Source organism: Sander lucioperca, chromosome 1 (assembly GCF_008315115.2).
Source record: "Sander lucioperca isolate FBNREF2018 chromosome 1, SLUC_FBN_1.2, whole genome shotgun sequence".
Taxonomy (NCBI): domain Eukaryota; kingdom Metazoa; phylum Chordata; class Actinopteri; order Perciformes; family Percidae; genus Sander; species Sander lucioperca.
This window is the reverse complement of record NC_050173.1, coordinates 11,135,818-11,207,906: the sequence shown is the minus strand read 5'-3', so window position 1 is coordinate 11,207,906 and position 72,089 is coordinate 11,135,818. Positions and strand designations below refer to the sequence as shown.

General features: G+C 39.6%; 3 protein-coding genes and 1 long non-coding RNA gene across 6 annotated transcripts in view; 1 reads left to right on the top strand and 3 right to left on the bottom strand.

Moving 5' to 3' along the window:
- Positions 1-9,079, bottom strand: part of LOC116034956 — a 15,765-nt gene extending 6,686 nt beyond the window's left edge. The window contains exons 1-2 of the long non-coding RNA XR_004101248.2: positions 8,946-9,079; positions 5,456-5,459 (exon numbers count right to left, since the gene is read on the bottom strand). This is a non-coding gene — a long non-coding RNA (uncharacterized LOC116034956). The remainder of the gene's footprint in view (positions 1-5,455; positions 5,460-8,945) is intronic.
- Positions 9,080-13,066: 3,987 nt separating this feature from the next.
- Positions 13,067-24,218, top strand: LOC116034955 (dopamine beta-hydroxylase (dopamine beta-monooxygenase)). The gene is made up of 12 exons (XM_031277773.2): positions 13,067-13,873; positions 15,212-15,358; positions 16,410-16,667; positions 17,107-17,283; positions 17,880-17,982; positions 18,563-18,729; positions 18,880-19,023; positions 20,139-20,177; positions 21,472-21,531; positions 21,767-21,894; positions 22,256-22,415; positions 23,689-24,218. The coding sequence occupies exons 1-12, from the start codon at positions 13,505-13,507 to the stop codon at positions 23,800-23,802; spliced, it is 1,866 nt and encodes a 621-aa protein (XP_031133633.1). The 5' UTR covers positions 13,067-13,504; the 3' UTR covers positions 23,803-24,218.
- A 3,543-nt stretch (positions 24,219-27,761) lies between these two features.
- Positions 27,762-65,821, bottom strand: sardh (sarcosine dehydrogenase). 3 transcript variants are annotated; one of them, XR_004896117.1, is made up of 23 exons: positions 65,540-65,818; positions 64,424-64,604; positions 63,536-63,672; positions 63,101-63,279; positions 60,504-60,683; positions 59,428-59,551; positions 59,040-59,140; positions 55,455-55,559; positions 50,215-50,344; positions 49,494-49,580; positions 46,166-46,256; positions 45,777-45,918; positions 40,235-40,318; positions 39,846-39,959; positions 39,240-39,378; positions 37,117-37,230; positions 36,548-36,695; positions 33,022-33,115; positions 30,955-31,117; positions 30,671-30,839; positions 29,616-29,751; positions 28,079-28,281; positions 27,762-27,976 (listed from the first exon to the last, which is right to left on the bottom strand). XR_004896117.1 is itself a non-coding variant. In XM_031277771.2 (22 exons), the coding sequence occupies exons 2-22, from the start codon at positions 64,597-64,599 to the stop codon at positions 28,153-28,155; spliced, it is 2,742 nt and encodes a 913-aa protein (XP_031133631.1). In that variant the 5' UTR covers positions 64,600-64,604; positions 65,606-65,821; the 3' UTR covers positions 27,762-28,152. The 3 variants fall into 3 exon arrangements, 2 of the variants coding, with proteins under 2 accessions (XP_031133631.1, XP_035852232.1); XM_031277771.2 differs by having other exon boundaries at positions 27,762-28,281; positions 65,606-65,821; XM_035996339.1 differs by having other exon boundaries at positions 27,762-28,281; positions 65,540-65,819.
- A 3,474-nt stretch (positions 65,822-69,295) lies between these two features.
- Positions 69,296-72,089, bottom strand: part of cercam (cerebral endothelial cell adhesion molecule) — a 12,287-nt gene continuing 9,493 nt past the window's right edge. The window contains exon 12 of the mRNA XM_031278063.2: positions 69,296-71,830. Coding sequence (XP_031133923.2) covers positions 71,596-71,830 — 235 coding nt within the window. The 3' untranslated portion in view covers positions 69,296-71,595. The remainder of the gene's footprint in view (positions 71,831-72,089) is intronic.

Here is a 72,089-nt window from a genome sequence, read left to right as displayed (position 1 = left end):
AAATCTAAATGCTAAATCTAACTCTAAATGTTAAATCTAAGTCTAAATATTAAATTTAAATCTAAATCTAAATGTTAAATCTAAATGTTAAATCTAAATCTAAATGCTAAATCTAAATCGAATTGTTAAATCTAAATATTAAATCTAAATCTAAATGTTAAATCTAAATCTAAATGCTAAATCTAAATCTAATTGTTAAATCTAAATATTAAATCTAAATATAAATCTAAATGTTAAATCTAAATCTAAATGTTGAATCTAAATGTTAAATGTTAAATCTAAATGTTTCGGGTGAAACTAAATATTTAACTAATATGCAAATTCAAAATGCCAGTAACCGGAAGTACCAAAATAATAGCTTGAGGAGGTCAGTGTGTGTTTATAGTGTCAAATAACGAATAAAAACCATCTCATCCGGGGAAATGGACTCTTGGACATGGATTATCGTGATAATAACTACCTAAAATAATAAACACGTTTGGAGAAACTGTATTTGAAGAGTACTTTGAGTTTTTAGTGTCACTTTTATGAAGGGTGCGGGACTTATGACCTGTAGCCACAGCGCAACAGCCCCGCCCACAGTGGGTTCCGGAAGTAAATATACAATGCAATTTCTCCATTGACAGTTGCAGTATAAGCCATAAAATCGTAACCGTCGATGGTAGACTTAAAACCAGCTTGCCGACATGACTAAGCGATTGTATATGCTCATATAGACGCCAAAAATCATGGGACACTAACCTTGTTTAGAGATAAATGTCTTTTATTCGCGATGTCTTGGATAAGTACTTCATTACCCACAATCCTGAACAATCCCACAATCCCACGGTGATGCCTCTGATTGGTGGAACTCATGCTGGTGATGAGGTGGGGAGGGGGAGCTGCCTGCACGATCCGTCACGAGGATTTACGACACTGCACGAATCACGATCAGTTCCACGCTTCTGACGTTAGCATCCACCGGGAAGCTAATGTTAGTTTAGCTAACAGCTAATTCGGCTAACCGCTAGGTGACAGCTTGATTCAGTCTAAAATAACGTTAACTCAAACTTAACACTGGGTAAAGCCGGCTACATAAGCCGTTATATATGTTAACGGTTATTTTCAGGTTTTATTTTGAGAGTCTTTTAAAGTTATTACATGCTGTCTCAGCTAGCGGTTAGCCGAATTAGCTGTTAGCTAAACTAACGTTTGCTTCCTTTGTTCAGTGGTGTGCGGTGGTTTATGGGATGAGTAGTTCCTTCACTCTGAGATGACGATATGTACACAGTGTTGTACCTTTGACTTTTTTTGAATTTTCTGTTCGTTTTTTCACTCGAAATGATACGTTGTATGCAGGGTCCAAAATTAACTTTTTTGTCCACCAGCCAAATGACTAGCGAATGTTCCGAGTTTACCAGCCACACAATAGATAACCAGTGCTATTTGGCTGGTGAGTGAAGCAAATCTACCAGCCCCTTGCATACTTTACCAGCATTTGGCTAGTGGATGGTGCTAATTTTGGACCCTGGTTGTATGTTTATGAGTCACGTCCCATCTGGTTAGCCTAAGGCATGGTCTAAAACTTTTTATATACGGATTTTTCCAGACGTCTATGGGAAAAATGAACGGGAATTTTACTTCCGGAACCCAAGGTCTGTCGGACGAGGGGCGGGACTGTTAAGGTCTGATCTGTCATGTTCGCTTGCATAAAAGCCAGCAAGAGCCTATCCCCGACCAGGTACGGTACTGTCGGCCATGGTCGCTCTGCGAAAATGTCCAACGAATCGGCGTTAGCCGAGAACATCGGCAGAGCCATCCTGGCGGCTATACAACATTTTTCAACAGCGACAGCAACCGCCTCAGGGCCATCACAGGCCACCTCGGTAAGTATGTTTTCCAAATCACGTAGCACTGGATTCTTGTCAAGGCTAACTTAACTAAACTAGCTAACGGTAGCCAGTAGAGATTTGCTGATTTTGTAGCTGGTATTCTCAAACCAAGCTACTCCGTACTGGGGAGCAACAGAAGAACTAAGGAGGAGTTGATGGTGGTCAAATTTAGGGAGTTTCTCCAATGTGTTGAAAGAAAGTATGTATTTGTAATTCAGTATATTATACAATAAGGCAATTCAAGAAATTTACAGATTAATTTTATTCTTTACAACTCACAAAGTTGTGCCTATTTAATGTGTATGTACCACACACAAGAATACAGTTGTTATTAGAGGTCGACCGATAGTGGATTTTACCGATACTGATAGCTAAGTTGGGCCGTATTTGCCGATAACCGATTAATCGACCGATAGTATTTAGAATTGATACTGGATAAAAACAAACATGACACTCCAGTAAAACGGTGCTGAACTTTATTATAACAATGAAAAAACTGTATTGAACCATGAAAACATGCTAAATGAAATAAATATATAAATATAAATAGATATTGAAGTCAATAAAAGACATTCATTCAAACTGAAACAAAAAGTAATAAATAACAAATAAAAACAGTTAAACTCAACATGTAACTGTTTAACTGTACAGCAATGCTACACAAGCATGTGTGTTGTCTAAAACAGTTCTCCTACATATTTGGAGTCATCCAGTGCAAAAATAAACATAATGAGCATTATAATTCATATAAAGGACAAACTATTTACATTTCTTCAAAAAAGGCCCATGCCAAATCTCAAAACAGTGACGCCATTCTTCTCTGTAGAACGGTTTAGAACGGTAACAGACGATCTCTGACCTGGAGGGATCTATCTTTCCCACTTTATACTCATTGTTCTCGCTTGGATGCCCATATAAGGCGTAATGTGTGACGGACCTGCCTTCCCATTGGTTGAAAACATAAACAAAGGCATCATGGGACATTCCCTTGTCGGTAGCACCTACTGTCTATGGGTAGCACGGAGTTAGCGGCAGAAATGACCGAAAACGTGATGAATTATGGACATCAAGTGGATAAATCTTGGATGTAACAGTTTGGATTTAATGCTCAACAACCCCGAAAAAAGGCACAAGTTCCAGGCTGGATAGAAAATCACCTGTAGAGGCTAGAAAGACACCAAAGACACCCCCGTGACGGCTAACTCGTTAGCTTTTAGCTGCAGCAATCAGTAAGTCTCTACTGTTATTAAATTATCTAAATATGAATCAGAGGTGCCGTTTGGGATCGTGGACGATCCTTTAGGGTTCTGATTCTGACATTTGGGTCGGACTTGCGTTTATTTTTGTCAGTGTTTTAACCGCTTGAGGTAAGTTAGCCTACTACTAATGTTTAGCATCATCTCAGCCTCAAAAGCAAATATACTGTTGTGCTGTTCTTTCTCTACTAATGCAGCATCTGTCATGATGAATTTTGTCATGATATGACAAAATTAACTGTATACATACCTTTTTGCTGTCGATGCTTTAAACGCGCATCTGATGTCAGCCTTCTCCGCACAGCATGTGCTCTCCATGCAGCACGCAGTAACACGTGTCGAAAATAAGCAACACAAGGCATCAGTGATTTTTTTTTTCATTTCGCCTCTGTAATGTATGATGCCAGCAGACCCTTCTCAGCTCTTGCACACTGTGTAATGAATGACAGCGCGCGCTTCTCAGCCGCTCCAGCAACGGACGCAACCAGGAAAAACTATCGGTATGGATTTTTGCCGATAACGATAGTTCCACCAATCAACTATAAACCGATGAATCGGTCGACCTCTAATTCCTGAAGACTTTGAGTCCTGGTCACATCCTGGCGTTTGCTACAGGGAGCAGCAAAGTCCCAGCCATTGGTTTTCATCCAACTCCTAAATTAATATTTATTCATGATGAAAACAAACATCTTCCCATTGCACACACTTGTGCAAATGAGCTTCACCTTTTTGTGAACACAACAACAATGGCTGATGATGATGATGAATTTAACTACTGCTTCCTAGTAGCACTAATGAATGGATCTTTATTCAGCATCATTTTAAACAACGAGACGTTTAACAGCTACCATTAAAAGTAAAAGGCTTATTTTTTGCAAGCACAACTGGAGCATAAGTGTACTGTCCTAGTTTTGATTTTTACTGTACATCTACTACTAATTTACTGAAATCAGTTAATTTGTAAAAGAACCCCTGCAGTGTAATACACCACTGTTTAGTGCAGGGCTCCCCATGTTTGTCAAACCAGGCTGCTGTGGTGTTCTGTGTACCCTCTGCCCCCCTCATGGTAACAACCCTAAAACTTTACAATACAGCCCAGTTGTTGATTGTGTCCATGTGTAAGTGTATTTCATAGAGGACATAGTTTGTCCATATTATAAAGCAGTGGTTTCAATTGCAGTACATAAGAAAGCTGAAAAAGATAATATTATAGCTTGTGTTTTCCCATCTTGCTCCACATTCTTTGCCCTGTTTTTTTTAATCTTGTCAAATTTTCTGATCAGAGCTCCTTTGTAATACAAATGCAACATTGTGATGTACACATTATGTGAACACATCTATCACTTCCTGATTTCTGTAAATCAACAACCAGCCATATTCAATCAGTATAGCCTAATGAAAAATAATAATAAAAAAAAAAAAATTCAGTAGCTGTACTTGAACAAGAGTGTGCAACAGTAGCCCCTTTGAGTTCATTATAGTTTAAGGACTAAGGTTTGGCTATACGTATTGGTATAAAAGGATTGCTAGAGCTATCGGCTCTGATTTCCATGTGGTTTCTGTGGTTTTTGATTGTTAAAAACTCTATTCTATGTTTGTGGATGTTAATTACAAAAAATGTTTACCTCTGTGAGGACTGTATCTGACCCTTCTTTATACTGTAAGATGTTGTACTGTATGATTGGAAGGATATGGAATCAGTCATCAAAGTAATAAATCACTAATGTAGTTACTTTAACCTTGTGATGTGTGTGTGTGTGTGTGTGTGTGTGTGTGTGTTTTTTAACAATGATGGTTGATGAATTTAGCTACCAGTTTTTTATACTGAAACAGTAGTGAAGGAATAAACTATGTACATTTACTTAAGTAAGGTACTTACGTAGAAATTTGAAGTACTTTTCAGATTACAACTTTTAATTCCCCTCCTCACCATTGAAAGCCATGTATATTCAGATTTATTGATGTTGAATGTTTTGTGATAAACTGAAGAATGTATTTGTACATGTGTTGAAAAAAATCCTATTCCTACTCCTCAAGCACTTTACAAAACCTTTTGGATTAGCTGCAAAATGCATCGTCACAAAGCTGAAAACTGTTTTTTTCTTACCTTATGAACAGCCATCTTCTCAGAGATACATAATAAAGATACAATAGTTATGTATGTAATGTATAAGATATAATAAAACACTGACAGGTATCGTTTTACTTCACTGAGTAGTTTTACTTTGCATATTTTTAGGTACTTTAAAAATCAGGAATAATGTACTGCAATGTAGTGGAAGACAGTTATGTATCAATACATCTGTAGAGCCCTGAAAAGTATTTCACTGTTCTTTCACATAACAGGAGTCTGGCCCCGGTGTGTTATTGTAGGTGGTGGGAGCCTGAAGAGACATTAGCAAAATATTAGCAACATTATATTTCATGTGTTTTTAATGTTTATATGCCCAGTAGTCAAAAACCAGGGTTGAGATTGGCAAAGGACAAAAAAGCAGGAAAATGTAGAAACAAAGAGATACATTTTATGTTTTTTTTACAGTATGCACTCTGGTACCTTATTCACATTAAATTAAATGTCTTTATCATTGTGACTGCCTCTGTCCTCCATCAACATTACTCTCTCTCTAGCCAAGCAGAGAACAGGTTTATCTTGTGAATAAAGGCCAGCAGGTAAGCCAAGGTGAGATGTCTGACTGAGGACAGAGGCAGATTTCCATTTGAACAACAATTTACAGTGTCATTTGTGGGCCTGAGGGGTGATAAGTAGCCTCCGTTAGCTAGCTGATCTACTGCAAGAATTTTTTAAGGAAATGTGAATATAGCCTTCATTCCATTTCATATTGCCTTTGTATTATATTTTATGTATTTTCTTTTATTATTTATGTATTATTATTTTTTTTATTTTTATTTTTTTTAAATTATGTATTAAATGCCCTTTTTTAAATGTTATATATATATTTCAATTTTATTATTATTATTATTATTATTATTATTATTATTATTATTATTTATTATACATATATTTTACTTTATTAAGTAGGGTTGTAATGTTCCCTGGTTAGAAATGATTATTTTTGTGTATGATGCCGAATTGTTCAAATACTACATGTTTGTAAAGTTTTGCAAATAAAAAAAAAAAAAAAAAAGTAGCCTCCGTTAGCTGTAACGCTAAATTATATAATGCATGCTTTGCTGCTCAGAACATCTTCACATAATCTTGAACTCACATTTACACACCTTGTTTTTCAGCTCATGAGTTCATCCCACTGCGTCACTTACTGGTGTGAGTTTTACTGTTTTGAATATGACATACAGGAGTTAACCTCTACATTCTCATCTTACACATCCCACTCCTCTGTTATGGTGTGGTGGCCATTTCAGTAGATTTACTTACTAACATTGTTGTGGAAACACAATATTATGGAAACTAAATGCACACTTCATGCATTACTGCATTACTTCAAATACTAAGTTACTCCTCTAGTAAACTAGTTCTCATATGAAATAAAACAATAAAACATTGAGACCATTCAGCAAAGGACGCTGGGATATAACCAATTCAACACTGGTTGCTATGGACTTGTCACTATCGTCATTGTATATTTTAGCACAAAGGTAAAGCTGCTGAAGCTGAACATTATATTCCAAAACACATATGTTTATTTTTAAAGTTTTTAAGTTACATTGTAACAATTTAACAATTCGCCCTTATGAAATCCAATCGCAGCACGGCTGTTTTGGAACGCAATAGACAGACGCTTAAATTCAACTAAAATGTAACAGTGAGCAATCAGTGTTGGACCTACAGTCTGTTGAGATGCCTCTCCAAACGCAGAAACCAAGCGCAGTCACACCATAAAACGTTAAGACACGTTGAGAAAAAAGATCCGTATTTTGCCGTAAAAAACACGAAAAAAAAGTAATCCACAGCGATCAGTAGATCCACAAACAGAGTCACGGTGTATCCAGCAAGGTCTATACGAGCATCACATACGAGGCCTCTCCACTTCGCCGTTTAAACAAAGTGGAATAAACGTATAAAAGTCCAAATCTACACAAAACCCGCAATCAATTACATGGCATTTAGGAAACCTTTATTGCAAGGTTGGCACGGCAAGATGTCCAGACTAATGCAACAGTAATTTTCGTTTTTTTGCGTCCTGCTGCTCCCATCGTCAGCCAGGTAATATTTTTTTTTACCAAAGCAGTATATGAAATCAGATGTATTACCTATCACCATTTAGTTGTTTTGTGTTATTTAAGATATTTATTTAATATCTGGTCATGCCAGATGTAATTATTCCACTAATTTTTTAAACAATGCAATTACCCGTTTCAGCCACCAGGGGGCAGTGCTCCTCCTGCTCCCCCAGCAAACTCCGCGTGTGCGGTCAGACCATCTGCTAGGGGGCCGAGACTGAGAGCTACATGGATAAATATGCACCAAACAAGCCACTTTGAAATTTTGCTCTTTTCATGAATAAAAAAGTTGGGTGACTCTCCCCACCCAGACTAAAAGATGTTGGATGACCCTCCCCTCAGCAAAATATAAAAAGACATGACCCTCCCCTATTTTCCTCCGGTGGTCCATTCCATAAATACCGAACGGTCCCTTAGTTAAATATTTAGTTTCACCCGAAACATTTAGATTTAACATTTAACATTTAGATTTAGATTTAGATTTAAATTTAACATTTAAATTTAGATTTAGATTTAACATTTAATATTTAGGTGTAACATTTAATATTTGGATTTAACTATTTAAAATATCTCTAAGTTGACAAATATTGTTGTAAATGTGCAAAAAAGTGACCCTCAAAAATTCATACCGGTTTTTTAAACATTGTTTGAAGCTAAATGTGACAAAATGTTGCTGTTATTTTCAGCGTGAACTGCTTTACAAACGGCACCCCATAATGGGCTCCCCTGAAAACGTGATTTGTGAAATTTTGTTCTCTAAAAATATTAACAGTGTGTCATTTTGACGTGCAATTTCAGTTTTGTGTAATGTGATCATCGTGGATTGTTATGTATAAAATTGCAAAAATATCATTGACGGCGATTTAAACCTAATTCACTAAAGATGCTATTCTTGTCATGAGCATCAAGGCGTGGCGGCACTGCGGTGCAAATTCAACTCATGTTTAGTACATGTTAGCACAAATATTCGTAGAAAAAATATAAATGTTGGAGGCCATTAATCGGCGCGCAAAGTCCTTTAAATCTATTCTGCAGTTAGCATCATATAGCCATGGCAAAAAGAAAACAAGGCAGTTCAATTCATTTTGGTTTTACTAAGAAATTGTGTAGCGATGACGTTAATAGCACAACTGATTCACCTGCTGCAAGCCCTGTCAGCACACCTCCCTCCCAATGCAAGAAGAAGCTGAAGAAATAATGTCCTCACTGGCTGAAGATGGAGGTGCTAACAGCTCGGTCACGATCCTAACCCCTCTTGCTCCTCTCTCCCGTTAAACTGGAACAGCCAGCAGTGGAGAGACTGGAAGAGCCGATATACATGGCTGTTTGTTAACCCTTGTGTCGTCTTTACCCTTAAGAGAGATTGGCACACTTGGCCATTGGCTGCATCCTTTGTTTTCAGGCTGGAGGCAATTCCAGGTGCAACTCCCAATACACTTTTGTTTGCAGAGTAAAGTTAAAGCTTAAATGGAACATGTTGTTTCCCCTGCAGGGAGATCACAAACTAAAACCTAAGTGTTGCTCCTCCAAAAGGCCTCAGGCAATAGTGTAACTACAGTCCGCACACACTGTGGACAAACAGCACTTTGTTCAAATGCTAACACGCTGCTGGCAAAACGGTTAAGGATGGAAGCTTGGGGTGCGTCGCTTAGGCCTAATTCAACAGAGGAATTATGGTATTCTTCGGTAGCCTGAGTAACTTTAACCGTTGTTCATGTGAAATCTCAAAGACAGCCTGATGCTTTGTTTATAGACTATGTGGGTGGCTGCTTGCTGTTTGACCTATCAATTCCTGTCGATAAAGTATAATAGGGTAAATCCTGTACATTGCATACACTTGTAGCTGTTATGTATCTTTGTAAGTCAGTGTAAGTCACAAGCGCACAAAAAGTGGGCTCCCCCAAAGGCCACGGTATAGTTTGAACACTGGTTGTTTTCCCCTCCGGTGGGCGTGGCTTTCAGAGAGTATGACGCAATGCACTTTGTCTCTATAGACAATGAAATTGATTAATGGGGTTGAATAACCAGGTTTCTGAAGTAGTAACTGTGTGCAGCATGGCATGTGCAAACAGCAATATCATTGACGGCGATTTAAACCTAATTCAGTAAAGATACGTGCTATGAGTATCAAGGCGTGGCGGCACTGCGGTGCAAATTCAACTCATGTTTAATACATGTTAACGCAAAGATTCGTAGAAAAAAATATAAACGTTGGAGGCCATTAATCGGCGCACAAAGTCCTTGAAATCTATTCTGCAGTTAGCATCATATAGCCATGGCAAAAAGAAAACAAGGCAGTTTAATTCATTTTGGTTTTACTAAGAAATTGTGTAATGATGACGTTAATAGCACGACTGATTCACCTGCTGCAAGCCCTGTAGCACACCTCCCGCTGGGGGGTGAGGGGGTGCAACACAAGAAGAAGCTGAAGAAATAATGTCCTCTCTGGCTCAAGATGGAGGTGCTAACAGCTCGTCAGAGGCCGGTCACGATCCTAACCCCTCTTGCTCCTCTCTCCCGTTAAACTGGAACAGCCAGCAGTGGAGAGACTGGAAGAGCCGATATACATGGCTGTTTGTTAACCCTTGTGTCGTCTTTACCCTTAAGAGAGATTGGCACACTTGGCCATTGGCTGCATCCTTTGTTTTCAGGCTGGAGGCAATTCCAGGTGCAACTCCCAATACACTTTTGTTTGCAGAGTAAAGTTGAAGCTTAAATGGAACATGTTGTTTCCCCTGCAGGGAGATCACAAACTAAAACCTAAGTGTTGCTCCTCCAAAAGGCCTCAGGCAATAGTGTAACTACAGTCCGCACACACTGTGGACAAACAGCACTTTGTTCAAATGCTAACACGCTACTGGCTAAACGGTTAAGGATGGAAGCTTGGGGTGCGTCGCTTAGGCCTAATTCAACAGAGGAATTATGGTATTCTTCGGTAGCCTGAGTAACTTTAACCGTTGTTCATGTGAAATCTCAAAGACAGCCTGATGCTTTGTTTATAGACTATGTGGGTGGCTGCTTGCTGTTTGACCTATCAATTCCTGTCGATAAAGTATAATAGGGTAAATCCTGTATATTGCATACACTTGTAGCTGTTATGTATCTTTGTAAGTCAATGTAAGTCGCAAGCACACAAAAAGTGGGCTCCCCCAAAGGCCACGGTATAGTTTGAACACTGGTTGTTTTCCCCTCCAGTGGGCGTGGCTTTCAGAGAGTATGACGCAATGCACTTTGTCTCTATAGACAATGAAATGAATGGGGTTGAATAACCAGGTTTCTGAAGTAGTAACTGTGTGCAGCATGGCATGTGCAAACAGCAATATCATTGACGCTGATTTAAACCTAATTCACTAAAGATACATACTATGAGCATCAAGGCGTGGCGGCACTGCGGTGCAAATTCAACTCATGTTTAATACATGTTAACGCAAAGATTCGTAGAAAAAAATATAAACGTTGGAGGCCATCAATCGGCGCGCAAAGCCCTTCATTTTGGTTTTACTAAGAAATTTTTTTGTTTTACTAAGAAATTGTGTAGCGATGACGTTAATAGCACGACTGATTCACCTGCTGCAAGCCCTGTAGCACACCTCCCGCTGGGGGGTGAGGGGGTGCAACACAAGAAATAGCTGAAGAAATAATGTCCTCTGCCAAGCTGCAGACAGATGCTCCTCAACAGTGTGCTCCCCAGCAGTCAGCTCCCCCTGCTGTTCATAAGGTGCCTCTGCACCCCTTTTGTTTCAGACCCTCCCACCAGCCTTTGGGCCACGCCTCCTTATTTACATTGACGTGTCAAGTCCAAATGAAAAGACAATGTTAAATGTAAATTCAAAAGCCAAATATTAAATCCAAATGAAAATCCAATGTTAAATTTAAATCGAAAAGCCAAATATTAAATCCAAATTATAAGCCAATGTTAAATTTAAATTCAAAAGCCAAATATTAAATCCAAATGGAAAAGCCAAATGGAAAATTTAAAAAAAATAATAATATTTTTAATTTGATCAATGGAAAATTTTAAAAAATAATATTTTTAATTTGATCTCGCTTCGTTTCCTCTTTGGACTTTCAATTTCTCTTTGGACTTTCAATTTGAATTATGAATAAATATTTCCTGCATATGAAAAGAGACATAGAGAAACAGAAGATTATAAAGCCTCACATAACGGGCAGAGACACATGCGTCTCTGTTTTTGCCTGAGGGACTATTGGTCTTTATTACATTAACCAACACAATACCAGTCTGTGCCTTTCTGTTCTGCTCTCTCCGTTTTCTGCTCAGATCCAAACCTTTTCCTTTACGGAAAATGGATTTATTTCACGTCAAAATTAAATCGAACGCACATAACCCTACAGCACATTTGATGACGAGCTTTCTATGGAATTCACAGGAACATGAGATGTATTGAATCCTCCCTACATGACATGAAAATAAATGTGACAAACTAATATGCAAATGAGGTGTCATCTTCTGTAAACTGTCCATCTATCCTATATTATCACTACCCATATTACTTTGAGAGTAATAACACCAGGCTGAAAAGCAGTGTTTCACTGCCCTGTCTGGCTGAAAGCCTGTTTCACTTGGATGTGGTTGGGTGTGGTGGTCAAACGTGTGCGTTATTGTCCTACATTTTCAGAAGTGTAAAGTTACTCTTTAAAGTGTAGTTAAACATCAAACTCTCCTATACCATCCCCAGACAGGAACCAATTGGCTATTTTTAAATCACTATCTTTCTTTGAATCTCTTCTTGAAACTTATTTGTGTTGATTGATATGTCTTTGCTTGATGTCTTGTTTTCATTCCAACTGAAGACTCCATCAACTGTTAGCACTCCTTTAAGGAGAGGGAATAAAGTGCTACAGTGTACAAATAAGCTGCTTTATTATCACATATACTGTATATGGAGAATTCTATCAATAGATCCGATCATAACCCTTCATATTATATTATGTATGTGTTTTTATATGACTTTTTCTTTTTATAACTTTATAAAAAACACATTTGTGCCTTTTGAACTTACTTAATTTATATTTTCTACCGTTCTTCCATCCATTGTGTTGTTTTGTTGTAATACCTGATTTTGTGTAGTGTCATGCTCCCTGTCTGTAATCCTTTCTATGCTCTATTGATTCTCAAATGTGTGTAGAAGATGGGGACAGGCCAACAAGCAGTGTTTTATTCTTTGAATCAATTAAAATCTATTTGTCCACTGTAACACGTCTGTTTTTTGCCAAATACAAACACACACGCACACATACTTTTGTCCAGGGGCTTTACTAACCTTTAAAACCAAACTTAATGTGTCCCCCTTGCGTTTGAAACCCATAATTGACAGTTTGATTAGGTCTTCTGTAGCCTGAGGCGGGGGCTTAAGGAAAGGGCCTAATGCATTAATGCCTTGTTTACGCCTCCACAAGTGCTTGCTGCCCCCTAAATCCGCTTTGAATCAAATACCCAACAAGTGAAGTGAGAGCTATAGTGTGTGGAATACTTTTTGTCAGGAAATGTACAAGAAAACGGAGCGGGCAATAAAGTTTAGTTCGTCTAAGCAGATTGTCGTTGATAATGTCCATGGTTGAATTTGGATCAATTAGGGGCTGGCAGATGTGCAGAATCATGGTTGACCCCAGGGCTTAAAGGATACAATCTAATTTTCCTCAACAAATATAATACTATTAGGGTGGATAAAAACAGACAACTCACAAGGGAGGAGTCTCTTAAAAACCAGTGAGGGGGATGAGACAGAGAGAGACAGAGCAGTTGTGCAAAAGGAAAGAGACAAGACCCACAAGGGCTTGGTAAACAGAGAAATCTAAAGACTGGAAAGTTAGTAAAACTCAAAAGAAAGCCAAACCTTTCAGAAAATGAGGGCCTAAGAGGATAGAAAACATGGGAAGAAAAGAATAAACATCCTCACCGGACCACTGCGAGGGAGATATTGAGTCTACTGTGGCCAGAAAGGAGAGCAGAGCTGCTGACAAGGCAAACAAAACCAGTGAGTGTTTGAGTTTGAAGAGTTAGAGCTCTGACAGAACTACAGCATTGTAACTACAGCATTAGAGAAAAACTTTCTGGATTGAACTCCACATCAACTCTGGCAGAAGAGACTGAGAAAATAATCCTGAGAGAATTTGCCAGCACACTAACGCTAATTGAGAACAGTCATTTAGGCTATGAGGATCTGCAATAAGAACCTTCGCCTTCAGGACGTCACCATCATGTACTTCACTGCCCTGGCTGCTCTAATGGTGATCTTGGTGGCTTCATATCAGGCGCCCACCAACGCTATTGAATTGTCCAGCCTTAAATCAAACCCCTCCCGCCCTCTCCCACCTCTCCCCATGCCCTTTCGTGTGCCCCTTGACCCACGCGGGAATCTCCAACTGGCCTGGAACATCAGCTACGCTGACCAGGAGGTTTACATGGAGCTGAGGGTCACAGAGCTCAAACACGGCGTGGTCCTGGGGATGTCTGACCAAGGGGAGCTGACCAACGCTGACCTGGTGGTGTTGTGGGACTCTGGAGCTAATAGCTATTTTGGGGTAAGCAGGAATGTGTGTATTATCTGTCTTTCAAATGATTGAATTTAAATAGATTTGGGGAGTTAAATCTATAAAAAGTCAGAATGACACAAGGTTAGCCTCTAAAAAGGTGTAGATATCAAGCAGGTTTCTACACAAGGTGTAAAATCAAATTTTACACCTTTCTTCTTCTTTCTTCTCATTGTTTTCTCTATGTTCACTTGTCAGATTCATAAATGCACAGGGATTACATAAAAGTCCTCAAGGCATGGAGGTTTCCCTCATCTGTCTGTGGTCCCCGTGGCGTGAGATTAGTGTTTTTGTACATTTTACTTATCAAAATTAATGTGCTAATTAAGATGTGTTAAATGCCTACTTTTTATTTTGCCACATACAAGCCTCTTTAACAGATCCAATATTTTTTGCCCTGAAATTTCCTGATAAATGTTATAATAAAAACAATTTTCTTTCAAATTGTTGCATTTTGTCCACAGTTTGTCTACAGTTTTATGGAGGAAATATTTATTCATAATTCAAATTGAAAGTCCAAAGAGAAAACGAAGCAAGATCAAATTAAAAATAGTATTATTATACTACGCTACTAGGAAAAATCATGCCATAATTAAATGTGAAATGTAAAAGCTTAAATGGAAATACTTAAATTAAAATCTCAAATCAAATAGAAAAAAATAAATAATTTTATTTTAGCCTTTCCCCTTTATAATTTTCCATTTTCAATTTGACATTTTATCTTTTGAATTTTACATTTGACATTGACATTTTAAGATTCACCTTTATCATTTTGATTTAACATTAAGCTTTTCAAAATTGTTGGCTTCAGAATCTTTTGCAGTTTGTGTGCAACGGTTATATAAGAGGGACAGAGAGGGAGATAGCAAAACAGAGATCTTAAGTGCTATTCTGGACAGATATGAATGTGAGAAACAACAGAAGCAGATAAACTGAGCTGTTGCAAAGCTTCCTGGTATTGAAGTGGAATCTTATACAACGGGTTGTGAAGGTTTCACTGTAGGTTTGTGTTAATTTTCTAATTATAATTAGAAAAAATGTAATTGCCCTTTATATTATACTCTCCTACCCGGTTTGCATGGACACATAGCTCCCCTGAAATTTCTTCAGTAATGGGTGAATCCAGCTCTGCTACGCCCAACTACCAACAACCTCCATTCCTATTTTAAAACAAAAATTAGCTGTTTCCCTTAGTTGTTATTTAAAACCTCAGTTACCCATATCTACTTAAAATCATGGCTATATGTGATTTGCTAATATCAATGTGCTCTTAAATATTTAATTGTGTCTCTTCGGTTTCTATTGGATTTGTTGTGTCTTGTTCTTCAGGATGCGTGGAGCGACAGCGAGGGTCACGTTTCATTGGACAGCCAACAAGACTACGAGTTGTTGGAAGCCAAACACAAACCTGACGGATTCTACCTACTCTTCAAGAGACCGTTCAGTACCTGTGATCCCAGAGACTACCTCATAGAGGTGTGTGTAACTTTATTTCCACAGTCAGTGTGTCTGTGTACATGTCAGGGAAGCTGTAGGTCTAGTGTGCACTTATTAGAGAAATTAAGTTTGGCCTCTGTTTCTCCTTTATATCCATAATCTTGAGTTTGCAAATTCTTGTCCCTCAAGAATCAATAGCAACAATCATTTCTAACTACTAAAGGAGGGTTGACACCGTTGGTATGACTGTGACTTGCTCTGCTTTTCTTGTGTCACATTCTTTATGAGCTGAGTAAACTGCCAACCAACCTTACTGGCTTCCTTATAATACTACTGCAGTGTTCTGTTGTCAGGAGTCTCCCATTGTTCTACTGTTTATCTTTCTGCTGTCTTTTTTATGTGTGCCCTGTTAAGCACTAAACTGCACTAATCTGTATGAAAAGTACTATACAAATGTTTGACTAATGCTGGATCTTCTCCTGTACATTTATGTCACCCCTCCATTCTACCTGAGCACATGTAAAAGGCAAGCGCACTTGTTGCTTTATATGTTGCAAATAGCCTCGAGCCAAAATAATGTGTCAATACTGAACTTGACAGGAACAGGTGGTGAGAAGATAGCATGTCAGGAAGGCAGGAAAGATGGCGTTTAAGTGTGTAACCTGACACGGTGTATTTGCACTGTATGTGTTAGTTTATGAATGTGTGTGTGGGAGGGTGTGTGTGTCTTCAGTTTGTGATATTTTCAATGCTGTCTGAAGTGCATATAAAAAAAGCAATGAGACTGATTATCATGGAGAGCTCATGGTTTCAAGTGTGGACATAAAATCCTCAGACAGTTGGACGTTTCAGCACAATTTCCACTGTAACATTCATTATGATTATGGTTTCCATGGTGCCGCATCAAACCTCTAAGTTGCAGACACAAAACCAAACCTCATCACCATGACAACATAATGAAAAGTTGCCTTCATAGGGCATTTCACCTAAATAATAATCCTAAGGGACTGTTAAATTGAAAAACATCCATGCTGTCTGTGTTCTGCTTTGTAACCATCAAACTTTATTAATTCATTTTGTGATTGGTAAGGAGGGAACTGTGCACATCATCTATGGATTTTTGGATAAACCACTTGCCTCGCTGGAGCAGCTGAACCTGTCCCAGATCCACACGGGAGTACAGAGAGTGCTGATGCTGCGCCCCGACACGCCGTCACCCAACCTGCCTCCAGATGTGCAGACGCTGGATGTCGTGGCTCCAAATGTCATCATCCCAAATCAAGAGACCACCTACTGGTGCTTCATACAGAAGCTGCCTGAAAACATGCCCAAGAACCACATTGTTATGGTAAAAATGCCTCTGAAAATAGAAACGCTTAACATAGAGTTTTACACACAGTAGAGATGGATAGGGAGATTGTGCACAGGCAGCTATTATTATTGCTCCTTGTTTACCAGATGGGCCTAACGAAACAAGAGAGGCATTGTCATGGTTAAAAAGAACAAAAAAAAAAACACATCAACATCAACACCTCACATTCTTATTCCTTTCTCACAGAAATATGAACAGGTTGAGTATAAAAAGTATTATGACATACGGAAGCTATTGTTGCATAGAATTTATGTTTGCATATATAATGTTTGTATATTTAATTTATATGTGATAGAACTTCAGAGATGTTTTTTTCTGACACCTTTTTAAGGTAAATGTATTGCCAAAACTTTTATCAGTCAAAACACATAAAACTGTTGTTTCTTTTTTCCATCTCCCTCTCTGTTCCTGTCAGTATGAGAAAGTGGTAACTCCAGGTAACGAGGCCATTGTGCATCACATAGAAGTGTTCGAATGTTCTCCGGATGTCAGCGACGTTCCAGACTATAGCGGCTCTTGTGATGACAAGATGAAGCCGGGCAAGCTCAACTTTTGTCGCCATGTGCTTGCTGCGTGGGCTATGGGTGCTGAGGTATGATGGGAATCAGACACCCACACACATCCTCTTACTTCTGTCCTTATAGGCACCTTCCACTGACTATATTCATCCCCAATTCCCAAGACTAAAAGAAAACAGTGCTGCAAACATATCCTCACCACTTACCTGCATATAACTTTTCTGATGCAAATAAATCCAAGTCCTAACTCTAAAACTGCCGCTTGAAGCAGAACATTTCACTTGTATGTGTGTGAGGATTCAATATAGTATGTGAGCGTATACATTTTCAGTAGTGTATATGAAAGCATTTCAGTAGTGTGTGTGTGAGGTAATTGTGAATAATGTCCCTGATAGCCCCTCATAGTCTTCCTTCAGTCCTCTTTAATACAATGCCTGAATATACCAAATATAACAACCCACAAGTTATTGGGTAAGATGTAAAATGTTCAGGAATACAATACAGGAATAAAAAAATAGACCTGTATTTTGACTTTTGCACATAACGAACAAAAAAATATTTGAATCAACAGCTCTAAATCATCTGGACTCTGTGTAGAAGAGTCTTTGCTATGACTTAAAAGCGGCTGCGCATAAATGAGAGGAATAATAAATCGTCTTGTGTTTTCCAGGCTTTTTACTATCCTTCTGATGCAGGACTGCCTATGGGTGGACCAGGTTCCTCGAGGTTCCTTCGTCTTGAGGTCCATTACCACAACCCTCTCCTTGTATCTGGTACATACAGTACCCGTGCATATGCTGTAACACATGCACTTTTTTGGCTCTTTTTTACACACACACACACACACACACACACACACACACACACACACACACACAGAGCAGGATTCTCTGTTTCTCTCCATTGAGTGCTGGACTTATCTTCAACAGAGCGATTAATTTAACATTTTCCAGATAGATATACCTTTTGATCTCGCCTGTACAAGTCGCCACAGACTTTACTTTGCTTATCCTGATCTGACCTTACAATACGCATACATCCTACAAAACTATCTTCGAATTCTCTACATTTCTTATTTGCTTAAGAGTTGTTTTCTTTTACAATCTTATCTCTTTCTTCAAACCTTTCCTGCAGTTTAACAGAGATAGAGTGAAGGCTTTGCATCAACTTGACACCAATAATCAAGCCAGAATAAAAGCAACACTGGTGTGATCTCGTGCTGAATTATTTGCAATATATGCCTTAGTAAGAGGGCTAACAAAGCAAAATAATTCTGGTTGGTATTTAATATGATCTACTAGTAATGTGACTGCATGTTACATATTGTAATATTCCATGATATTCTTTATGCAGGCCGTCCTGACTCATCAGGGATACGGTTGCATTACACCCCAAGTTTGAGGCGGTACGATGCAGGGATCATGGAGCTGGGCCTCGTTTACACTCCTATCATGGCTATCCCGCCCAAGCAACACACCTTCTACCTCAGTGGATATTGCACCTCCAAGTGTACCCAGACTGTATGTATTAAAAATAAAGAAAAAATGCTGGGCAGATATTCCAGCTGGCATGCCACATATAATTAAGTTATAATCCCTATAGCACAGACGTCTCGGTTGGAGCTTGACCCTAAAAAGTATGTTTCTCTGTCTGTCTGTTTGTCTATCTAGGCTTTGCCTCCAGGAGGAATCTATATATTTGCGTCTCAGCTGCACACCCACCTGGCAGGGCGTGGGGTGAGGACAGTTTTGGTGAGAGGAGGCAAAGAGCTGGAGGTGGTACAGGAAGACCAGCACTTCAGTACACACTACCAGGTGAGCAACATAAGGGCTCAGTTTACCCAGAGGAACTCAGTGCAGAGTTCCACCTTTGTGCATCTTGTATTGGTCTTGTATTAGATTGGATAAAAGTGAGTTTTATTTACATCACACTGAGCCGTGTGCCACTGGGACAAAGAGTATGTGAAAATTACAAGCAAATGCTTGATGGTCCATTGTGTACTTGTTGCAGATGAGGAGTTTCAAATTATTTGTGTTTAAGTGAAAATATTGGGCATGTTATATTAAAAAAAAATTGGGCGAAGGCAGTGGGATTGATTGTTTGTTTGGTCTCTATATTTCTCTTATCGTCAAGAAATTCTTTAAAAACTGTCCACAAATGTATAGTTGTATTCTCCAAGTAATTCCCTTAAACAGCAGGGCACTGTAGTTTGTAGCAAAGTTACTTAAACAGCAGTAAATAGTGTATTTGTTGGGGACTATTTTCAGCATGGATGAATACACAAGTGGCGCTCTAGTGTATATCTCAAAACAAACTAGAACTGCAAGCAGCTGGACAATGGAGGTGTATGGCACAGAGGAATGAGCATCTCAAGCTTTGTCTCCAAACACATATACTTACTTAACACTGACATAGCTAACCAATCACTGATTACCTGAGCTCTTGTGAAACTTTCTATGATCTATGATAAGCAGTTACAGAGAAGTCATGAAATAAATTCAGGCTTCATAAGGTAAAGTACAGTATTGTGGCAAGCTGCGTGGAATGATTCACTCTACACACACTCGCTGCACAGAGGCCATCCAACATCTGCTAGACTGCCTGATAAAATCTCCAGCTGCTGTTGATGTCAAACTAATCTGAGTGTACCTGTGTGGCGGGGTTGTTTCAAACCCTGCAAATAAAAAATATTTTAGCGGTAACAAGGAATTCTATTATGATTTTTGAAAATCTTAAAAAGCACTTCTCTGTCCACTAATGTACTAAGATCATTTTCAGTGAAACCATTATTCATCATTCATAATCACATTACAGATTACAGTCATATTATTAGGTTTTTTAAGGTTTTTAAAAACAGGAATCCAAAAATTAATGTCAGGTGGACTTTCTCTTTAATATGCTGTATTTGTTTTTGTCTTCTTTCTTAAAGACGATCCGAGTTCTAAGGAAAATGGTAAATGTTTTACCCGTGAGTATAAATTTGATCTCTACGCCTGCATTTGACAAAGATAGTGACTATTATATGTTTTAGTTTTCAACTGTGCAGATCAGACAACAATGGGAATTTTACTATGCTGCAAACTCTGCCAATTTCTACTAAATGGTAGTTCCCCAGATGTTTTTTTCTCCCATTGCATTTAATGTAGTAAATTAGAATAGCTCGCTGCTGCTTAAAGCAGCTACGAGGAACTTTCAGTTTGTGTTGATTCTAGCGGCCCCTTGGGACAAAAGTGGTAGTGTTTTAACCACCTGCTGTCGTAAAGATCTTTTCTAGCTGTCACGAGCCAAAGCATTAGCAAGAGATTGTTGTAGCAACCAAAGTATAATAAATACTAGAACTGCAAGCAGTTATGAACAGGGTCCAAGCCCCCCCCCCCCAACACAAGTCGCTGCAAGTCGTTTATATAGCGCATTTCATGAAACCCAACAACGCTTTTTACAAGTACAGGGAGACAAAAAGATAATAGTAGGCTAACACAAACACAGACTGAAAAGAAATCAAAACTGGGCGCTAAATGGAAGGGGGGCGTAATTTCATGTAGGCTACTGACATACAACCACGTCTTGCATGGTAAAGTTATTTTATGAATGAAGTAGACATATTATATACCTGTCTAGGAGGAAGAGGGTCCTTTCAGGGTCGGTTTTTAATCCTTTACAATCCTGTAATTGTTTGCATCTGTTGCATGTTGACTCAGGTTTTCGCCCTGTTGTCTGTCACTTTCCCTTATAGCTTTTAGTTGTTCTTCGTTTAATTTCCTTTTTTTCTGTGATGGTCCAGTCCCAGTATCAGCCATAACTACAACAGATAACTTCTAAAATACTATAATAGAAATCTCCTTTTACCTGGCTGGATACAATAAGAGGCTTTTCCGGTGTTACGCCGAAATCTATGACCCAGAATGTGTGACTGTAGTCAGTCTACCTGCCGTAAATCATTTTGTGACTTTGCAGGAAGAATAAACCCGGGCAAAGGCATAAATAAAAACTATATGAAAATAGCGGAGTTTTTCACTGTTAAGTCTTGTAACCCGCATCGGCCGCGGGTTCGACTCAGACCTGCGGCCCTTTGCTGCATGTCATTCCCCCCCTCTCTCTCCTCTTTCATGTCTTCATCTGTCCTGTGAAAATAAAGGCCTAAAAATGCCCAAAAATAATGATCTAACGTTACGTTACGTTCAGTAACCTTGAATAATCTTCAGTGCTCTTTGTTGAACATAAAATATGGTGAACTGCTGGTGTGTTTATGCTTGATCCTGCAGGGTGATGTCCTCATAACAAAGTGTACTTATAACACAGAAGATAGGAGCAAGCCTACAGTGGTGAGCCGCACACTATTTTTATATTGCTAAAGTTCACCTTGAGCACTGTTAACAGCAACGGAATAAATATCTTGAGTAATGCCTGCTCTAATCTCTCTCCTCCCTCCATCTTCCTCCTTCATATTCCCTTCATTCTCGTAATCCTTCCGTCTCTCCCCCTCTAATACCTACATCTGTTCTTTGTACTATATATCTACACCTTCCTCCATCTCCATCCAAATCTCTCTGTCCTCAGGGAGGCTTTGGCATCATGGAAGAAATGTGTGTTAACTACGTTCACTACTACCCTCGAACTAAGCTGGAGCTCTGCAAGAGCCACGTTGACCCAGGATACCTGCAGAAATACTTTAACTTTATTAACAGGTAGCACATGCACAAACCATCTCTCTCTCCCTCAAAGCATTTGCTTGTTCCCTTTGTCCTTTATTCTTTTTCATTTTGCATTTTCCTCTCCATCTTCCTGGTGTGACTAAGCAATTTTTGCTTTCAGCATTCACCCCTTCCCCTCTTTGTCCTTCGCTCCCGGGATCCAGTTGTTTATACTTCTTTTAATCTGAAAGACCAGATGCTTTGTCCTTTAAAGTGAAACTGTGTTCTCCCAACGCCAATTCTAACTGCCTTTTTTTTCAATCTCTCCCTCCTTTCTCAATCTCACTCTGCCTCCCTTTTATCGACTTTCCTTCAACCTCTCTCTCTCCGTCCCTCCATCCTGACCTCCTTTCAGGTTCCACGGAAATGACCAGTGTGTGTGTGGTGAGGTGGGTGTGACGGAGCAGTATTCTCAACTACAGTGGGATGCATTCACCACAGAAGTGCTGGACTCCCTTTATAATACAGCCCCCATCTCCATGCACTGCAACCAGTCGAATGCACGCCTCTTTCCTGTAAGCCCCCAATCTCTCTCTCTCTCACACACACACACACACACACACACAATAATCGACTGCCAAGCAACCAAATACATCAGTTCAAAGGCAGACATCAGTTGGACAGAACAGACAGATCAGCTGGATGGACAGCTTGTTAACTTGTAACACACACACACACACACAGAGGATCAGAGCGAATAAATCAATTACAGTTCAAAAATGTGTAAAGGCCTTGATCAAGGTTTTTTATCAGAAAAAAAACTTCCTCCTTGATGTATAACATCACTTGTGCAAGTGCAAACCAGGCAACAAATTCCAGTAGTGTTTGGGTAAAAACATCAAGAGCACAGGTAACATAAAGTAAGCTAATCTAGGTTTGGAAACCAGCATATAAATTAAAACATCAGGATGAGGCTCATGAAAGGAAACATACTGCTAGATCTCTCCATACACAGATGCTGTCAACCAAATTCATTTTCATTCATTTATTTCATTAACTTCAACTACAAAACTGGCATGTGTTCCATTAATGGTGCCACCACTGGAAGGCAGTTGAAAGACTTCGGCTACAACTGCTTTCAAGATGTTTTGGGTGAAGCCATCAATGCGTGTGTGTTGATAATCCATATAGAGGGCAGAAGAAAAGTTAGCAAGGAATGAGGGGTGCACCAACTATATGCAAAAAAATTTAGTTTTATTAACAACAGCCACAGCCCTCCCTCTCAACCTCTCCCAACTGCAACCCACCATCTGCTCAGGCAAACAGGGCGAGCATTCAAATAATACACAACAGAACACAAAGCAATAATTGCTAACATTTCAATTGAGCTAGACACACACAAGCACACCAACTTCCACAATTTTACCCTTCCTGCCATCAAATCAATCACCCACTGCTTAGAGGACCTAATGATGCACACCTGTTTTCACCTTCACTGAATGAGAAGATGATCAGCTTCAACCTCACAAGCAGGAAGAAATTGACAAATTACTGTAAGTGGCAAAACACTGACCTGAAATTAATTAAAAAAAAAAAAACAGTGCTTATGTTGGGGAACTGGACCTTGTGAAAAGATTGGGAAGCAGCCTTTTCATAGTCCTAAAGCTATGTGCCATAAAAAATACACTCAAGACCACAAAGAGACAGCCTAGAGTTCATTTTTTGATGACAGGTTGGATATATTGTGCAGTTACCTCATAAAACCTGCAGTCTAAATATCAAGGATACTACCAGTTCTTTTGCCAAACAACCCATCTTGTCACCAACATAATAAATCTGTTTCTACAGGGAGAGTGGGACAAACAGCTTGTACCGATGGTTACTTCCATCCTTGAAAAACCTCGCTACCCATGTGAGGGAGGAGCACTTCCCACCAGCCGCCCCCTTACACCCCCGATCTGAGCCAGGGTGCATCACAGCATGCTAAGCCCGACGAGAGGGGACCTAACCTGGGGAAAGTTAAAGAAGCTCCTGTTACTTTGCAGAATTTACCCTGGTTTCATCTGTTTGGGGATAGATGATATCCTCAGGGTTTCCTGAGCCCCACTGAAATGATATGCCTACAGTATATTCAGTTTCTGTGTTATTATTGTTACACACAAATTAATGATAATCCTATTCATATTTATTCTTTTAAAGCACTGGACATTAAAAGTGGGATTGAAATCTAACAGAAAAGTGTGACAAACTAATTGGTGCTGGGGACAAAAATGTTAACTACTTTAAAAGTACATTATTATAAATTTACTACTATAAATAAAATAAATAACTTTAATTTTCATTCATTTTTATACTTTGACATTGTAATTTCCACTCTCTTTCGCTACATGCCCGTGTGCCTTCGCATTATTTGTTGTGTATTAAATAATAAATGACACAAAAATGTTGGCAGTTAAACAGGAATTTATTAAGATACAAATTGCAAATCGCAGATAAAATGAGTCTGGTTTAACATTACGTTTACAATTGTACTGGTCATTTTTGATATTTGAACTGGTCAAACAATTCTCTTAAGACATTTTGCATTTAAGAATCAACTTCACCTGCTTTCTACACACAGGCGGGGAAATATAATTAATAATCAAATTCTATGTTAAGTGTCAAAACAAAAAAGACATTTTGTAGTTAGGATGATATAACATGGTTATTACTGCACATACCTGCATTTAGGACATAAATCAGCTATAAAGGTACATTACTAAACTAGTGATTTCTCTTTTTGCTGTTTATGGGCCCATTCAGACCAAATAAAGCAATCTGCTGATTTTCTCCCGGGTTGTGCGGCGGTGTGGGATTGTCACTCAAACGGTCCATTTGTGTGACGTCCTGTTGTTTTCTTTAAACCCCGACATATTGACTGGGCATTGTTGTTTGGCAAACATTTAGCAGTTACACAAACTCCTGGACAGTTCAGTGCTTGTGTTTCGTGTTTCAAAACTTTCTTGTGGCAGCGATAGAGGCAGTGATGTTTCCTGTTTACTTCACGGGACTCTCATACCACCTCAAAACCAACTAACAAGTCGGTTACATGATTGTCCACCGCAGCGTGACGTGGGGTTGCGTTTCTCCAACTTTGAGTCGGTCTCAACTTTTTGCACTACCCCCATTCAAAATGAATTGAAAGACCTCCGTTTTTGCTGCACCGTCTGACTGCCGACACAGACTTAAGTCACAGTTTTTCCTTTAAGACATTTTCATTTCAACAACCATGAGTTGTCAACAACAAAAACAGGAGCTACCTAGCTAGCAAACATATTAGCAGTTTTAGTTTTTTATACACACACAGTGTATACATGTAAACTTTGCAACTGTCAAATTAAGACCTGTCCCAAGGAACCTATAAGGACTTGGCTAGTTGATTCATCATAATTTCAATTTTAATTACACAAATACTACAATACAGTCCTGCCATACTCACTCCTGAACTCATATTTTGAATTGAAAGTAAGTGGTAAGAGACCAAGGTGTTGTTTAATGTGCTGTTGCTGAATGCCTCCTGCAGATGCTTCAAAGTAAAAGTACTCCATTACACCCCCTGCTTCACCTTAGCATGAAGCAGATGTAAATTATAGTTTAATTCAACAGCAAAACACTACATGAGAGCTCTTAAGAATGCCTGAATTGGCAGAGAAGTCATATCAAATAACAATGCATGTGTTAAAAAAACAAAACTAAGAGAATTGAGTTTGCAGCGACAACAACAACATAAACACTGTCTGCCTAAGATTTAGATACAAGCAAGTGAAACTCTGTTTATAGTCATTTTTATCAGCACAAACATCAGTCACTGTAATCTGACTCAAATTGCCAGAAGGCCAGTGTATAGATTGAGAATAATTGAATCCCCTAATACAGTCCTCATTGCCTCATAGGATAAATTAGAAATGAAATATTACAGCACTACATCATAATATAATATAGTGCACTATAAGGACAAAATCTGAATTCACAACTTGACTCTAATATTAGTATTTACGGTACTTTCAACATGTATGCATCTTTACCTGTTTTTTTTAACACTATCATCAGTACTTTGGCTACACAGGCAGCAACTGTCTTTGCTTCATATAAAACATTACCATCATACCTATAATCATGGTAATAAATAGTCCTTAGGTTCCTGGTTATGCTGCTAGTTCTTTATAAAGATAGATTAAGATTTCCTGAGTTATCTTCTAGTGTTATAGACATTCTGAATTAGTTTGATTTGACTGTTGATTGTTGATTGTTTGAAAAGAGCAAAGATTGTTCAGTTAAAGGAGAATTCCTGCCAATTTTTACGTTAATCTTGATCGCTATAAATATGCGTGTACTTTTGTTTGAAAAAAACCCAACCCGAATCGGTGCAGGCTACACGGAGTGGCTGCAGCTACGTGTACAAGCTTCCACTGAGCTAAAATGGCAATTGTCGGGGCAGGTTTTAGAGTGCCTTTGTGCCTCTTAACAGACACAAAATGCAATTAAAATGTCTGTGCAACATGAACAGGGCCATGCCTCCTACTCACCAACACCAGATCAATCACACACAAAATGGATGAGCTACAAATACACATGGAACTGCTGCGTGATATTTTGGCTGAACACACTTATCATGGATGGCAGCTAACAGCTATCAGAATCGAGACAGGGTAGGTGAATTAAAACAATGTCTGAATTAAAAATGCATCTTGTTTTCACGTAAGGGCCCTGTTTATGTTGCACAGACATTTTAATTGCATTTTGTGTCTGTTGAGGCACAAAGGCACTCTAAAACCTGCCCCGACAACTGCCGTTTTAGCTCAGTGTAAGCTTGTACACGTAGCTGTAGCTACTCCGTGTTGCCTGCACCGATTCGGGTTGTTTTTTTTTCCAAACGAAAGTACACGCATATTTATAGCGATCAAGATTAACGTAAAAATTGGCCGGAATTTTCCTTTAAGTTTCTATTTCTAAAACCAAACATTGATAAAGATTCTGCTTCAAAGTTAGCTGGATCAGAAATAGTTCTTTTTCAGTTTACCCAGTGTAAACTGTACTGGTAAAACTTCTTTGATTACTGGAGATAATAACATGAATGTGTCTTCATAGTGATACATGAGATCGTTCACAAGAGAACAGTGTTACTCTCAAACCCAGAGCTGGTATAAAAATGTTGACAAAACATTTATACCAGAACTAAATCAGCACCTCTTTTAGATCTTGATACATATTTTTAGACCATCTATAAAAGTTCCATCTCATCCCGTCCCATCACATCACAGATATAATCTTATATATTAAATTCTAATATAAAATTATCATATTTAAGATGCATAGTATTTCACAGAGGTTTAGAGTAAAATAGCTGCACCTGCATGTAAAAGAATCAGTTGCACCTATGTTTGCAAAGGGTTGGAAAATGTACCGTTAATTTTGCCAAAGGAAGTAAAGCTTGGGAATATTTGAAATTTTGCTAAATCTTAATATGAAAATCGTAACTTTTAATATTGAACGTATTTGGGAGAAAAATACACATACAAAAATAATACTAGGTCTTACGGCATGTTAAAAGTATGGCCATTTGATTGAATTGTAACCTTTCACTGCATTCAGCAGCATCAAGATGTACAGATGATTTGCCAGCATCCCATTAAATGGGAATTAGTAAAATTACAACTCTCTGCATGCACAGTGCATTCTTCTATCACTGAGCTAAAGGACTACATGCTTTCATGTAAGTTTGATTACATTGCTGGGGTAAATATTATTTATATTTTAGTTAACTGGCAGATAGTAGCCTTAAAGCAAAGTACACAGTTCATAACTTGCTAACACCTTCTGCTAGTTTTTGCTAGCTAGCTGTTACCATGTGGGAAGTAGTTTGATTGAGCATGCTAATTCAGTAGTTTTTATGAATTTATTTCAATTCAATTTTTCATTGCAAAACATTTCTTTTATAAACTTATAAATTCGTGGGCTGGCACACAGCTCACATTGTCTGCCAGCGGCAAGCCATGCCCACCTTTGAGTGATCAAATCAAATACGAGGAACCTGATTTAAATCCCTTTTCCCTAATCAATAGATTATGTCTGCTTATGATATGATAAAAGGATTGTTTCTATCTGCATATGACATGGTACATACAGCCTGAGCAGACAACCCCTATATATCCATTTTATTCCTGTTCCTATGGAAAGTTTCCATTTAATAGTCATTTTGAAACCCTAGTTGCTGCTCTCTCAGCCTCATTCTCTGACCAGTGTGCTTTCTTCATTTTCCACGTGTGTTCCTTCTCAAGCATAGATGCCCTTGATGCGTTTATTCTCAGGGTCAAATGGAGATTTGAGGTGGGCCTTGGCCTCGTAAGTCACTCCCATCTTCTCCAGGGTAAACTCCCCGCTCTTTATGAAATCTGCACTCACCTGATAAAAAAAGGAAGAGAGATCAGAGCATACAAAGGAGAGAGTGGAGGGAATTTACATTTTGAGAGATGATGAGATGATGGAGATTGAAAATGAGATGACCAATTAATGCACACTTCTTGTGAAAATAGTGTTCCCAGCTGGCATAGCACTGCGTTCATATCTGAAAGAAGAGAACGGCGCAGGAGTCATGAAACGCTGAAAGCAATCCATTCACTCATGAGTCAATGTAAGCTCCCTTGTAACCCAGAGAGCTAATTTTCACTGACTGACTCCCCTTTCCCTCCCTGCAGCTCTCCCACTGATCGGTCACTCTTTCGTTCACACACATACACAGAGCTCTCTCTCTCATCACCACTTAGTTTTTACTACTTCCATGTTGAAGAAAGAAAAGGGAACAGTATTGTGATAAAAGGATCTATTCAACCAGCAACCTTATCATAAGAGGAGTTGTGTGTTTGATTATCTGTTGTCAAAAATGTATTTCCAAAGAATGTGTTTGAGGGCTAATTTATTCACATCTCCTCCTCTTGATCTAACAACACAGGCGAGGGAGGTGTGGTTGGAGGCCAGCGGCAAGCCACGCCCACACTTGAGCAATCCAATCAAATATTAAGAACCCAATTTAAATCCCTCTTGTAACTATACCCTGCTCACATATCACAAACAAAAATTGACTGCCAAGCAGCCCCATCTCCATGCACTGCAACCAGCACGCCTCTTTCCTGTAAACACACGCACATGCCAGTAATGAGGCTAGAGCGCCGTCTGTGTGGTTACATGTGTAACACACAAACACAAGGACACACATGTTATCACACACATGTGCGTGCAGTGTGTCTACTGATGACACCCTCAGAGGTACAGATCTCAAGACTCAGAAGGATTGTTTTATTTTTCTGAATTAAAAATAAAAGCTTTTTGCCTTTGAGCACACCACTTCAACCAATAACTTTTTGTGTCTCTCTTGTTGCTTCCATCATTCTGTTTTATTTTCCATCTGTTATTCTGTGTGTGTCTGTATTATTATCAATAGAGAGAAACACACACAAAAAAATCTGTATGCTGGCCAATAAAACGTATTATTCAGTCTAAAGTGAGTCGTGGGACCAGCTCTCTGCACCACACAAATACTGTACTTTGTTTTTCTGGTTAAGTGCATGTATTCATTCTAAGTATTAGGAAAACGACATATGGAGTACCCAAGCAAATGAATAGAGACACAATTAGAACAGCAACCAGAAAACTGAAAATAGTAAACACAGAACAATGAAAGAGTCTAATGATAGAGATAAAGGGTGTAGGTATAAGTGTTGTGTGTTTAAGGTCTTTACCACTCCTCCAGCAGGGTTGCGGATATATCCATATCCAATAGTTTTGTCGATAAAGAAGCCATATTCAGAACGCCGTAGGTGACCAACAGGAGTGCCGTTACGGAAAACGGCCTCTAGACCAAACATCGGTACTTTCCTGGTAGAGACAGAGAGAAAAAGAGAGAGAGCAAGAAGGGTGTTTAACTACATTCAAACAAAACATCACACATGCTCAATTTCTTTCACACTCACAAAATCAACTAATTTAATTCATGTTGGACTTTTTTTAGTATATTTAATAAAATATGTTCCTGTGCACAGTACCATGTGCAGAAGTCTGTTGGCTATAAACTCATTAGACTTTGACTCCAACACAGCAGACCGACTCCCTCCTGCACACACAAGATTCACTTGTACATACAGACGCACACACAACTACACACACTCGCACTAATCTCTCATCAAAGCAAATTACTGTTGTGTGCTTGCATCTCCAGCATGTAAACTCCTCAGGATCAGAGAAAAAAAACCTGTTTTTAGTTTGACTATCATGCATTTTTGAGTGAGCATTTTTTTTTTTTTTTTTTTTTTATACATGTAAGGTTTGTTGACTTTCCTCAACTCATTCAAGGATGTATATTTTAAATTCTTAAATTCTATGTTTTCGCACAAAAATCTATCAGAAAAAAACAAATGTTTTCAGTTAGGGCCTGTTTTTACTATAAAAAAAAAAAAATCTAGCGTGTAAAATGTCTAAAAAGAAAAAACAAAGTAGGGAAATTCAATAATATTCTACTAAACTGCTTTTCCATCCTGTTACACAATATGTATGGGGCTCAGGCATCTAAATCATAGACATGGTCTTTTTAATCAGTATTACATTTACTTACTGCACATTTGGTAAATGCATTAATATCAATGATTCCGTTACTAAATTATTGTAGGTTATGGTTAGGAATGTAGGATCTATAAGTGGCTTCACTACACAAAGCTTAACTCTTTTGTAAAAATGTTTTTGTGCCAATCTAAAAATTTCATTAATTTCATTCTGACTAATAATCGCAGGCTTTACTGACTCATCAATGGTAAAGCAGACGATACGCCTCCTCAGCCCCTCCTCCTTCTGTTTCTCCAGCCTATCACGGCCCTGAAACGGGATCGAGCTCTTCAGTTTGCAGGTGAAGCCGAGCCCCGACTCTAAGGGTGTGTCATCTGGGCGAAGGTCAGCATGCCAATGTCTGTACCCTGATAAACAGGAGAAGAGAAATATATTAGCAATAAGAGGTATCAAAAGAAAGCTCTATCTGAGCTGGATTTGTATTTTAGGGTTAGTTATTTATGACCTCTTATTCAAAGTTACCTTTCTCTATGCTGAGTGAGTCGATGGCCCTGTAGCCTGAGTTGATGATGCCGTGCTTTGCACCAGCAGCCATGACAGCATGGTAGACTGGAAGGCAAGAGTCTTTTGGAATGTGCAGCTCCCAGCCGAGCTCTCCGACAAATGACAGACGCATAGCTCGCACCTGGACGAAAGAGGGGAGGCTTAGAGAGATGGAGAGAGGCATGTAGAGGAGCAAGCTGCCATACTTGTGCCTGTACTCAGTTTCACACACACACACACACACACACACACACACACACACACATATATTAACCACAGTTTGAGATGACAGAGGACGAGTGAAGGAGTGAGTGAGGGGACAGAGTCAGCGGAATAGAAGCACCATATAGGGAAGTAGGTAGAAACAGGGCATGAGAGGTGGAAAGAGGGGAAAAGATGACGAACAAGAAAATGTAGGCATACTTATATCTTGGGTATGAAAACGTTTTACGCAACACTTCCATTGTAGAGATTTTGGAAAATGTAGCAAGAACGGTGTTGAATAGGGCACAGCTTTCCAAAAGATACAATCTCAAAAACTTGTCTTTCAAACTGGAAGTAAACAAAAAAAAGTCTGGAAATCCCTAGAGCCGCTGTACTGAACTGCTCAGCAGCTGTGGAAAAATTAACTGCAAGTAGAATCTGTCCATCTTGTAGTGGCAATCGATGAAAATGTTTGGGGCATCCCCTAATCCAGATTTTCCTGTATCGTTCAGGCCATTATAGTCACAATAGAAACACCCAGGTTGACAAATACCAGAATGGTAAGTAAGGATGCAATAGTATATATGTGAAAGAAGAAAAAAAGCTAAAGAGCAAAAAAGAAAAGGAAGCAAATTAGAAAATGTGGAAAGGAGTGAAAAAGGAGGAGAGAACTCTCCAACAGTTTCCCCAGTCAGTACTGTGACAGCCAGGCCATCTGGCCAGCCAGAGACTACCCTGGGACCCATATGTACCCCATGTAACTCTGGAGAGGACAGTACATGTCAGCCCACGCTCATTCACAACACACACTCCATGCATGCCTTATGCACACTGTCACTCATACACTTACAAGGCACAAATCAAATATGAACACAGAGCACAGACACAAGTACAAGTACAAAAATGCATATAAACATGAATTCATGACCTAACATGCATGCCAGCACACTCGCTTCAACTGGCAAGTTAGAGTTAGGGAGGGAGGGAGGGAGGGAGGTAGGGAGAGAGAGAGAGAGAGAGAGAGAGAGAGAGTCAAATGAGCTATGAGGGTAGCAGAGAGTTAGAGAGAGAGCTCTGTTCTCGCAGCTGTGCAGCCATTAAAATGCCACCCGGACGAGGCCAGCAACCAGCTGGAACACAGCACAAGCAACGCACACACACATGCACAAACACTTCTGCAGAGCTGTGAAAAGATGCTGACTGCAATCACCGGAGCGTTGCATAATTCATGCAAGAGCAACTAAGACAGAGCCAGTGTGTGGACATATGTGTCGCTGCATGAGCTGTTACAACAAGCTCTTCTTGATCTGAGGCCAGTAACGGTGTGGAGGTCTGAGAGACTGAGAGGCTGAGGCTACATTACCTTACAGCAGTATTGTTTGAAAACTGACTGAAAAATACAGCCAAGTATAAATATATGATTTTTTCGGTGCTTGTAAACAAAAGCGCATTTCTCTTTCTTTTGAGTTGTTAGCCCTCAGGGGAAGAAGTAGAACAAGATAGAAGGCAGAAAGCGGTAGAGAAAAACAAAACGGTGTGGACAGACTTGATATCTAAGTAAGTCACAAGGACGTCTTGAGACATGCCATCTGTCCCATACACACACACACATTCTACAATCTTTGTTGACTGAACCTTTAAAATATTAAACCAGTTTAGTCAACTGCCTGTGATTTGCATGGAAGTATTATTTAATTTACCTAGCACTGACAGGGTTATTTTGCAGCTGACAAATGTCCCACATCCAATTACTGTAGAAATGACTTGAGACATCGAGTGTGTGTGTGTGTGTGTGTGTGTGTGTGTGTGTGTGTGTGTGTGTGTGTGTGTGTGTGTTCTCACCTGATGCCCTGCTGCGTTGACAACCTTGTGAGTAGAGAAGGGGAAAGCTTCGTTGCTCAGGTCTGTGTCCAACACCTCCTGAAGCACCTCTCGACTGCACATAAAGAGAAAACACAGGAACAGTGTCAGTCAGTCAATATATTTTACGCTTGCACCTGCAGCTGTGCAACTAGTGTGGTGAAAGATACTTGTATGCTTTTTAAATATAATCAAATTATCAGATTTTCCTTGACTAAAATCTGAAAATATTCAAGAAAACATTCCAGCTATAGGAGTAACTGTTATACTTGCTGTAGAACGGTACCATCTATCCATCTCCCACAAACACACACAATAAAATCAATATTACATAAAGATGAGTCAAAAGAAAAAAAGGACTAAGTTTAGCTTTTCTTGATACTTGTGTGTTTGTGAGTAGGCAGGTAGAGGCCTTTTCTGGGCGATATTTTTGCAACAATGTGTAAGGAAGCCAGGGTTGAAGATATTTGGGGAAGGGATTCAGGTTACATGATTATGTGCTGCACATGTTTGTGTGCATCTGTGTGGGTGTCATGTTTTCTAAAAAAGCAGTCAATGTGGTCATGGAAATGGGTGTATGGTCATATGTGAATAAAACATTCTTGCATATATGCATGAATGTGCTAGTATGATGCACAGGCTCATATTTTCTTCAGGCTGTCCTCCAATTTCTGTCCTCCCTTAAGCAACGCTTTGCTCACTGAACTCCCAAGCCCAAGAGCAAGGCCAATCAGCTATATATAAAATCTGTGTGTGTGTGTGTGTGTGTGTGTGTGTGTGTGTGTGTGTGTGTGTGTGTGTGTGTGTGTACAGGCACAAGTGTGGTGTGGTGATAGAGTTTTGAAACCACCAATTAGTTTTTTTCTGTTTTGGCACTTACTGAGGCTCTCAGCTCTGTGATTCAGAGGACACACACATTCACTTTAAAGCTAGTCAAAACATATTTTGCTAGTAAATTATATTATCTATAATTATATTATCTATAAACCTGTCCATGTCCAAAATGTTTCTTGATAAAATTGTTCTTACTCCTGAACCTCTTACCCTTCTTTAATAAAGAGACACACACACACACACACACACACACACACACACACACACACACACACACACACACACACACACACACACACACACACACACACACACACACACCAGGATATCACATAATTTCATTCTTTAAATAGATCAATTTGCTTCATTAAGAAAACAAACCTCAAACATTGGAGGGTCGATTTTCTGCAATCCCTCATATGTGGCAGTAAAATAGGGAGGAGCTGAGAATCAATACAGATGCTAATCTTGTTTATATTATTGACACACACACACACACACACAAGGAAACATCCACTGATGCAAACACTCACACAGGCCGTGCTTTGGCTGCTCATGAAAACTCACTGAACTCCATAATCAACATGTATACTGTGTATATAATGAAACTCCCACATTTATATTAGGCTACTGCTGCACAGAATCTTTGGTTTGATGTAAGCAATAAAAGCGAGAGTGATAGAACAATCTGAAAAAGGAGAAGAGGACACTGAGATACAGCATTTAGCAAAAAGGGAGGACTGGAGAAAGGAGACTGAGAACAAGCCGGATAAGATCTACAGAGACATGAGGACTGACAGAAACTTAGGAGAACAGAAGATGAGAAAAAGCCTCAAGGAGAAGAAATCGACAGAGCCCACACAGACAACAGAGTGGCCTAACCCCGCTGCTGGTGAGAGGGAAGAACAAAGACGCAGGGCGGTGAGGTGGCGAAGAGGAGAGAGGGGAGGAAAAGATAGATGAGGAAATTCAGAGAATAAGAAGAAAAGGTAAAAGGTGGCCTGGCTTGCTTTTCGAGTGAAGAACAAAAGGAAAACTGTAGGAATCCATCCCATTTTCCTCTGTGCAGTTCACGATTTCCCATCCTGAGCAAAGTAATTAAAGTTACTATATGTAACTTTTTAATGTTTCTGAAACTGAGTAATTTTTCATGTGATGATCATAAATGACCTATAACAGCAAACAAGCTAACAGTGAAAAGAACACTTTCCCCGCAAAGTCACAAAATGATTTACGGCAGGTAGACGGCGCTACAGTAACACATTCTGACGGGTCACCGATATCTTTCCAACACCGGAAAAAAGCCAATGCAGCCAGGTAAAAGGTAGCAGGAGTTTTCTTAATATAGGCCTAATTGTATTTTTATTTTATTTTAGAGGTTATCTGTTGTAGTTATGGCTGATATTGGGGTAGGGGCATCACAGAAAAAAACGGAAATTAAACGAAGAACTAAAAGCTAAAAGGGAAAGTGAAAGTGAAAGACATTGTGCAAAAACCAGAGTCTCTCGGTGGGGCTTTTAACAGATGGAGACAATTACGGGATTGTAAATCATTCAAAACCAGCCCCCGAATTGGCCCTCAGGTAAGTAATGTCTGTTTCATTCATAAAATAACTTTACAATGCGCAATGTGGTTGTAGGTCAGTAGCCGACATTAAAGTACGTCCTGCTTCCATTTAGCACCCGTTTTTTATTCATTTTCAGTCCGTGTTTGTGTTGTTCTAGTTTTTCTTTTCCCTTGTCCAACTGTACTTGTGTAAAGCGTCCTTGGGTTTCATGAAATGCGCTATATTGATCCAAGTTATTATTATGTTGGTTGCTACAACAATCTCTTAATGCTTTGGCTCATGCTAGTGACAGTGATACCTGGTTTAGCTCACGATACATCCGAAGTAGTCTTAGTTACCGTATGCAACGCTTAAAATGCAACAATGCATCTGTAACGTATTATCTTATTGTAAATAAATGATTTTCTGTCTGAGCAAAACATTCATCGCGACTATATGACCTCCTGGTAACGCTAACTCGGTAATACAATGGGCAATACAGCACCGTAAAGAAAAGACCTTTATGACAGCAGACGTGGTAAAAACACTACCACTTTTGTCCAAAGCGACGGCTAGAATCAACACAAACTAAAAGGTAACAAATAGCCACTTTAAAGTAATTTCCTCCACAAGACCGGAAGTTAAAGGGAGAAAAGCAATCACAACTTAATCCCAAATTGTCCTTCAGGGATCTAAAATCTGCAAGCTGCCAGTCTGTGTCATTGCCCTCCATCTGAGCCCTCCAGTGACATGTACCTGACTATCATAAAATACTGCATAGTTGCTTAACAGAGTTTTTTTACATTTAGTCCTTGAAGGCCATCACTGCAGTGTTTATACTGGGGAACCTCTTGGCAGACGACGCAGGTGTAGAGATATAATTCTATAGGATTATCTTTTATTCATAATATCATGTTGAGCTTTTAGACTGAGATAAGCAGTTTACAGTTGAGAGGCCCTAAATATTATCACTAGTCTTTTCTGTCTTTTTATCGTTTTCTTTTTACTTCTCCTCTCCACCGCTCTCTGCCTTTAGTCAATCCTTTTGTCCTTTTTCTCAGCTGGATATATAAATGTCTCTGCTCATTAATAGCCCTCCATCCCTTCCTCCCTCGTTTCTTCCCCTACCTTTTGGGTCCCTGGATGCTGATCATCCCCATGTCCTCAGAGTGGTCTGTCAGATGGCAGTGGAAGCCTTGGTCCTGAAGAACTGTTCTGATGTGGTTCCAGTTGTGTTCTGCTACACCGCCTCCAATGGCCAGGTAGTATGCATCACCTGGAGCAAAGGCGGGAAAGGAAAATAAATAAACAGTGATTAAGGGGAGTATGACAGAAAGAGATGGAGATGAGAGATGGAACATCAGACAAATACAACAACTGACAGAAGAAAAACGGCAAATAAGACACACTAAATTGATAGCTACATCAACAGAAGATAGAATGGTAGGTAGAAGAATAAAATGCTGAATATAACAGATATACAGTATTAAGAGATAACGGGAGACAGATCAATAAATAGAACAGAACAAAAGAACAATGAGTCCAAAATAAGATACAACACAATGTCAGATATATCCAGCAACAGATACAAAACAGTTAAAGTGACAGAACACAACAGTGATGGAATGATAAAGAGAAGAATGGAAAAGAGAGAGAGCAATAGATATATCAGTATAGTCTCTCTCTCTCTCTCACACCATTGGACTGTGGTGCCAGGGGCAGGTTGGCAGCACCAGGCTCCAGTCTGCTCACTGTGAGGTCAGCCTCTGCTCCTCCTCTCTTATTCAGCATGCAGGTATACACAGTGGAGCCTGAAACATACACATGAACAATTAATTCCCCAGACTTTGTAGGCCAATTTGTAGTGTGCAGTGCTTGGAACCATGCCGACAGAAAACTGAATAAATAATGAACCCAAATTTGAGGTCAATCTTCTGTTTGTAACCGATTCTTTGTGAGTAATCCAGTTTGTGAGCTTTTGTGTGTGTGTGTGTGTGTGTGTGTGCTTGCGTGTGTGCGTTTTCTACTGGCCCCCATGTGGGAATAAGAATAGATTTTTAATAAACTCAAGTCTACTTTCAGAACACTTCTTTCACAACTTGCTTTTAGGGGCAATAATTATCTTGTCTTTTTGTGAAATAGTTACCAAGGAAACGACAACCCCGTCAAAGCTGAGAACCTCACTCAATAAACATATTCATAATGAGAACATCATCAAAATGATTTCCTGATGAATGAAGTCTGTATCTAATTATGAGACAAAAAAATCTGTAGGCCAAAGGATTTTGTGACATGCTTATATGTGGCTGTCCCTCAGCCACCTCTCATTTGAATGAATGATTGATGTTACAGTTTCATTCTGTCACTGGTATTAAAGAAAAGGGTGTTCAAATGTGTAAGCGAAGCATAAGTCGGTTTTCTGAGAACTTAATTCTCAGACCACTGTAATTGCTGTAGGAGGGAACAGGGAGCAAGAAAGAGGGAGTGATAGACAAAGACATTGCGAAAGCAAGGCCAGATGATGCATCATCTGGTAGTCATAATAAGTGGAGGATAATAAAGTGGAAGTGTTGATGTTAGCACACAATATCAATAATATCAATATCAAACATGCTATAGAAAATAAAACAGCAGCTGTGCAAGCTTCAATGGTTATTTCACTTGCACTTTATTTCCAGTAGGTTTTTAATCCATCAAACAAGAGACAGACTAAACAAAAATGGTCAAAATTGATGCAGCAGAGGCCGAGATATCCTGACTGCCCAGGTATTCACTAGCAGTCCCTAGCATGAGTGAGCCTTTAACATTGCTGGATCTTACATACTATCATTATAGCCTACACATGATATTCCACTTTGTCTATTTATAAAAACAGTTATAAACATTCAACATGTTTGATATGCTTTTTAATGACTCGTTGCCCCCTAGTGTCTCGGTAACCTTTGACACCCACCTTATTACTTAAATCAGTGCTTGATAGTTGAATTGCATCTTTTGTGACCTATTGGTTGTAAGATTGTGCAAGACTGCTTTGAATTATACTTGTCTTTTCAAATTCATGTGTTTTCATTTTCCTTGTAACAAGGATATCGTGACACCTATGTATGTGATTAAATGATTATGACATCACTGGTCATTTTGATATATATACATCCCTTATTTCCTTCCTGTGCGTATATGCCTGAGGAAGACCTGTAATTGGTCAAAACTTTGCAAATAAAATTAGGGAGATGTGCTACCAGTATACTCCCTGAATTGCAATGAATCCTACATTCCCCATGATGCAACCAATAGCATCTTTAAAAAAGGGAGCTGTGCTACCAGTGTGCTCCCTGAATTGCAATGAATCCTACATTTCCCATGATGCAACCAATAGCATCTTTCCGTTAGACCCTCCCTGCCTGGTTAGAGCCCACAAAACCCTCACCTCCTATTTAACACGAAAACAGTCGGTGTTGAAGTAGGAATGTGGGGAAAGTGTAGAAAAATATATCCAGAGTATTTGGATCTCTGCCCATTTTCACACCTGTCACTGCAGAAAGCAGGCACAGCTGTCGGTCAGCGGATTTTGAAAAGTTAAAAAAAAAATACTTTAAGAGATAATATGCTGGCATTTAGTATTAGTTGTATTTGAGATTTTGTGGAAGCGTGGACTGTTTTGATTACATGTTGGCATCTTGTTTAGTCCTCCTATCCATGTATCTGCCCTCTTCATTCTGTCAATCTTTTCTCCCATCTGTCTGCGTACGTGTGTGAGTGAGTGTGTGTGTCTGTGTGTTTAAGTAAATGTGTGTGCATGTTCTTGCTGCAGCAGACTGACCTGGCTTCTTGTTGACATCAGCAGTGAACAGCCAATCAGCCGCTTTTTTGGCATCTGGTCCAGAGAGATAGAACTTCCCAAAGTAGGACATGTCAAAGACTGCCACACCGTGTCTACATGTGAGGCACTCATTCTTAATCTGCATTTAACAAAAAACACACACATCCAATTAATACAGACCTCAACTTAAAATAAAACATGGCATTTCTAAGAAGACTGTATATATTTGGAGCCAGATACTTTGAGGAAACATTCATCACAATGTGTATTGGCATTAAGGTTGGTAATTCTCCCCTTGCGGTGTGTCCTCTGAGCTGCTGTGTTAGTTCTGGTATGCACTTCATGCACCATAAACCTCACTGACTGTTCACTCATCACACTCAGTTGTTCATGATTGATTTGTTGTTATTGTATTTCCCATGACAACATATGTTCCCTTTCCTCATGGGAGCCTTCAAAGTGTCCACACTCATCTGGCGACCATGAGTTTTTTTTGGCCCATAGTTGTTTGACGAAACAGGACGTTGCATTCATTTAATAACATTGTTCTACTGAATAACACACATGTTCACACACTCACACACACTCTCACGCTTGGTTTCTTACCACGTCATGATGTGGAGGGAAGTCAAAGGTGTACTCTTTGCCCAGTAATATGTTATATTTGTAGTTCACATTCTTCTTAATGTCATAAGCCCCATAGTAATCATAGTCTTTAACCTTTGCAATAATACAGACAAACAAATGGTTAGAGGCTAATTAATCATCACTGTTTCCATGTACAGAGAAGGACAAAGCATTGGGCCAGAAACAGCGTCAGTGTCGTCTATTATTGGCAGTTCCAACAGTCCCTATCCAGCAAGCCTTGTGGAGGAATTTGCATCTTAATTGTTTTCTTTTCAACTGCCTTTTGTCAATATGCAGGTGTAATTAAACTATTAGCGTGCACATGTTGTGTATAGAATATGCATAGAGCGCAAGTGTGCTTATCTCACAGGAGCGGGCCCGTCCATGGTGAACCAGCCAGGTCTTTCCCAGCCATGTCTCTCCTGGAACACACAGCCCTGCTCCGTCAGCACCTAAGATAAACAAAAGGGTAAAATCAGTACAGAAAGTACACACAAATATAAATGTATTATATAGACACATGTATTGTCATAGTTGGAAACTTCAATCTTCATATCTACAGAATTGAACACATCAATTGCAAGAGGAACCACGGCTGCTGAATCTCACTCAAGGGCATTTTGACTGCTTTTTTTTTAGCAGCACCAATTGATTTTTTTGTGGCCAAATAGGGGCAGTAAAACAAGCTCAACACTGATATTTTATCACCTTATAAAGTTGTCATGGGGAACTTGCAAACAAACAGTTACGTGTTTGCACATCGAGCAGAAACACAGTGTTGTGCACCTGAGGAATGGTAGCCCAGTATTCACTCTCCTTTTAACTCGGTTTTAGTCTCCGCCATCTCCTGAGAAGATGACCTTGCTCTACAGCGGCTTAATGCTCCACTCTGTTCACCAGCTGTTCACGTCATTAACTCTAAACATATCTGCCATATGTTTCTGGGCAAGTAGCGTACAATGGGTTTATCAAGAGCTTTTTTGCTGAAAACAGCTGTCAGATGCAACTGGAATCAAGGTTGAGAGACTAAGCCACACAGTAAAGTTGATCCCAAACAATGAGCTGAAAGACACTAAAATGCTCCGTAGAGCTGAGAGGAACTCTCGAGTATGTTAATAATTCTTTGCAGTTTCATCACTAAAAGCAAACCCCTTTCACATTACACACAGTCATCTGATCCACTGTTATTTAAAAACAACAATGATGTTGATGATGAAGTGCAACTCTTCACCCAGTATAATACAACATGATGGGCAACAAGTTAACTGGCCTAGCCTACATATCAAATATTAATCTAAAATGGTAGGAAGTGATGTCCAAACAATTTTTTAGCACAAACTGTTGCAAATATAGTACACTTGTTAATTCTTTATTTCTGACCAGTGTTAAAATAAAATATCCTGGCGCTCCCCATCATCCTTGTTAAAACTGACAGTCGCCCACAGTTAGTAGGTATGTTCTGCTATGCTCTCCTCCTAGCAGGCAACCAGCAGTCTCTTGCCAAACCTTCCCACACCAAGCTATATTTACCATCCATGCAACCGAGATGGAGAAAACGTGTGAGCAGCAGTTTCAGAGATAGCCTGTTTGTGCTCAGAAATAATCTTGTATTGCTTCCTAAAAGTAGACCGTGTCATTGTTTTCACAGGGAAAACGTCCTTGGCTGCTCAAACTCCTTAAGCACCTCTTAGCCATAATACATGGCGTTGTGATTAGAAGCAAGCGCTAGTATCGTGAACAAAAGCTCATTTGAAAATAATAATGTTATTTCTTCTTCACTCTGCCACCCCTTCATTCATCTGAGCCTCTCCAACAGTAGGAAGGCTAGTTGCTAGGTGATGGCCCTCGACGAGTGATTAGCAGGGGTCTAATGAGCTTGCAGCCGAGGGTTGGACCGACCCAGTCTCACAGGGACTGTGCTCTCCTTCGAGCTACAGTCCGTCTACCTGAGAGCAGCTATTTGTGTCTTTTCAGTGCTCTGTACTGTAGCTGGCTAGCATAAAATCTGGTGCCATAATTATCCCAAACATAACCTGATCCTGCACTTGTTATGCAAATTAAAGTATTTTGTGCTGTTGGGAGAAATCTGTAATAGTAAGGAATTAAGTCTTAATGGAACAGAGTTGTACAACAGGATACTAAATCTGCCACAGCTGCCTGAAAATAACACAGCATGCTGATACAATTTATTGAGCCTTTGAAGTGTCAATCATCTTATATGTTTTATTAGTTAAGTGACTTTATTTTTAAGTGCTATTGGTAATGATAATCACTCAGGGAAAGTCAAGGCTATTTACATATTTAAGGCTGAAGTCCCAAATTAGAAACAGTCTATAAATATTTGTGAAGAGAAAGTTTTGCACTGCACTGGAACACAGACGTGAAGCAAAATCTGGCCATGGTTATTTTATGTGCATCACTTGCTTACTGTAACACATGCCTCATCAAACAGCACCAGGATGTGCTGATCAGCAGGGTGAATGTGATAAAACTGCTTTTCTGGAGAGTTGATGTAGATAGTGGTGTACATGTTGCCTGTGTGTGGTCTTTAGAAAAGAAATGTGCAGGTGTTTTGACATGCATTATACGTCACTGTTGTGTTGCTCTTAAGACAGGTGTTTGTTTGATTTTGAAACGTAGGAGTAATAAATTGATTTTGACAGCGGTATTTGCATTATGCTATAAAGTAATGCTCATGGTTTTTGTTTTTCACAGATTTTTTTTATCTGTTCTAAATGTACTTTAAAAGGGATATTTTAAGTAGTTTTAATGCTATTATCAACATGGGAGTGGACAAATATGATTGCTTTATGATTGCAACAATAAAGCAATAACAAATACTATCTAGAATATTCTCCAGAATAACCTTAAAGGTACTGTATGCTTAAAAAATATGCTGAAAGCATAATATGGCAAACTCAAGCCCATCAAGCAACAACAGATGGGCATATTGACCTGAATGTAACTTTACTTGGTAATACAAACACAATGTAGTGTCCTACGTTAACACTTGTAAAGGTTGATTAAATATCCCATTTTTTAAGCAGCTCAACACATGACAATGGACCTGGTGCTTTACAGCAATTGACACATTGTACAAGTACATTGGTCAGCTAAATGTAATTGTGTTTAACCTCACGTGGGAAAATAAAGGCTCTCAAAAACATCCCCTTCTATTAAGTGGGATCATAACAGGGTGATACAAAAAAAAAATATTATATTAAAAATTAAAACAAACAATAAATAAAGTGTAGAGAAACCGTGATGGCTCGGAGAAGGCTATGTGCGACACAAGCCATATGCTTGAGAGGGGGGTCCTGGCAAATCATGTTTCGTGCACTAATAGTGGTCAGTGTGCTGATTTCATGTTCAATGTCCCACTGTCTGGCTACTTGCAGAAAGTACGGCGCATACGTCAGAGAAATGCCTCTCTCCCATCTTCATAACAGTTAAAGCATGCAAGTTCCCACTGTGGGCCCAAGGCCCAAATCACAGAACATGTGTGTGTTAATCGCGCCTTAAAAAGATTTGTGGTGTTAAAAGGAATTTGCGTTAACACGTTAATTTTGACAGCTCTAGTTTAAATTGATTTTAACGTCAGCTGTTAATTATGCATGGTAAGTCCCTTCAAGTATTGAAGTATTTGCCTTTTTAAAAATATATATATATTTTTTTAAATCAGATTTTCACATCTTTGGGCTTTTGAGGTTTTTTATAATATATTTTCCACTTTTTGTGATCAAACTACAACAAGTAAATCTTTCATTATAATTTAAACATTTATTATGAGGACACAAGCTACTGACTTTTTTTTTTATTATTATTATTCATGTCTTTGCTCATTCTGTACAATAGCTTAAATAATGCCCCTCCAGAAATCTGGTTAAATATGCATGAAGGGTGTCAGGGAAGCTAAATAAAAGACGCTGTAAGAAAGCAGTAGGTATGATCTACAAACTACATTGACAACATTGCTAATGCAATTTGTGTGACAGTAATCTGTTCTGAAAGAATGCCTGCACGTGTGAGCGGGGGTAGAAATTGCAACAGCTAAAAGGTAAATGAAGTCTGAAACAGGAAAGCAAGGCTAAGTGGGTCATTAATGCATAAAATATGGTGGCAAGGCCCATTAAGAGTTTGTGCCGGACTTAGGGGAGAAAAGAAGCTGAAAGACATCCGAGACCAGGCTACCGAAGCTAAGTGTATCATTTATAGTCATGTTGGCAAGGATTGCATTAATACACTGCTGCTGGGGATAAGTTACACTGCTAACTTGCTGAGCCTGAATCAGCTTTTTACCTCCAGATCTGAGCAGAAAAGACATGAGGAGACAGAGAGATAAACATTCTGTAAGTACTGAGAGAGATGGTGTCAGAGTATCACCAGTACTTCAAGACAAGCTTGGCAAAATATTCAATGACAGACATGAAAGCACACACAGTTTGTTCTACATTCCTATTTGATTTGTAGCATTAGCAACTCAATTCTCAACTCAATTCTATGTCTACTCCGCACATTCATGCACACATAGATGTTGATGCCTGCCTAGCCTGGGGTTTCAGCGGCATTGTTTATATATTGATTTTGCCACATTAGTGTCTCAATTATCCAATCAGATGCTGCTGTTACAGAGGTCAGCAGAGAAAAATAAACAGCAGCACCTCTTTTTCTCTCACACATAATACAGATTGGAACAAGAACAAAGACCATGGCAACCACAGGAAGAAAGAGAGGGAGAAACAGATATTAAGTATGAATAGTATAAATAGAAGAGGAAATTGTGTTGGGGGAGGATGTAAAAAAAAATAGAACACCAGATGAGAGACATATGAGTTAACGCCGTGTGTGGATGCATGACAAAAAAAAAATCGGAATGAGACGGTGAGGAGAATAACGAGAAAAGAAGTGACTCATACAACCTCTAAAAATATAGGAAGTGATCAAAGATGACTGGTCAGGTTGTATGGCAGTAGAGATGCTCGTTTTTCCATTACATGGTACCTGCTCTACTCTACTCTACTTTTTTGGTTTTCCATTATGAAAAAAAGTCCCTGGTACCTGCTAACAGGTACTTTTTTTAGTATCACCTCCGTCCAGGTTCCAAGCGAGCTGAGCCGATACCAAAAGGTGACGTGAAAACCTGCAGACTACTGATTGGTCAGAGAGAATCGTCACTAATCACTGTGTCATCATTGCTAGCGACAGACGGGGGGTGTCCTGAACAAAACCGCCATTTTTAAATAGTTTAGCCAGCGGTGGGTTTTTTGCTGCCTCCAGCTTCTTTTGAAACAAAATTTGTCTTCTGGCTGTGGTAACAGCCACATGCCGAGAGTCAAAAACAACACACTTTCGACGTTCTGTGTGTGTCGCGTTAGGTCACGGCAGTTTCCTGCGGCGTCGCTATGATGACCAGCCACGCTTGCCTCAGGCATAAGGCGGTACTAAATCTGCAATGGAAAATGGAGGATGGGGTACCGCGGCCGAGTTGAGTCGAGCCGAGTAGAGTAGAGTCGAGCAGGTACCATGTAATGGAAAACGCCATTAGAGAGGTTAACTGGTTTCATCTTTGTTAGGAAACCTTGTCAATATGTGTCCAGAAGGTTTCCCTCACACACTCAGCTATGTTCAAGCCAAAAGGTGTCTGTCTGTCTAAATCCTGAGAGATACACAAACACTTCCTACAGGTTTTCACAGAAAGTAAAAGCCCTGCTTGACTTAACTGAAACTGTTGTTGTGTGTGTATTTAGGACGACAAACAAAAACAAGAAAACTGCATTTGTGGAGTTATTGTGTCTGCTAGTATAAAACGTTATAAAATGAATTCATTATCTGTTCATGGTTGATTGCGTTCCTTTTTTTATAACTAACATTTTTTTTAAACAGCAAAACACTGTTAAACTGCTCATCTACCTGATGGAAAGGGTCCTTCCTCATGTTTCGGCTGGCCAGCGGCTCATCAAAGGGGAACACCACAGAGTAGTTTTTAGCATACGACTCATGGCTCCTCTGTCTGATCCAACGTGTGTTGTCTGTCAGCGAGTTATGGAAACGCCTGAGACAGCAGGGAGAGGAATTCAAAAGATTAATGCTCATTAAAAGTCACAATCATTCAGACTTCATTAAAACTTTATTACTCTGGTTCCTGCTGCCCTTTGATTAAATGCCAAACGGAAACTCAAAACCATGTTCTGCTTTGTAGAGCCTTTGAAAACTTTGAAACTTCCTGTGATCAAATTCACCGCTCAAATACTTTAGTGTTTCACCTCTGTATGTTTTATTACAGTATTAATGTGATGTACCTGATGTCGTAACCATACATATCCTTTTCAGGGCGACCATGTATGATCCAGTGAGCCAGCTCTCTACCACAACCACCTCCCAGCATCATGCCTGACAAAAACACACATCCAACACACAGAAAAAGATAACATGTTAGTAAAGTTTGCAAATAAAAATAAATAAAAAAAAACACAGAAAAAGAAAGGATAATGCAGATATTGTTACGAATACAATTCATAAATCACATTAAACAACTAAATCAAGTTTGACAAATCAATAAATCACTTAACTCATTTATTAAGCAAAAACACTACACTTGCTGCTCTGTCCATTGTTCTTAAATGTGAGGATCTGCTTATCATCTATCTTTACATAGTATTCTAAATTGAATATCTTTGGGTTTTGGTTTAACGATCATTTTCATTATCGATAAGTCAGTATCGCAAATTCCCAGAGCACAAAGTCACATCACTATTTTGGAATGATGATCAAACAAGACAAAAGATGTCACCCTGCACTTCTGACATTTTATAAATGAAATGTTTCAGAGATTAATCAAAGGAAAATAACTAACAAATTGATCGCTAATGAAAATTGTTAGTCGCAGAACAAAAAGTTTGTATCCAATTGTCAGATTACTGGGTGCATTGCACAGGCGCAATAGATGGTAAATAAGTGGGGAAAATCTGAACCCAAAACAGAACCTCTCTCCGCTTCTCACTCACCGATAGGAAGACTGTGAGTATGTCTCATTTGGAGAAGAGTTTCGGTCCTCTGCAGCAGCCTTTATATGTCATATGACCGTAGAGTCATGACAGTACAGAGGACTGTTTGGACCTTTGTTCCATCATTTGACCCTTGCTCACAGCTGCCCCTGAGCAATCTGACCTCATCAGCTGCACCCAACGGCTGCAGCATTCAGGTTGCTTTTTGTTTAACCCGACTAACAAAACAAACACTGACAATTCAATTTTTTATCCATCCGGTCCCAAACCTGGGAGCTTGCGCTGCTCCCTTTTAGCAACCCCCTTCTTGTGTTGTGTTGCTGCTAATTTGCATACATCCTGTGTGTGTGTTGTGTGTGTGCATATAAACACTCTTGCATGTGTTGCGAGCACAACATCAACATGCAGCAACGTGATCAGTGTGTCCTTGCAATCCTTCCTTCATCCCTTCATCTCTCACAGCGTGCCCTCTCTCCTCCAATCCCTCACTACTTCACTCATCTGCAGACACTGTCACTCCGGGCCAAGCCTGGGTGGATGTTTAAATGGATGGATGGATGGGAGCAGGGGTAGAGAGATAGACAAGCTTAATGATTCTTTAAGCCTACCATCACCACCTCTATCCTCCACTGAAGCACATCTGTAAGGGCTCCCGTTGCTATTTGCATCACTGTCTCTATCCTTCCAAAAAGCATCATGCCACTGAACCCAATGGTTTTCTCAGCCTCATTGTGAACTGCCTTAAATACAGGCAATTGTTTGTACCTTATAATGCGATTAAAAGAAAACTCTTCTCGCCATAACACCTGCAAGTGCTCAGTATTGTGATTATGAGCAACATGGTGATACAGTTAAGAGATGCAGCAGTTAAAATCAATTAAAGAACCATAATCATAATAAGTAAATGCACTCAAAGTTCAGCATGATGATTTTGACACTAAGAATAAGTAACTTTAGGTTGCTAGGCAACAAATCCAACTTCTACAATTAAACAGGGTTACCAAAATGAATCCCAGCAAGTAAAACAAAACAACTTGAGGCTTAAAAAAATACTGAGCACTCAGTGATGGATTTTTTAACGTGAATGTGTGGACTTTGACCCTGTGGTTTCTGAATTACCCCGCTTGTCTTGCACTTCCTTGGGCCAAATGAGCTGTGTGAGTTCAAGCGTGTGTATGGGTTTTTGTGTGATAGAGTGAAATGGACAGAGAAGTTTTCCCTTGCCAAAGGGACGAAGAGGCAGGGGGGAAGAAAAGGAGACGGGTGTAGTGAGAGAAGGGAAAAGCATGAGGAAAAGTGGCGATTATCAAGGTCTTGCTTCGATAAAAACTAGGATGTTGTGTTTTGTTTGTGTGTGTATGCTACAGTAAGTTAAAGTGTGTGTGTGCCGGGCAAGAGAAAGGCATTTGGAATATCCTTGCTGTGCATGGCCAGTGGAATATCCTTAATTACGTTACCAGGCGCGATATATTGGTGACGCCATGCCTATTTCAATGAGCTTGGAGGACGAGCGGACAATATTTTATCCACCTCCATTTTTTTTTTTCAAAGTAGAAGAAAAATAAATGTACAATGTGGGTTAAAAAGGACTGAAGCATTATTTTCATTAACATTATTTATTTGTCCATAATGGTTTTGATTAATCAATCTATAAATGACAGAAAATAGTAAAAGAAATTCATTCAAATTTCCAAAAGCCCAAGGTAAGGTCAATCACTTGTTTTGTCTGACCAACAGTCAAACTCTACAAACTCAAAGATATATAAATTACAATGATTTATAGCCAGCAAACCTTCACATTAGAGACACCGGAACCAGCGTATATTTGGCTTTTTTTTTTTCTTTTTTTTTTTAAAAGGACTTAAACGACAAATCATTAAATCAAAACTGTTGCTGATTAACTTTTATTAATAGTATTAAAAAACGTATTGCTTAATCACCTAATATTTTCCACACAATGTAAAATCATAAGCAATACAGGTCTAATGAATAAGGTATGCATGAGATATAAAATAAATCAACAGCTCAGGGACAGCAGTGTGTGAGCTCTTTTTAACCTGACAATGGATAACAAGATACTAACTGACCTATGATCAGGCTGATGGACCGAATGAGTGTCTCATAATAAGTGGTTGAAGAATAAGCGAGCAATGGAGGAGGTGCTCAAGAACAGCAAGGATCAATCAGCAGTTTGCATCCAACGTACAAAAACTAAACTTCTGCAGCAAAAACCAACAGAGAAGGAAGGTCCGTGTGTTCAGTGTGTGTTAAAACCACTGTGTGCTCGATCATTAGAGCTCCACCTCTCTGCCCCTTCCAACCTCTTGTCTTTTCATAAGAACTTTGGAGATTGACCCTGTGGTCTTTCGCTCCTATGCAGATTTTTTTTTCTGTTAATGCTGATGGTGATTACTTTACCCTTTACGCCTCCTCTCTCCATGTTTTTCAGATCGCTGAGACACTCGCATCCCTCCAAGTCTAATGTCAAAGGTAAGCTCATCTATGAGTGAAGTAATGGAGGGACTTTGCCTTGAGAGTGTCCACACAGATTGGCTAAGGCTTTCCTTTTTCTTTTCTTTCTTTTAAAGTCTCCCCCCGTTCTTCCCATCGCTGCAGCACTTACCGGCACTATTGAAGCCACAGCCCAAGTAGAAACCTCTGACCTCTGGGGCTTCTCCCATCAGCGGCTTGTGGTCGGCTGTGAATGATTCTGAAAACAGTCAGACCAACTTTGTAGATAAAAGTGTCAACAAATGTAAGATAGACAAACTCACCACAGACGATCAGTGTGGTATACTTATCATGTAAACACAACACTTGAAGTGAAACAAAAGCCAACCTTAAAGTGAGGGTCACGGCCGAGGAGATGTTCTGCAGCAACTCTGTTGAAATCCTCATTTGTATCTCCATTTTATCAGAGCTTCCTCTCCTGCTGAGCTCTGTCTTTCTTGACATTAAGTTTTTTTTTCCCATCATAATTTGTTTCCATTTCTTACATTCTGTTCTTCTCTGCCATCCTCTACATTGCAGCTCTTCTTTCTTTACATGTTGTTTCTTTCTCTCTTTTCATCTCTATTAACATCTCCAATTCTACTTTTCTCACGTTTCTGTCTCTCAGATTTCAATCCATTTCTCTTTTTTTCTCTTACTCTGGTCATTCATCTCTACATGTGTGTGTATTTGTGTATATAATATGTTTCAGGAGTCCCTTGTTTCACTTGTTTCTCTCCAAACCGCTGGTTATAAAACATTTGCAAGAAGGGCTTGCAGGATTTTCATGAAAAGTGATGGTTCTGTGGAACCAGTGTGTGTGCATGTATGTTTGTTTATGGGTTTGTGTGTACCTGGTCCACAGACAGTGGACTTAATGCCAGTCTGCTCCAGAACAGGAACTCTGTTGATTGCACCTTCAATATGTTGCATGAATACATCCCAGTCCAGGTCAAACAGGCTAAAGGCAAACTTATCAGACACCTAGGTAAAATAAAAACACACAGCAGAAATGTATGAGAGGACTTGGTTTTCTAATACTGGCAAAACACAAGTGTGCCATTTTTAACAGTGGCTGTTTTCAGCTTTTGCACATTTACTTTTATGTTCCAAGTAAATTACGTATTCTGCTGCAAGAACACATTGATCTTGGTAGACAGGTGCCCTGACAAGGGGCAGATCTCCCATTGAGAAAAAAAATGAAAGGAAGAATTAAGGGAAAATGCAAGTCCCCACAAAGACTAAATATGTATAATTTACAGAATGCTTGTGTAGATAGCTTGTGCATCGTTCCCAAAAATCAACAATGCGTAAATTGTGCATTTATGCATTGTTGATTTTTGAGAACGGATGAATTCCAGGATTATTTTCAAAAACCTGGCCACTTGGTGGCAGCAAAAACAAGCTGTGAACACAACTTTGGCAGATCATCGATACAACAAACTTGTTAGCAGTTATAAAGCATAATTCAATTGGATTCAATATACGTCTGATAGTCATCTTTAAGCTCTGCTTTTAATCTCTACCAACACCTGAGGGAAAATTCTCTGTAAGTTCATCACAACGAGCCACCCCTTTCACATCATTTTACACTGTCACTGTGTGTGTCACAATGATTATGTCCACTTAAAAAGCTATATATAAATACTAAAAATACTGAGCTCTGACTATTTTGTTTGTAATTCCCCACAAAATGAATCTACACTACTGCAGTGAATTGTTGGATGACCAATGTTGGTGCACCACCTCAAAGCCAATGGCATCAAGGCTGATATGCTCTCCTTTTCTTTCCTTATCACTGTTGACAAGAACACTGCGACTTAAGCGTGTAGACTGCCAACTGTGTGAGTAAGTCACACTCACTGCAGCCACAGCACAATCCTGTAGCATCTGTTAAATCGACTCTTTTACCAGGGAATCAACATCTGTCAAATCCCTCTCAGTTCCCTGTCCAAGCATTTAATTTGCTTCCATCTGGACCTCTGCAACTCCCTCCTTGTCAGCCGGGCCAAAATGGAGCCTTTAGCTCCTACAACCTATGCCGATCAGAGCCAACCGACTTGCCTTAGAATTCTCCCCGCCTACACTAATCTGACTGACTCAGGGTGCACAAATTGAAAAGTCCAGCACGCCAGCTGGTGCAGCAATTTTATCATGCATTTCTCCCTCTACTCACTGATCTGGTCATCCCCTTCACCTGAACTTCTGCTCCTCAGTCTCTTACTTTCAGAGGGTGACTGCATGCTCTCCTGAGTCACTGCAGACATATCACAGTGAATAACACCATCAACTTACAGCCTAAAATGTTAAATATAAGTGATTCTGGTTTCTTTAAGTGCTCCCAAGTGTTAAGGGAGGAAAACGTTCATATGGCTTTACAATTAGCCTCAGCGGTGACACTTTCAGTTTTGATTAAGACTTGAACGTCACAGGAAAGTGTGAGCTGACGGTAGCTTCTTTCATGTGAACAAAGAGGTTCTGCATTATTTCCGAGCACTGACACTCAACCGGATATCTGAGGAGCAGTGTTCTTTGTCCTAGACACCTCACTAGACTCTCAATCCCTCACAAGCCAGTCGATCCTGCGCATCTTCACTTAGTAGGCATCCTCTATTATCTCCGCTAATTCTCCTTTCGGTATCTCCTCTTTCTTCCTCCATTCGCCTCAAGACATCAAAGCATCGCTCAGCTGCAGAACGAGAACAAAAGAAGCTGCTTCTACACAAAGAAATCCTCTAAAATGTAAAAAGCACTGAGGAGTCTGTAGACAAGCAGGCAGCCAGCCGGAAAGACAGAAAGTAATGAAGTCAGTATTATTAGTGTCATGAAAATATCCCGTCTGGAGCATTTCACAAAAACTCAGACTTAATATTGTTCTATTCTTGACGGTTTTTGAGCTTAATAACTCTTATGAAAGACTAAGAGATATATTTGTTTTAACTTGTTTTAAGTCTTTACTTATGAATGGCATGGATCAAGAACTGCATTACATTGTAAGAACACATATTTAAATTAATAAATCAAACAGGAATGCATGAACAGTGAAAAGGTATGTGTAGAACACCAGCACAGGAAAAGGCAAAGATGCCTGCCCCCAAACCTGCCAGCCTACTTAAAGCAGCCATATTATGCTCATTTTCAGGTTCATAATTGTATTTTAAGGTTGTACCAGAATAGGTTTACATGGTTTCATTTTCAAAAAAACACCATATTTTTATTGTACTGCACCGCTCTCTCTCACTGCTGCAGATCCTCTTTTCAGCTGGTCTCTGTTTTAGCTACAGAGTGAGACCTCTTTTCTTCTTCTTCTGTACTATCTTTGATTGCACTCGCACATGTGCAGTAGCTCAGATGTAGATCATGTCAGCTAGCTAGCTCCATAGACAGTAAAAGACAGGCTGTTTCTACAACTTCGGTCAGTTACAAGTCAGGATTAGCTGGGAGACTTCTAAATGAGGGCGCACATGTAAGTAGTTCTTTTGTAGATTATGGTGAACTTGTGTGTGTTGTAGCAGTGCTTTGTTATTGAGAATGAGGTAGCATGCTAGCGTTAGCATTAGCATGCTACGAGCTAATGGTTGCGGTTAGCCTGCTCGTTTCGGCTTGTGACGTCACAAGCCGTGCCAATTTTGAACAGCTCACCCAGAGACTGAAGGCAGGACACATTCAGAAACCGTATCTCACTCAAAACAGCATGGATGGATTTTTTTCAAAGTTTGTATGTGTGTGGAAGCACCAGAGACACAAAATAACACCCCAAATCCCAGAAAAAGTGATTTTTTCATAATATGGGCACTTTAACAAACAGCTCTGAGAGAAAGTACACATCCATTAAGACCAAGACCACCTGTTGATTTAATGCTTTTATAAGGATCATTCTCCAAACTCAACCACCCCTTTAAAGAGTTAGTCTGTGCATAAAAGAACGGCCTGTACGATTACTTTTTAGAGTTACCAAAGAGTTGTTTGAATAATTTCCCCTCATCTTCACAGCCTTAAGTCATGTCTGTCTTTTACAGAAATGCTTCGGTTTTTATGTTCCAATAAAAGCAATTTACCCAACAGTGGAGATAAGAATATAAGGTTTGTGGGTGGTGCTAAAAGGACAGCTATGAGGTCATTAAAATCAATGAGTCTATCTCCTTTTATTAGCATATCATACGCTCCAATCTGCCTATTAGAAATGAGATATTCACCATGGATGACAACACAAAATATTTTTTGATAGCTTACCTTAATGAGTCTGTTTTTCTATAAAAAACCTTTTTATTGAAAAAACAAACTTTTCAAAAGCAAATTGATACCGAGCCCCGCCCAGAGTACCGACCAAAAAACACTGAAACCCTAGACCCTGTCATTAGTGTGGAAAAACACTCATGAATTTATTTTATGCATCTCTTTCTATTCAGTGTAACAACCTTGCTTCAATGCACCACTAGAAACAGTGTATACAGTACACTGTTTGTTGCATGACTTGCAATGTTGCTTGCAATTTGCAACGAAAAGTTTGATATTTTGGGAAATACGCTTATCACTTTCTTGTGGCAAGTTGGATTAGATGAGTGATCTCGTGTCCAGCACACAACTCCCCCCATAAACCACAATTTATCGCTGCTACATTTCTCTTCATGTACAAACAACATACACCGTGTAAATAAGTCAGCTTTGAAATATATGGTAATGGTAGGCATATAGTTTTTACCTTGGAACAGAGCCAGGCTAGCGCTTTCCCCCGCCTCTAAGATAACAACACATCCTGAGTCCGGCTCCACAAATTGTTCAAAACTTGGGAAAATACGCTTATTCGCTTTCTTGTCAAGAGTTAGATAGGAGGTTTAGTAAAACTTGTGTTTCTCAAGTTTGTACTCTTGTAGTCTTTATGCTAAGCTAGGCTAGCTGTCTCCTGGCTACAGACATGCAGGGCTCTCAAGTTTTGAAGACAGGCAAGAGTGACATTCCCCCCAAAAGGGGGGGCGGGTTGAACGGGTCGCGGGAATGGGGGTGTTTCATTAATAATATTATTATTAGTGTTTTTGTTGTTATTAATAATTGCTCAGACTTTCAGAAGAAAAGATTTGACACATGGCACAATTCAACCAAGATACCAATACAAAGTATTTATTCAATTTCCCCGTGCGTGCGTGCGCGCGCGCGTGCGTGCGTGAGAGAGTGAGAGAGAGATTATGACTGGTGTTTATTGTGTTTGTTGCCTTTTTGGACTCTATCATTTGTGGTGTTGGCTCCCATTTGAAAGAGTTGGGCTCAATCCCGGCCATTTTGAGGGTCATGATTGAGGACAACATCCCGTCCAGAGACAAGCTGTTTCGGGTTGAGGTTTTGTTCAAACTGACCATCGAAAATACCCTCTCGGCATCAGCATTAGAATGTGGAAGCACTAAAACCAAGGCTGCGATCTTTGATAACCTCCCAAATTGGTTCAAGCCAAACAGGAGATGACTTACTCTGTGCTCAAAGTGATGCTCGGAGCTCCAGTGGTTTCCTCTGTGGGTGAACAAAACTTTCCGGAAGATGTTGTAGCAGAATCACGTTAACAATTCCAGGATATGCTTTTTTTTTTTCCATTGGATGTTGCGTTAAATCTTACCCAGATACAATAATGCTATTTTCTGATTGGCTATTGTGTAGCCCCTCTCTTTTTTTTGATTGGCTGATGAGTGGCAGGCTCGACTAAGAACTCCAGGGGAGACGCGCTTGATTCCTGCCGGTTCCATAGTGAGAGCGGCGCGGCCAGAGAAATTTTGGGCACTGCGGCATCTTAAATATATTATAAATAGTTTTTCCGCGTGAGAAATACAAAGTGTGGCGGGAGTGCGTGACAAAAGATCGAAATGAGTGACTGTCACGCTCAATGCGTGACACTTGAGAGCCCTGAGACATGTGAGTGGTATCAATCTTCTCATCTAACTCTTGTCAAGAATTCAAAGAAGTCTTTACTCTAAATTTTGCTGATTACACTTTTATTTATTTTTACTTAAGCAAAGTTTTGAATGCAGGACTTTTACTTCAGTAAAGGACCTGAATACCTTCAAACACACAGTTTAATCAGTTCTGTTAAAAGTTCTGTCAAGCTTACCTCATCCCAGAAGATGGGGTTGTGTTCATAACCCCCCACAGACAGGGCGTCACCTTGGAGGCGCAGGTACACTGATGCATCATGGTCCCTGACATTTGGCATGTTCTGCAAAAGAGTGAAAATTAAAGTGGAAGTATTCAAAACACAAATTAGTCTAAACACACCGTGTTTCAGTGACAAAATGAGCAGATTCATATTAATATTAAGCTAAGAAATTAATTACTTTGTTTGATTGGCAGCTAGAACTGTAACATCTTCATCCATAATAACAAGACACAAAGAAAAGCAAGTCGATGCCAATATATTTGAAGTTGTGCCAGCAAATGCTGGGTATTTTTTTTTTTTTACTAGATAATGGACTGAAATTATAATACAACTTTAAAAAAATGTTTTAAAATAAAACATTCTTGGTTGATTTTATGTCAATCTGTTCTAACTAATTGACTACTTATTTCGGCATAACTTTGCTTATTGCAAGTAAAACAAAACAAATAAATGGGGAAGATTTGCTGAAACCAAAACAAAAACATTACCATGTTGTTTACCTCGTATTAAAAAGAAAATTTTTCCTTTACTTCACCCAGATTCTCACATAGTATTTAGTGCTTTTTGGAAGCATACATATGGAAAAGGTTATACAATATGGGACATACAAATCATAAAAATCTTTACAGCACCAGTGACTAACACCATGACAAACCATAGAGTTTCTTTGTGTATGGTATGGCAGCTACTGACACACCATGAAATCTTCTTTTAAAAACAGCACGGAGAAGCATCCATCCCCTTGAGTCTAAGCATATATTCTTGTGGAAGTGTCTAATGAATAGTTACACTTTAAGTATGTTGTGGCATTTGTATTCATGCTGTCATTGAGGCTTTTTATTCCAAAGTCAATTGCCTCTCTGGGTACAAAACCAAAATACCAGTGAACAAGCTGACATTTGGAAACAGTGCACTACATACTGTATAATAACAGCCAAACTGCTCCTTTCCTCTCTCTTCTGTGCCAAGTCAGGCAGTGAACTCCATGTGAACAACACTGGACTTTCACACACTCTGTCCTGTACTATCAGCAAGCGTTTTAAATGTAAACCCACTGCAGCCTCTCAGGACAAAAACACATCTTTTCACACACACACACAGACATTTGGTCAGCATGAGATGTTTGACCTGACAAGTTGCACACCCTGGTTAGAACAAATTTCCTGATGGCATCCAAATGTACGAGTGTGTCATGTCTGTGTACATGATGTAGCAGTAATGCTGGTTAAGCTGCTCTTAAATTACATAGCACAGAGACAGCCCCCCTAAAACCACCGGCCTGTAGAGGATGAGCACAGTTATCCATGTCTACACTAACTAAAACTAACACACACGAGAATCACAATCACAGTTAACAGTGGATTGTGTACACAAGCCATGTCAGACATGTTATATCTGTGTAGAGGCCTCCCCAATACCCCCCCCAAATACACACATTATCAGAATTAAAGGATACAAACAAAACAATCTCCCCTTGTTTCTTACACAAACAAGTACACACACACATCTCATTCCAAAACTCACTAACTCACTCTGGACCTTTCCAGGTGGAAATATATAATGTCACAGTGCCCCCTGCTGGTCATACAGACTTAATACAGACAGATGAAAGAATTTTTAAGTTACAGTAGTCATTTCTATGAAGATGCCTGAAGAGTGAATTATAAATAATGTACAATGTAATGTAAGACTTTAAACATTCCTAATAAATTGTGATATTGCACAATAATTGTCAATGTAATTGACATTGTAATAGTGGCATTGATTCCTCTGCCCCTTGTTTTACGAGGGTTAAAAAGTTGTTAGAAACACCATGCTGCTTTAAGTTATCTTAAAATGAAATTAACAACTACCAAGCCATATTCTGAAAAAGGCTGCTACATTAACATTATAATACAAGCTCTAAAACTTTAATGCTTGCTTAAAAGAACATTTCTGGGAATAAAAAGGGCAAAAAATAAATAATACTATAAACCTTATGTGTAATGTTAAGGTTACAGAAAAGCTGTGTATTTCAACAAGATGGAAAACAGGAGATTACAACTAAATCTAAGTCCACACACACTACAGTACATAGACAAAGTATGTTGTATCAATACTAAAATGCACAACAGCTCACTTGGTAGAGTTAATGAAATGCACTGTACAGATTCTATAATAAACCCATACTGAACTATACACAAACACAAGTAGCATAAATACTTGTTGGGACTGTGTTTGGGCAAGCATGATTTAGAAGACATCACCTATCAAGTCTGTACTACAGAGGGTATGTTGCATCTCCATTAACATACCTTGCCTCTGTATGAGCCACAGAAACAAATGACAAAAATAGGGCTTTTATAACAGGGGGCCTCTTTATTAGATTAGATTAGATTAGATTAGATTCAACTTTATTGTTTTTGCACAAGTAAGGACAACCAGTACAATACAGTTTAACATCTAACCAGTAGTGCAATCATTAAAAGTGCTTTTTCTTTATAGCAGTGCTTAAAAAAAGACATAAAATACAGAATGCAGTATGATCATGTTAGTCCATTATTAAAGTGCATTATCTCTCTGTATTGACAACAATACAGGATTAGAGTTTAGATTCTCGGCCCAAGCCCGAGTCCGACCCGAGCCCGACACGACCTCGGGTCGGGCTCGGGCCGTTATTTCCGCCACTATCCTCAGGCCGGGCCGGACCCTTGATCAAGCATTTTTTTTTTTTTTTTTATCCATTACCTATTTAGCCTAATTGGGTAGGGAGAAAGCTATGCCATAATCAGAACTATTATAAATATGTATATATAAGCTATATAAAAGTAACAAATGTGTACAAAATTTAGGCTGCAGTTACAAAATGCAGCACTTCATGCGCGGAGTCTCCTCCTCTCGCACGCATCACACCGGGCCTGCTGTGCTGTATTGTGTATCTTAAGTGCAACATGGAGCTTGAAGATGTAAAGAAAAAAATAAAAAAACAGGATAATTACCTTTGAGCAAGTGTGGAGGAAAGTCAGAGGTATGGAAGCAGTTTAAACAAGTCGTGGGCAGTGACAACAATATGTTGTTCGTCATTGTTTCTTTTTTTTACGTTTCTTCATTCAGATCCATTTGCGATCTGTTCCATTCTGAATAAACAAACAGCGCAGTTTACAGGCTTCGTCCTTGTTACATTATTCTAAACAGATTTCTGCAGTTCAAACAACTCTGAATTGTAGTTGAGAACGTCAGTTATAACGGCCCACGTATTAAAAAAGTGTTGGGTTTAAAATCGGGCTCGGGCTCATAATTACAGTTAATGTGTCGGGCCGGGCCGGTCTCGGATGCAACGTGCTCGGGCTCAGGTAGGTTCGGGCTTGATTTTTTGGGCCGATCTAAGCTCTATACAGGATACGATGCTCCAAAAGCCATAAAATCATGGCCATCATGCCTGCTGTTTGCTGGCATACTATTAGGGCATACAGAACAGCGTCCAATGGTTGATTTTATTTTTAGTATACTATATCATGAACCACAGTCAAGCTGCTCTGATATGACACATGGAGGTCCTACCTGTATGCCTTCAATTCTCTCGGTCACCACATAGGCATGATGCATCGCGATAAGAGGCACCTTGACTCCAGCCATTTCCCCCAGCTTGGTGGCCCACACGCCTGCATGTAACACACAGAGACAAAAATGTCATAAAATGCCACCTCTAAATCTAGACATGCAATTTGGGCAAAAATACCTGTAAATAGCACTAAATTGCTACTTTTGCATCACGTATCAAACCACTTTGCAATCTCACTTTTACATGGCACATTTGCTTTAGCAGGGAGTTACATCAAGAATGCCTGAACAATGTTAATTTTGTATGTCAAAGTTGGTCCAAACACTTTTAATCTGTGGGTTTGTTGTCTTCGGGATGATTAGTTAGCTGATCTTGTCTGAATCTCACCTGCACAGTTCACCAAACAAGGTGTCTCAATGGTCCCATGAGGGGTCTCTACTGCCTTCACCCTCTTCATACCGAAGTCATCTGTCTGCACTTGGATACCAGTCACAGGGCAGTTCTCGATCACCTGATTTAAAGAGGACAGTGTGTCATTTACATGCAACATAAAGAAATGTATATGCTCTGCTCAACCCATGCAGGAATCCCTATTTGTAATAAACAGATGAGTTGTAGAGTAAATTAAACAAATAAGAGCCGTTCTAAGGTTCTCCGCTGCTGCCCTGATGGCAGTAGGGGTTCAGTCTACTGAATCAATCACTCTCTCACTCTCCACAATTTTGCTGTACCTCATAATCCTATTCATATATTCATAATTCCTTATATATTACCAGACAGTAAAGTAATGTACAATGACCACATTGTTTCAGTGGTTTTAAGTTGCTTTGCCATTGTAAGGCTAATAAGTAAGGTAGGGATTGTGATATCACTGTTTCAGAAAAAAATATCTGTAACTTTGTTCTAATTTTTAGAACAGTATTTTTGGATCCGATAGCCTGAGCTTAGCCTGCTCTCTGGCAGCTGTGCAGTCTCAGTTACCATGGTGATCTACCTAAAAAGAAGCAACCTTCATGAGGCCAAAAAGTCAGACTAAAGCGTCAGACTTTACCCACCTTTTGTTTCAAATGCACTGTGAAAGCACTGACCATCATAAATACGCAGGTCTTACATAGGTTTTGGCTCAGTTTAAAAAGTATGGTGTTGTGTGTTACATTTAATATCACTGCCATTCAATATGTCTTTTGCTCGAAACAGCAATTCATTTTTAGCTGTTCAAAAACTGGTGACATGGCTATCTACACTGAATTCTCTTGTTCAGATATGGGTGCTATTTTAAAGCTACGTTTAGACAGAAACGATCTGAAGAGAAAACGCAAAAGTGGCATTGCGTTCTCACTTTTTATTCCGCGTTTAGACAAGCGTTTTGGGGGGGGGGATCTGCGTGCATATGGTGACGCAAAAGTGTGTGAAATTCGATGTATGCACACCAGGCGGCTAGGTGGTAGTGTGAAGCACATTACCGTGGCTCCCCTGGCGGTGGCAGCTCTGGTCAGGGTGGTACAGGTGCCTGCTGGGTCCATGGTGCCATCTTTTGGTACATACAGGGTTCCATACAGATCATCAACATTCATCAGAGGATAGAGGTCTTTGGTCTCCGCAGGTGACAGGACATGGGACTCGATACCATAAACTTTACCCAGCTACAAATAAGGGGAGATAGCATGTTTTATTGGTTATGGTCTTGCCTGAGAGGGATTCTTTCTGTTTAAAGATGATCACTTTTATTCTACATCAAATGAGAGAATTAGTTACCTAATCATTAATCAGGTTTACGTGAGGATTGTTGATTTGAACAATTTTAGTGCTTTTTCATGTCTGGATCAGTTTCACCCCGTCCATTGGTTAGGTGAAGGTTAGGTTAAGTGAACTTCGAACCATGAACACACATGTGCCACGATGGTGTTGAGCAATAAAAAAACAAATATTTTGCTTTTTTAGGGCCCTGAGGAGTTGTTGCAGTAGCTGTAAATCTGAATTACCCCATTAACATGCAATTCTTAAAAAAACTGCTAATTTACTAGTGGGAGCCCGAGGTGCACGTACGTATTAAGTCTTTATCAGGAATTGTACTTTGGTAATTTTGAAAAATGGGGTCTTTACCTCAATAATACAATTATTTATGAGCAAGAAAAGTCAGATTGTTACAATCGTTTACATGCACTGTAGCAGCCTGGTTATTGTAAAACCTGTGTTTACATGCAGCAGACCAGCCCAGTAGTCATACTCATCTTCTACCTACACTTATTTTTGCTTTTTCTTGTAGCACAAATGTGTATGAATTTTACAAAAACTTATTTGTTTAGCTGATTTATTTCAACTTCTAGAACTAAATTATTTTTAATACAATGCATGTGTGCTGATCCTCAGTGACTACGTTTCCATGCACATAATATTCCGTTTTTTCGCCCTTATTCCGAAAAAGACGAAGACGAAGCTCAAGACTAACAGTGAAAAGAACAATATTTTTATATATTTTTTTATTAATGCCTCTGCCCGGGTCCGATTTTTCCCGCAAAGTCACAGAATGATTTGCGGCAGGTAGACGGCGCTACAGAGCACACAATCTGACGGGTCACAGATTTCATTGTAACACTAGAAAAGCCTCCATTAGTGTATACAGCCAGTGGAGCCAGGTAAAAGGAAGTAGGAGATTTCTTTATATAGGCCAAATGTTATTTTAATGTTATTTTAGAAGTTATCTGTTGTAGTTATGGCTGATACCGGGGCAAGACCATCACAGAAAAGAAGGAAATTAAATGAAGCTAAAAGCTTAAAGGGAAAGTGAAAGACAACGGGCGATAACGTGAGTCAGCTTCGGTCGGGCTTTTAACAGATGGAGACAACTACGGGATTGTAAATGATTCAAAAATGTCCCCGAATTGGCCCTCAGGTAACTAATATGTATATTTCATTAATAAAATAACTTCACAATGCGCAATTGGGTTGTATGTCAGTAGCCAACATTAAATTAACGTTACGTCCCTCTTCCATTTAGCGCGGACGTTTTATTCCTTTTAGTCCATGTTTGTGTTGACCTACTATTTTCTTTTCCCTTGTCCAACTGTACTTGTGTAAAGGGTCCTTGGGTTTCATGAAATGCGCTATATTAATCTAAGTTATTATTACGTTGGTTGTTACAACAATCTCTTAATGCTTTGGCTCATGACACAGTGACATTGATACCGGGTTTTGCTCACGATACATCTAAAGTAGGCAAAATTACCGTATGCAACACTTGAAATGCAACGATGCATCTGTAACTTATACTATTATTGTAAATGAATGATTTTCTGGTTGATCAAAACATTCATCGCGACTATATGACCTCCCGGGAATGCTAACTCAGTACTATACAGTGGGCAATACAGCACCGTAAAGAAAAGACCCTTTACGACAACAGGTGTGGTAAAAACACTACCGCTTTGGTCCAATCAACACAAACTGAAAAGTTACATATAGCAACTTTAAAGTGCTCATATTATGCTCATTTTCAGGTTCATAATTGTATTTAGAGGTTATATCAGAATAGGTTTACATGGTTTAATTTTCAAAATACACTATATTTTTGTCGTACTGCACATTGCTGCAGCTCCTCTTTTCACCCTGTGTGTGGGGTAGCTCTCCATTTTAGCTACAGAGTGAGACATCTTACTTCTGTTCCATCTTTGTTGGGAGTCGCACATGCACAGTACCTAGGTAAGCACTACAAGCCGGTCAGAAGCAACTCACAAGAGTTTGGGGGCGTGCCACGCTAGCAGCTAGGCGAGCATTATAATGTGTGTTACAAAGTGACACACGTTCGTCACGGAAGTAAAGGCTGGACTACAATAGAGCTGTTTGGAGCAGTTTGTCAACAGTGTTTTCTGTTGGAGATGGTAAGTGCCTTTGGGGTGGACTTTGGACTTTTTCACTTTGTAAACCTTTAACATGCACAAAAAAGATATATAACACAATGAAAGAAAGGGAAATAGTAAGGAGAATAATATGAGCACTTTAAGTATTAATGCAATGATGTTTTCCTCACAGTGGCCATAAAACAAGCAATCTGGATTCTTACCGACATGAGGCGCTTGTACTCGTCCAGCCTCTGCTTGTTGGAGGCGATGAAGAGTCCTCCATTCTGGATCCAGCCTGTGTGAAGACCCGTCTCTTCCTCCAGGTCTTTGCTGATCACATTCCTGGTGTGGGCCAAGAGCTCTACCTCAACGTCACTGGGACGGAGCTGCCACAACAGACCTAGTAAACAGACACGCACATTAGAAGATTTACTAAAATTGTTTTTTTTGTAGACAGGAATACATGCACAGTGTGCAGATGAACATACAAACACACAACTGGGAGAACTTTATCTGCAGAGACCTTAAGACTTGAAGTACAGGAGAAAGAAAAGGTAGGTAAATATGTAAAGAGTAAGAGTAAGCTTGGATGGCTGAACAGTATCAGTAATAGTTCATACTCCTTACACCTGTCCATATTCTATATGGTTTGTTACCTGCAGTGTGCCAGGTGGTGCCAGCAGTCAGTCTGTCTCTCTCCAGCAGAACTACGTTGGTCATCCCCATTTTAGCCAGGTGGTAGATGGTCTGACAGCCCAAACTGCCTCCTCCGATCACCACCACATCCGCTGACCTGAGACAGGTGGCAGACAGGTAAGCTGAGAACATGACCTTTAAAATGGGATGACGATGCCACTTAAAACTCAGCAGCACTATTCACTGAATCAAACCATGTCAAATGAAAGCTGCTTTCAGTTACTTGAAGTAATAGTTTGACATTTTTGGAAATACAAACGTTTGCTTTGTTGTCGAGAGTTAGAGGACAAGATCAGGGGCGTAGCACAAAATTCTGGGCCCTGTAGAAAAGCATTTTCTATGGGCCCCTCCCCACATCCACAGCTATTCATTCTAGCATCTTTTTGGGCCATCCTCACATGAGGGTACTCAGTCCGAGAGTGATTCTTCTCCACAAGAAAGTAAATAAACATATTTCCCCAAATATCAACCTATGGCTTTAAAGCTTTTTTTCTACCTTGAGTGTTGAGAAGTGTTGTGGAAAGTGTTTTATTATTGAGCAGATTATTTTACATATTTTTAAAACTGACAATCAAATGTCTTTGTTTTCAGACCTTTTCCAGACCTGAGGGATCTATAGAGCAGAGGTCATCATGATCATTATTCCTCCATCATCTGGTCTATAATGTATTGATCATTGCACAACCCCTCTACCCAGCTATGTGCATATTCTTCATGCTAAATCATCTTATCATGATGTAAGAATTCAAACAGAAGCTGGTCTTGAATTGCAAAAACTACTGGAAGTAAATAGTCACTTTTACAGCACATATTACAGTAAACACTATTCATCCATCCATCAAGCTAACCTGGGTAAAGGTTTAGTAGGTCCAGAGGAGGCTCCATCCTCTTGTTTGAGTGTCTTATCGTAGGGAACACTTTTTTCCTTGGTGGGCTCTGAGCTATAGGACCAAGCGGTTGTCCGGCTCAAGGGAGAGAGAGGAGGCCGCACAACCCGCCGAACTGCTCTCCCAAGGAAGGCCATAGCCCCTGTAGTCAGTCAGTGGACACAAAGGGACAGAGTGATGCTGCAGAAACATATGTGGATACTATTGTGCAGAATATTTAACGTCAGAGTAAAGTCATGTATAGTGCAACCTATGAATCTGTTTTAAAGTTATTTACAAAAAATTTTTTCTAAATTGCATGGCATCATAACAGATGACATGACACACACGTATACAGTATGCTGTATCTGATTGCGGAGTATGCAGAAGATATTCCACACTTATTTATAGTAATTGAAAAGTCATATCCAAAGTGTGTATCATAACACCAAATAGATTGTGCATTTTACATGGTGGAAAGGTTAAATAAATGTTGGGTAAAGAGGTTGTTGAAAATAATGTTATAAAACTCTTTTTGATTAGTGTAGATTTCTATCACCAATGTCAAAAGTCTGCAGCTCACAAAATTGTCCGCATATTTTGACTTGGGTTTGGTAACAGGTTTAAACAGGTTTTGGGTGTAATTGACATGGTAGGCCTACACAAAGGTAGGTGCGGACTTTAACCGTACACACAAGTGCTCATTTATCAATGGGCCTTACTTTAACGTTACTTCAAACTTATGCAACCTCCAAAAGTCTCGCATTGCCAGACCTAGCCATATGAGATTTTGAAAAAAAGCGCAACAAACTTTAAATTGGCTGCTTGTGCAACAGCGGTCCGTGCACTGTCAAGTTTCAATAGCATTTGTTAACACGTGACGCTTATATTGTACTTGAGAATAAACAATAACACATTAGCACATAAAAGTGCATAACAGAACAAACCCATTGAGTAGACTGCATGCACTAACGGTACATGTAAACGCCACAGCCCACAATAACAACAGCATGATGAAGCAGAGCAAGCGGTAACGTGGCATAAATGCTGCCATGTGGTATCACACCAAGCATTGAATTCAAAACAACGTTACCAAACCTGCAAGTTCCAGCATGCAGTACATTTGTTGCACGAGAGCAGTTCGGTTTCCACATGCGCACTTACACTCGGTTCCGCCTCTTACAGACTGTCCCGGAAAATACACTCGATGCAAGTTCTAAAAAAGGTGGAGAAAAAAAACACAGTTTGCAGAAAGACAGGATTTGCGTCGCGAAAATGGCCGAATACTTGTGTATAGCAGAGACAGACAGCGGTTAAGTGAAATGTGGCAGGGGAGCTGCAGTTGTAGTTCCTATCTTGAATCCTCCCCTCCAGTCTCTCAAGCATACAATTTGGTATCCACCCAGACATTTGGTTAGTCAAATCAGGACACAAATGCAAATCAGTTGCAACGAATTGACTACACAAATCAAGCACATTTCAGATTGCTAATTAATCAAACCCTACAGAAATTATGATATAACAGAAACCAATTGGCAACATATAGGCCTACCTTTAAATGTCAAACTGTAGCCTAGAATACATTTAGAAGTGGTCAGCAAAAAGCTAAAATATACAAATGGACCTGAAACCTTGCAGCGGTATAGTCTATACAAAATGTGTTTTGGTTTTCTTCTGTTTTATTTTACCTTTGTATAATTAAAGTTCTGTTTCTTACACGCTTATCCCTTTTACAGGCTTTGCTATTGGTTTACACCTAGGCTCCGCCTCAGCACCCTGAGACGTTTGCACTTGACGCCCAATCAGGTAGTGGCATACATGCCCTATAAAACCATCCTTTATCACTCTCAACCAGTTCGAATAAGGTCACAGCATTCAGCGAAACATTCCTTACCCTCCGATTACACTGAGATATCCTGTTGAAGTTACCTATTTCAGCCTGAATGCTCCCTCCGCTTTGCCCGGCATTGGCGAGGGAGGCACCGATGGATAACTAGCTGTCGTGCCAGTTACAATACACGAGGAAGATGACCAGCGTGTCAGTGAGAAAGACCCTGGCTTCCCGCTGCTTCTTCGATGATTCCCGCACACTTCTGCTTGCTATTACTACTTAGGATGCATTACTAGCTGGCTAGCTCTAGGACGTGCTATTTGTGGGATGTGTGTAGCATATTATGCTGGGTTTGTTGACTTTGAAGGAGCACAAGCAGCTGCTTACTGTAGTACACTGAAGCATAAGCTGTCTTTCAGTCTAGTTGTAATACACGTGCTGATTAGAGGCACCCTACCTGGGATAGGGTTGCTTCTTCTCTCCCTAACTCATGTTGGCTCATCCAGTATGGCCCCCTAGCCTGCTCCTGTTTCTGCCTCTGAGACAGCTTGAAGTGGACAAAAAAAGGTGCCGGTACTCTCTTGCATTGGCAAATCATTATGACATTTGACATTTCTACAGTGAAAAACAAAACTTGGAGATATTGCTGGTACAACAACAATTTTTGTTATTTATTAACAACATAACTGTATGTATTTATTTAAACAAGTCGGATGCTGCTACATGTTTTGCAGCCCAGTTTATCTTTAAAAACGAGCCAGCTGTTCGTGGAGCAAAAATACATAATTTGGTCCCTTGACCAACAGTCAGGCCATCCATGTGTTTCGTTACTCACGTTATTGTTGACGTATATTGCAATTGCTCTGCATAATCAATACAGAGCGCTTGCCAGTCAGAGTGGTGGCACTAGAGGGCCATGGCACCAGATGGTAAAGAGCTCTTGATTTGCACAGGTCGTGAGGTAATGGGTTGTGCTCCTTGGTGGGACCAGGAGGTTGTCTCGTCAACCAACCTCTACAGGGCCGTACCGCTGGAAGACATTGCCTGGCTGCGTTATGGTCTCCCAGCTCTACCTTTGTGCTGTCCTATCTCAGGGATATGATGTCATGGTTGTATGTCTCATTCATGCTTGGTGCAACGCCTGTGGGGGAGCCATGCATCCTGTACAAGGTGTATGGTTAGGCTGTGGGACTCCCAGGTAAGTTTTGCTCAGTGGCTGGTCCACTTGTTCTTCTTTTTACCCTGTCAGCAGTTAGGTCTGAGTTGCTGTATGCACAGATTCAGGCCCAGCTGGGAGCACAGCACATCCCACAGCCTTCCCCTCACGTGTTTACCAATAGTGAAGCCCATTATAGGGCAAATCACGTACAAAATAAAAAATAGCAGTTATCTGTAGGCTATGTAACTCCAGTACTTTGAGCACATGCATAGCCCTCTAACTTCATACCCAGCTGGCCCCTGTCGTCAGCTGCTGAGGTCAGAAGGGAGCAGAGGTGAACCGCTATTTTATAGGGCATGCATGCTACCACCTGATCTGCCTCAGGGTACTGAGGCAAAGCCTCAGTGGGGTAAACCAATAGCTAAGCCTGTAAGATGTAACTCCAAATCTAGATTTTTGTGCTGAACATTCTCATAAAGGATTTACATTCTCATGTCAAGTAAACAGTAGTTACCTCGATGTAACTACTGTTTACTTGACATGAGAATGTAAATCCTTTATGAGAATGTTCAGCACAAAAACACTTTAAAAGGAGAAATGCAGAAGCAGTTGATTTGTTGTTTGTTCTATTTCGATTAAATTATAAAAAGCTGGTTGTGGTGTGTATGTTGGGGGAGTATCAGAGGAGCAGCTGCTGTTGACAGTCCTCAAGGTCCAGAGACTAAACCAAGCAGAAGTAGAACATATGATCTGGTGTGTGTGTGTGTGTGTGTGTGTGTGTGTGTGTGTGTGTGTGTGTGTGTGTGTGTGTGGAAAAAACAGAAACAATCCTGCCTAAGTAACTTCATATTATGAAACCTTATCCCCAGTAGCCCTAGCCATATGCAGTTGCTCCGCCTGCCAAGTTGACCTCATGAATCCCTACCTTCAAGCCAGCAGCCAATAAGGTGCTGAATTTAGGTTCCCTCCTATGAGAGGAGGTTCTCTCCAGTTCATACAGCTTTAAGCAGGAGAGGGTCTTTATCTAGGAACTGCAGCCGATCCTCTGTTTCCTCTGTTGCTGTACGTCTGAAATTGATTCATGGGGTTGAAAAACCAGGTTTCTGAAGTGGTAACTATGTGCAACATGGCATGTGAACACACACACACCTTTATAAGTGTGTACACGCCTTCATAAGTGTGTACATGTGCAAGTGTGTGTAATATGCTTATGCAAACAACAAACCTATACTGCATGTGCAGACAGCTGTGGTATGTATATACTTATCTACAGTCTGTAGATACACAAGATTTGGTTTGACTTGTTACACCTTGGCAATGCTAACATAGCAGACAAACCTGCTTTTTCATTTTTTTTTATCCACTGAGTAGTAATAGTCACAGTATACAGTTACTGTAACATATAGCATAACACATTTGGAGTTATGGATTCACTATGATTGGTGTTCAGGCCCCTTAGGTTTTACAGTATCCTTTGAACTACTAAAATATTTTTGAAAATTAATTGACAGAAATTGAGACAATGCTTGATGTTACATTAAAGTGAAATAAGGATTATACTGATTGTCATTTATGAACATTTATCAATGAAACAATAACTGCAAAATGAGTCACCCCTTGTTTTGTTTCCATTTATCATTTTTTTTGAGTCAACAAAATTATAAACTATAACTTCCAGTTGCAAATATGGAATCATGAAATCCAGGGATACCTGGTAAAATCGTATTATACCCTCTTGTGGTGGATTCTTGTCATTGCAACATCTGGTAGTATTCTTTTTTTTAAATTCCATTACCTCTCTGTCCACAGAACGTTTGGTTTATTAACTAATAAAGAAATGCAAAACCACAATCAGACAATGGAAGAAAGTGTAAAAACAAATTTTTCATTAACGTTTGAAGTTTCTACACAGTTGTCCTAACATCATGTTTTATAACATCTGAATACAAATGTATTGCTCAGAGAGAGAGAGAGAGAGGCTTTTGGCAAAAAAGCCATTGCACTTTGATTGCTTGCTTTACATCATGTCTTGTAACTCAACCATCAACCACATCAAGGAAGACTCGACAAATATATTAGGACATACGAAGGAAAAGCAACACTCCTAATCACAGACAGAAAACAAATACATGTAATCAGATCATCATAAATGCTTATGAAGACCGACGAATGTAATATAAGTTTAGAGTAACTTATTCATCGTAATTTAAATCCATGAGGGACATCAGAATTACAACATCAGTTACTTGCATTGCAACCATTTGTTGACAAATTGTCAAAACATTAAGGATCCCAATGATGCTACAGAAAGGCTATTAAAGGCTGTGTTTTAATATGGCTTTTACAGACTTCTGCTACGCATCTGGACTCATCTTTTAACACAAGATGTAGCACAGGAAAGTAGCTGGTTCCCTTCCAAAAAGTAACTGGATGAATGCTGAAAAATCAGGTGAACCAAAGTTAGACTACACTGCCAACATCTCAACATGCTGCATTGATTTTATGCAAATATTTCCCAAAATGACTTGTTTATTGTAAAGGATTTTGACACAAGTAGTCACCATATATGAAATGTGTCCATGACAGTATTATAGTGCTGAGAATATACAATTGTATACTGTCACTTTGAATAGCCTGAAACCACATACACCTGAAGAAGCACCCACGTAATGTTTCATTCAATGATTGTACTGCTGAGAAAAGACCTACACGTTCAGCAGGACTAAAATCCCCGAAAAGAAAGTGACCGACGGCGAAGACAAACACGGATAATCATTGGTGTGGCTTTTCCTGTTTGGAGAGCGCTGAAAAGGGGCCGAGGTCAGACACGGATGTTGCCTTACTGCTCTTGAACAGGTTAGTAATGGGTTTTGTAACATATTAGGAGTAGGAATTATTGCTATTTCATTTACTCAACCTAATATTGTTGTGCTACTAGCAACTGCGTGGAGGAGGGGTGGGGGTGGTGTGCGATCACCGAAGGCTTGCATCATGTGGATGTGCCAACAGTGTTTTTTTGTCATTACTTAGAATTCCTCATGGGGGAAACAGAAAGTACACTATAACTTTAAGAACAATACATATATTATTTATAAGTCTATACAAATACTGTTAAATACTTCCAAAAACATACAATTAAAAAGTCAAAGTGGAAAAGATGTTCTGGTGGTGGTAGAATTAGGAGTGCTAAATAAATGTTATACAAACTCTGACCTTGAAATCCAATTTTTGTAGCAAAATGTGAAATGTAAAAAGTATTAAAACACAGCCATAGAGGAAAAGGTAGTCTAATGAGTCAATGCTATTTCAGTTTATCTATCAATAACTTAATATTTAAAAAGAAGAAGCTAAAATTGTTTAAATTCGACATTCAATGTGTTAGTTTCACTAACAGAATATTTCCTGAATATAATCTGGCACCACTGAAACAGTCTTATACTGTCCCTAGAAACCATGAGGTACATCAGCTTTAAAACCGGCAATGAAACCAATGGAAACATTAATTAGGGTCAGTGTAGCTTTGTGTTAAATACAAATGTATCTCTGTATAACAGTACCGATGGAAGACATGCACAAATGGAGAAATGGATAGACAGATATAACAACAAGGGGGGGGGGGGGAGAGAAATAATAGTAATAACAGCAGACTTTTGTCCAGACTTGTAAGGAGTTGTGAACAGTGCAGCTACTGGAGCCTCAGTCAGTGCTCAACAGATTAACGGATAAAAGTTCTTGTAAAGCCGTCTTTTAAAAGCTGTGTAATTAGCATTATAAACATGCAATCATCAAAAGCACGCCAACCATCACAAGCATACATTCAAACAAAAATGCTGTTGACATACAAACAGTATAAACTCATAATAAAAAATGTCTGAATAAATGTAAAATAAAAGTCTAAAAAACACCAATTGTTTTACATGTCTTTACAAACAAAAAATTAACACTGTCCGCTATATTGTTTCCCTCTGGAAAAAGTTATCTTGTGCCATACACTTGCTGACATGCTTTGAAAAAAGTCCTGTTTGAATGACACTGTGCATGTCAGTGTGGACACAGAGTGGAATGAAATAAAGTCTGGGAAACATTCACTTCTCAGCATCTGTTTCTCTGACCTCATGGCCTTTTGACCTGCAGGTCTCTCTCTACAGCTACGTCTGCTTTGCACTAAAGTTCATCCCTGTAGGAGGCTGACAGCATGTTGCGTGCCGGTGCAGCCCCTTTCAGGGTCTTGTGGGAACCCCTCCAATCGGTGCGCACAGCGTCATCGTCCCACAGAGTCGACGTCTCCGTGTCGCTCACCCACTGGGGATCACCGGCGTAGTGACAGGGCTGGACCAAAAGGGGGCGTGTACTGTAGGCTTGTAAGTTTCTGTTGGGGAAATGGGACTTGTAGTCTTCACTGCAGAGAGAGAACAGTGATGGAGATTTGATTAATTTCAGACTTTAACACATATTTAACTCCTAATAACGTATGGAAAACTGCATCACAGATTTTGTCCCCCTACAATTCAGTGGTGATCAGTATCAGTGATATTTTCTGATTTGACAAGAGATGGACACAGAGGCTGATTTTTAAAGACAGTTACTCTTAGCATGAAGGGCAACAGCAGGACCAGTGTGTGGTGTGTGGTGTACGGTCGTTGTGCATTCTTAGACTA

Coding starts and splice junctions, on each gene's coding strand:
- sardh (XM_035996339.1), bottom strand. CDS start 65,564: ATGTACTGCATGCTGGAACTTGCAG. Junction 50,345..55,454: donor ACCCCATCTTCTGGGATGAG/GTAAGCTTGACA, acceptor TATTTTACCTAG/GTGTCTGATAAGTTTGCCTT. Junction 37,231..39,239: donor TGATGTCAACAAGAAGCCAG/GTCAGTCTGCTG, acceptor TGTATGTTTCAG/GCTCCACTGTGTATACCTGC.
- LOC116034955 (XM_031277773.2), top strand. CDS start 13,505: ATGAGGATCTGCAATAAGAACCTTCGCCTTCAGGACGTCACCATCATG. Junction 19,024..20,138: donor ACTTCAGTACACACTACCAG/GTGAGCAACATA, acceptor TCTTTCTTAAAG/ACGATCCGAGTTCTAAGGAA. Junction 20,178..21,471: donor AAATGGTAAATGTTTTACCC/GTGAGTATAAAT, acceptor TTGATCCTGCAG/GGTGATGTCCTCATAACAAA.